This window comes from Pterocles gutturalis, unplaced genomic scaffold (assembly GCF_000699245.1).
Source record: "Pterocles gutturalis isolate BGI_N339 unplaced genomic scaffold, ASM69924v1 scaffold20198, whole genome shotgun sequence".
NCBI classification, from domain to species: Eukaryota; Metazoa; Chordata; class Aves; order Pterocliformes; family Pteroclidae; genus Pterocles; species Pterocles gutturalis.
The window spans coordinates 129,551-188,235 of NW_010123550.1; the positions used below are offsets into that span (position 1 = coordinate 129,551).

General features: G+C 37.4%; 1 protein-coding gene across 1 annotated transcript; it reads right to left on the reverse strand.

Annotated features, from left to right (window-relative positions):
• Positions 1 to 25,593: 25,593 nt before the first annotated feature.
• LOC104465059 lies at positions 25,594 to 31,208 on the reverse strand. Its single transcript, XM_010077957.1, has 3 exons — positions 30,925 to 31,208; positions 29,830 to 29,957; positions 25,594 to 25,835 (listed from the first exon to the last, which is right to left on the reverse strand). Exons 1-3 carry the CDS (start codon positions 31,206 to 31,208, stop codon positions 25,594 to 25,596), a joined length of 654 nt encoding a protein of 217 aa, XP_010076259.1.
• Positions 31,209 to 58,685: the final 27,477 nt, after the last annotated feature.

Below are 58,685 nucleotides of genomic sequence, written 5' to 3' on the forward strand. Positions count from 1 at the left end.
GGACCCCCTCGTCTCTAAAGGTCCAACCTCTTTTGGTTTTGATGCAGAAGTCACAAAAATACACTAACCTTTCATTCACTCAGACCTCCTCTTCTTCATTTGAAGGGTAAGAGACACTTCCAGAATGCAATGGGCTGTCTTCCTTCACCTGTGAAACACTTCATGAAACCCTTATATGCACTTATTACTTTTTCAGCTACAACAGCAAAAAGACTATTGGCATTCACAGTCAGAAAGTAATCTTTCAACTGGAGAATTGCTAAGCCAGAGGGGATGGCTTAGTGATCTAAACATCTAGGATCAAATTAAGCCTTGGTAGAAAAGAAAGCAACTTGGCTGACTCCAGTGGAACTGTGATCATTTACATCAGAGGTGAATTTGTCCCTGCGCGGAAACACTGATACAAATCCCAGCAGTCAGGGACGAGTTGAGTGGTTTGTCAACTCAGCAATATGACACAAGGTTTCTTACGAATGCTAGGTTAGGAAGGGCTATTGTGAATAAAAGTGGAATCCTTATTTTCCTGAATGATATGGCACATCCAGAAATGAAGAAGGCTCAGCTTAGAAATCTGTTCGCAAATAGATGTAATTTCATTCAGAAAAAAAAAATAAAAATATATATATATCCCTCTCCCCTTCCTTTCAAAAAATTGCCTTTCTTTGCTTATTCCCTCCAAATATTACTTGAAGACACCATTGGTTTTCAAAAATGCTCGTCAAGACACCTTACCCAAATATGCTCAAACAGTTATTTTCTTTATATAAAAAGTTATTTCATCTATCAAAAAACACCAACAAGTAAACAACATGAAATATAAAGAGAAGTTTACAGTTTGCCATGTGTTATCTTAGTTCTAAATAGTAGCAGCCAGCAAGATGCTTTTATTAACTTTTTTCTGGAATCTGTTAGTAATGGGCTGGTGATAATAGTGTTTTGTCTTACTATATTTTATCTTTCAAAATCATTTGCTCAAGTAGCTGACAAATCTTCATCAGAACGGAAAATGCTGCTAGCACATTTCAATTGGCTGTCCCATAGGCAGTATGAATAACGTCACTTAAAATCCACTAAATAAGAATTTGCAAATTTTCCCCACTTTTCTGCGCTATGTCTCTGTTCTTGTTTCCATCGCGCTTAAAAAAAAAAAAATCCTCCTTCTTTTAGACCATGGGGGAGCAATTAATACTGCATTTTATTTTTTCCATTGCACTTTGACTGTATATATTCATTATTTCATCAAGGTTAAGTAATCAATATTTCATTTAAAAATAAAGACAAAAATATTATTATTAACAACATAAATGTCATTTTCAGACCTGCTGTATGGCACTTTCACAGGGAAAGTAGAAATCAAGAACAGCTCCTATTCTCTCCTCTCCTGTTTAGACTTCCAGGGGAAAAGGCTGTGGGTTAGTAGCGTGCAAAGACAATGTTCCAATATTAGAAATCTCCCAACCAGAAAGTTGTATTTTGGGTTTGTGTTTCCCAGACCTCTGCAATAGCAAAGTCCCTAAGTGCTGTTAGATGGCAATTACACCTTAAGCAAAAAGATATTGCAGATCATTGATTCCTGCAAATCTCCTCTCCTTTGAAGTAGCAGCACTTGCTTATGAATGAAGATACACACACTTTCACCTTGAAATCACATGAAACTATTTTCTTTTTAGTCTTGGAAGCACATGAATTAGATGTTCCAAATTGGATACAACTCATCTTAAAAAAAAGAGGTTTGATCCTGAGAGGCTCACTTTAAGCAGGCAAGATGCTTGTGTGAGTAGTCTCAGCAATATCACTGAGACTATTTGTGGGAGTGAGAATTAAGAATACGAAGTCTGCAGAATGTAGTTCATGTTTATCTTGGACCTAAAACATTTGTAGCTTCACTCGGGTGAGTAAGATTCAAGACATGCCACTGCCTCTTGTCTGAATGTTTGTGTGCAAAAGGATTCCTTCAGGGAGGAAGGCTTACAGAGCTGTGCTGTGTGAAACTACACAGTTGATTGGCGGAGAAAAAAATAGTAGAATTAAGCTCTTCTTTGATTTTACAGAACATTGACTTCTGCAAATGTGACCTTAAATTCAAATTGATTTGATCTTAAATGCAGGAGATTTCATCTACCTTCCAGGCAAATATGCTCCATATGTTAAATACCAGTAAATATAGTTAAGTTCTCCACTGTCTATGAATGGAATACAGAATAGCTTTTCTGTAAAGACCAGATTCTCCCTTAGCAGCAGAGGATTTAAAAGGTCAGAACTAGTAATGATCAGCTGAAAACAAGGACTTGCCTGAAAGCTGTTAGAGGGTTTGCATTTCCAGTAGGTCCTAAAGCCCATTGCTTGAGAGTCATTGCAGAAAAATTCAGGTGAAACAGCACCTTGTGCTTTTTTTCCTGCTGGTGAGACTTCTTTCTTTCTTTCCCTTCTGATGATGAATAACAAAACTTGAATGTTATTTTTAGAAAATACAATCAAAAGTCAAATAATTCCTCAGAGTTATCCTGGGAAAACTTTTACAGGTTCAGGATTTAAACTGACCACTACTGGGTGGGGTAAGGAAATAACTTTTTATTTTTATTAGTTATCTCATAATCGATCACTGTAAGATTTTGTACTTTTTCTTAAGTTTACTGTACTGCTCACCACCTGACAATGTTTTCTTAAACAATTTTGGCTACTTATTTGTTATGCGGCCCTCTGACATTGTTCTGGATAGCTTCTATTTTTAGTTCTTGGATCATATGTTCTGGGGAAGAAGAGTGACGCTATTCTCTCTCCCAAAGATAGATTGCCCCTGAGTGCCAGAAGCTGGTAAAGGAAAAATACAAAAACAACAGCAAAGTGCTCATGGCAGAAGGCTTGATGGAAGCTTTACGGGACTAATTCTGATATGTTTACTTTATTTTCTTTTTAATGGGTTGTCAGCTGAGGAGAACAAACAGCTCTTCCTGCATCCAGAAGCATAAGCATTTATTGGTCCAGATAAAGCACAGAGAAGAAATATTATTCGGGGTGTACTATAAGTCATCACCATGTCTCTTCAGGTAAAATGCCAAAGCATTTCTGTTGTACAGTTTTCCCTGTGCTGCTCTGTGCAACACAGATTGGTAGTGGGATACACACATGGCCATTGGAACAGAGCAGAGTTTAACGCGGAACATATTCTCTTAATCTTACCCCGTAATAGCCTCTTAGGTAAAACTATTTCTGATATCATCAACAGAAAAAGCCATTCCATTGGGAATGATACATATGTACTTTCAGTAGAAGAGTACACACTCATATGCATGTTCTGAAATCTCCAGAAGCTAGGGGGGGTTTAGGAAGGTTTGAAGAGTCAAGGATTGCAGTGTCCCACTCCAAGAAACCTATACTGGCAATCCCCTACTGTCTCTATGTTGCTTAACCAGTCCTTCTTCCTGGGCAAAAGCAGCTTGCTGTATTTTCCTCTTCTCAACCCATATCACAAGAAAAGCCTTATTTATTTTTTTACATTGGCATTGGATTAAGCAAACGGTATACACAGAAATCCGTTTCCCAGCTTTTCAGAATATGGACCTTAGCACAAACATATGGGATTATTTTCAAAGTGTCTGGGAAAGGAAAACACATTAATATGGTTTAGATATGTTTCAGAATGTTGTCAGCATCAAGTACAAAAATACATCTCCCCATGCTTGCAGTGAAGTTGGCTGGTAAATGTACTACCAAGCTGACATTCAGTGTCCTTGTAATGAATCAAGTCTCTGTCTTTACAGAAATCAGGGTTTACAGCACTGTGCCCTGCATTTATAGCAGAGAGTAGCCTTACAGATCCATGTTTCCTTTATGTATTTCAAATTGCTTTAAACCATAAGCCTTTCTTTCCAAAGAATTCTTTAGAAAGTAAACCTCCCAATTGTCTTGTATGTTCTGGATCAGCTCCTTAGCTCTCACACTAGGTTTCACTATGACTGCCATCTGCGTTGCTGTGTAAAACTGCCCAGAAGGAGACCAGAACAGCCAATAAATTTTATTTCCCAAAATTAATATCCATCTGGTCAACTTTGGTGTGACTCAGTTCAATTGGCCAGGGAGGAAAGTTGTGGGCACCGGTCCTTTTTCTGACCCCTAGTATCTATCTCCTTGGCATGTCAATGAGTCAAACACCCTGAGCAGCCTTTAGCTATCTGACGTACCTTTGTAGTGACAATGACATTACCCTCAAAGGCAACCCAAGGACATTCCTAGATTGTCACTAGTTGAGCAAATAGGTTTTGATGGGAGTCTAAACACATGCTGGTGCCAGGCTCTTAGAAGGAACAACAGAGATGCCAGGTGTCAGCTCCCAGAGGTGCTCTGGAACACAGGGAATTGCTGGAGCCCTCTCAGACACAATGGGAATACAGCCAACAGGGATCAGCAAAACCAAAACCAGCTGGGAATCTTGCATTCCATTATTTTATGGATGTGAGAAAGCTAGGGTTGCTATTTTATCAACAGCATCTCGTTTACAAACTGTCAACTTACTCACTTTAAGCCAATTATTAATGGCACCATTTATATTTTTGAAGAATCTGTGCTGCTACTGTACAAATAATTCCAATCCCAGATTCTCCTCAGGCATAATCATTCATATGCATCAACTAATGACAGTTTAATTGCATGTCCTTATCATCATAAATGCTGAAATATTTGTATATAATAATATGTGCTAAAGAACACATTGAATTTCAGTTTGCGATTAATTTCATTTTGCTATTTATATACAGCATATGGATTTCAACTTTTCCCTTGACACTGGCATTGTTGAAACAACCACTTGATCTATTAAATTTTTTGAGTAGCTCTTTAAATTATAAATAGTGCCCAGTTGTTTATTTCAAGTGCTTTCAGTACTCCAAATGTGGTTTAATTGTATTTGAAAACTGCCAAATATCAATGGAGATCAATCCTGTCCCATTGATCTGTTTATGCAGTTAAACATGTAGAATATCAGATTCAGGCTCTAACATATTTAAATACTCCTCTATTGATCAGCCGCTGCCATGATCCAGCACAGATGATGGCATAGATGATTACAGGAAACTGCCTGCTCTGGCTTGCTCAACTGATACCTCTCTTTCAAAAGGCATTATGAAAAAAAAGCATCCACAGCTCAAAACCAGAAGGTGAGCCAGATAGGCACACAAGTTTGCCATACAAAAATGTTCAATACATGGAAAGATTTTAGGATCTGATGTGGGAAACCACAAAAACACAGACTGAAAAGTATGGGAAAGTACATTAAAATCATGCACCTTCACTGCCTGCATGTGACAAGAGGTGAGTTAGGGAGCTCAGACAATCTTTGTTCCTTCACAAAAGGAACTAATTATTCTCCAGGCCTGTTTGTCCAGCTAAAGGTCTAAACTCATGACACAGAACTGTCATCTGTAGAAGATTATGGGACAAAAATGCAGAAATGCCACATCTTGTGATGACGTTACTTCAGTGTTCTGGATTAGTATGTGATCTGCTCAGAGAGCTCTACAAGCAAGTAAAAATTATTTTGCTTCAACTCAAAACTCCTAAGAACAGGCTTTCTAGAGCTAAATAAATGTCCCTTTTATTTGTTAGATATTTTGAATAGCCATGAAAATCTGTCCAGGAAACATCAACCTCTTACATTTGAAGTTCAGAATAATATGGCATAGAGAGAGTGCGTGAGGGAGGACGAAGTGTTTGTTCCCAATGTCATATACAGATCAGGGTCAGACATCAGAGGAAAATAATTCTCTTGCCAGTGATGAAGTTTCAAGGGAGCAGTTCTGTGTTGGTACCTCTCAGAGAGCAGAGGGGAAAGCACTTCTTACATCCCTCAGACATCCACAGCTAAGAAAAAAATGAGGGTTTAGATCTTGGGAAAAGAGGAGGAGTGGGATGGATTAAAGAGTGAAACTGCTCTAGAGGATTGACTGAGCCTTTCTAGGTAAGGAGACACAGGAAATCCATGTATAGTTCTGGAAAGTGCCCGATGCATGTGACATTATTACAGAGAGAGGAATGATGCGAGAAGTGCCATGAGTTTGGTGTTCCAGGTCCTAAGCACAGGGGCTCAGAAAAACTCAGCACTGCTGTGGATGAATAAGCATAGCTTCCTGCAGTTCAGCAACAATTTCTGAGAGCTAAATGCTTTATTTCTTGGGCTGCTTTGGAAATCTCACCTAGCTGTGTAATACTATGGTGAAAAAAAAAAGAACAAATACATATAAATTGCTCTGTGGTGTTTCAGGTGAGTGAAAGCTTGGAATGCAACCACCCATCATTATTATTATTGCACTTTGTCAGATAGTAAAGGTAAGTAAGAAATTGTCCTTGTCAAGTTTTCTTCAAAATTGAACCTTGCTTCAGGCCTTAAGTAAACAGCCTTCTCTGGGAACAGGTGCATGTGGCACTGTTATTATGTTATCAGATACATACATTTTCCTGAACTGTACACAAGACAGTGTTTGAACAAAGTCTAAATAGTTTTAAACTTTTCTTCATGTTAAAATAAGACTAAGTCTGTAGTTTAAGATAACCTACATACATGTTATGAGGTCACATTAACTGCTTCTGAAATTAGTTTGGATGATACTAGATTAAAAGAAAAAGATTTTTTCAATATTAGTGATAATTATTGTAACTATTTTTACTTACAATAATTTTTGAGGAGAATATTGCATCTGCTTTAGACTCAGGACTCTCTTTATAGGTGATGACTGTCTTCAGCAATCACCAGCTGCTGAAAATGAAACTTGACAGAGATATAGTAACAACAGTATTTTGCACATTAAGAAATATGAAACAAGGAAAAGTACGATTGTGCTGAGTGTAGAAGAACTCCTTCTTAGCAGGAGTCAAGCACTGCAGGTAATACTCTGCTGGTAACACCAACTTGACTAACACTCATCAATATTTCTAAATTACTAAGAAGAATCTAGGTAATCATTAGTTTCTTTACACCTTCTGGCAACCTTGTAAAGTCTGCTATGAGTTAATATAAATCCCATAAAGTTCACAAAATGTCCTGTGACTACTGGAACTTTGTGGGAAACATTAATTTAATAACCAACCAAGAGGTTACAATACAAAACGTTTGTTGAAGGTACCTTGGTATCTGAGTGTGACTGACAGTGTGATGAATGATGATTGCTGGGCTAGCTTTGAACAAGCGTTCTTCCTCCAGCAAAGACAAACAGACCTTGCAGAGGAAGTTACAGAACTAGCTTTTTGTTAAGGCAACTCAGAGATCAAAATCCATAGGCCAAATCTTTAAAACTCTAAATCCAACCTCAGAAGTGGATGATTCTTCTCAAAAGAATCTCTCTGGAGCTCTCGTGCCATTGCTACATATCAGCTAAAGACTCTGATACTCCTGTGCTCACAACAGAAGAGACTTTACCAGCAAAGCCCAGCACAGCACTCAGAGGACAGTGTGCTGCCCTGTCCTGCCTGCCAGGCAAACTGCAAAATATCTGTCCAGGATTGGTATAAAGAATATTTTATTGCGTGTATGCAGCAGATTCTTTGCAGAGCACTTCAAAGCAGGCAGAGAGAGCAGTAAGTATTCACTTTGTGTGAACTCGAAAGCCTCTGTTGAACTTCACCACCCATGTTTAAGGGTTTAACATTCACATGATCCCTCTTCTTACCACAGACAATACACACCATAGCGTTCACTCACAAATGCAAACCAGCCTCCCACACAAAGTGGAAAAAATACGGATGGAAGGGGTAAAATATGCGGGAAGCTATTCTATCCCCATATGGCCTGAAATTTGCTCAGGGTATTATACATGTGATTAGCAACTGTCTGTCAACTAAAGGAAAAAAACCTGGAAAATTTAAGGAGGATATGGCTTTACTGAGGACGAGGTAGGCAAACGACAATTAAATATAAAAAACAGAATTAATAAATTTCTGCCTCAGACAAGAGGTTTTGATGACAAGGAAAATAACTGGTAAGATTCTCCTATTTTTTTTGTTTGTTGGCATGTTTGCTAAGACCTGACTTGTAATGGGTTAACATTTCCAATGTGGAGCCAAATCTATCAATTGTATTGTTCTGGTCCGATTGTCAGGACCAAAATTAGACCCATTTATCTTTAAAATATCTTTAAGAGTGCTAAACATATGTGTATGTAAAAGTATCGAAGAGTTTGATGAGGCAGTACTATTGATTATGAATGGACATGGACTAATACACATAAAGATTGGTGTGTAACACATACGTGCAGCAGGAAGAGTTAAGCATTGCCACATCCATTCTTTCTGCAGTCCTATAGCTGACATTTCACAATGTAACTGCAATCTTCACATTCACTTTCAAAATAGGACTCAATATGGAATACACAACAGCAGATATAAAAAATACATATACATATGCACACACATATCTATACACACATACATACAAGACTTGACTCAAAATACCTTAGAATCAGTGAATCTGTTTCAGTGGGGTCACAGCAAGTAGCTGTGATGTTTTTATTATTAATTTGCAACCTTAAATTTTAATGCATTTTAAAACCTATTAAACATTTTAATTTAGCATCTCTGATGGAGATATTTTACATCCTAACATATATTTTTCAGAAACCAAACATTAATCATAAGCATATATAATTTTGTCTCTCTGGCAGTAGAATTCTTGGGATTTACCTGCAAGATAAACTTCAATAGTGTATTCACACCATGCTTTCTTAAGATGCCACTCAGAACATCTCATGGTGATTTCAGAGTTATTGCTGTTACTTTAGGCTTCACTCTACAGTTTGTCCATATCTTAAAAGTACAATGAACATTCTTGAGAGAAGAAAAATTATATCTAAGCACTTAATATAAAGTTTCTCCTACTTTTACAGTAATAAGGGGTTGATAGCATCTAACTCTGATATTCTGTTTATCTACATACCTAGCTCCTCCCCACTATAATGCCTAATGGCTTCACTAATCTCAATGAACTTACACTCACAAAACTCCCATGAAGCTGGAAATTATTCCTCAATTTATGTGGGAACAGAGACTTCAAGAGATTCACATGGCTTGCCCAAGAGCAGATGAGAAGTTTGAACTTGAATCAAACTCAAGTCTTCTAAATTTCAGCGCAGAACAGCTTGTCTTTATAACTGTTCTAATGCTCGGGTTACATTTAAAGTGACTTGCTACAGTATATTACATTCACTTCAGTTTTGTCTCTTTTATTGCTATGTAGCTACCAAGTAAAACCTGTAACAAAACATGCATAACTTTCTCATCTGTTATTTACATAACAATATCAAGAAGAAAGCTGCCTTTATCAAGTTATGCAGTGTGTCCTGTCAAACACAGTAATTATATTTTGACTACATTTATGTACAGAATAACAACTTTTATGAATTGTTTTATCTCACATTTGTTCTATTAAAGAAATACAATAGCTTAGTTTAGAAAGGTCAGTAACTTCTGAAACAATGCTTTTGATTCTGTTCCTCATCTGTAGCTGTGGAAGAGCAGAGACCACCACATTCTCAGCAGTAAAATGATTCTGTCTACTTAGCTAATTTCCCACACACTCTGTAGCTCAGTGGTGACATAGGTCCAATGTTTCCCCAGGCTTAAACGAAAAGGAAACTCACATTCTGCCAAAGAACAGCCAAGACCATAGAGGAGATGAAATATAAGATAAAGTAGTAACACTGCAGTGGAATGAATGCATATGGGACCTTGATTTTTTAAAGTGACACATTACAGACATAAACCTGAGTTGGAGGGATGAAATCTTTATTAGCAAGAGCTAAACTCTCCAAATTTAGCAGGGTTCAGATCTCCCGCCTGGGCTTGCTCCCATCCTTCTGTGAGATGAAACTGTAATAGGAAGCTCCAGCAAGAACACACATGCAGCCATGATTTGATTAATATTGGTAGAGCACTTTCCAGAGGATTCATACTGCATACCATGTGTTCCTCTTGAAGGGGATTCAATCCACTTTACTGATTTTTATCACATCTAGGAATGCACAAATACTACACTTAATATACACTCCATTATTCTGTACATCTGCACTAGCAAATTAAAAGTGCCCAGGACTGTTTTCTGGTAATAAAGACAACTGCCAGAGGAAGACCTGAAAGAAAGGTTAAGTTAAAAACTCTTTTACCCTCCAGAAGAGCACAGACATATTCAAACACTTCCTAGCAGGTATGGTCATCAGGAGTGTATTAGTTGTTGCAGATCAAGAACATGGAGAGTGTTCCATCATTTTATCAATATGTATGAGTTCCCATACCTGACAATGTTCCCTTACTCTAATTTACCTGTACAGGTACAGCACCTGTTTCTACAGTCACCTTCCAGGGAGGGCCCAGGCATACCTGCTCATATAAATACATAGATGTAGTACTAAGACCGTGGAAAACAGTATAAATACCTCATAAGGCAAAACAGATCAGTACTTAATTTGACAGAGTTGGGCTCAAACAGACCAACATTGTCAGAGAAGCACAGTCTTTAGCTTAGCTATGCCCATTTTTTTTCCTATAAACTTTTAAGCCTTCTTTCCTTTCCAAGGATAACTCCAGGCACCCACCTTACTAGAGTGATTTCATTAGTAGAACTTCATTGACTAGTAATATTTCAACTGATGGTCATTGCTGATACAAGGTAAGATAAGCAAAGACAAACCTGGCATTGCCAGTATATTTGCAGCTGCTCTTCTCACAGTTTTCTGAGAAGAAGAGAAAGAGAATAGGAGTGTGTTTGGTGGGAAGGACATGTATGAGGGCAGAGGAGGATGAAGTATCAGCTGGTTTTTGCTCTAGATGCCAAACCAAAGCTTTAACCACTGGCTGTCACTGAGGATCCTGTGACAGCTTTCACAAGAACAGTTCAATGCATTTCACTTAGTTGTCACTTTTTTCAAAAACACTGTTGTGCAATGGCGTTGGTGTGGAACAGAAGCTGAATTTCACCATAGAGATGGCTAGATTTCAGTGGTGGGTGAAGTGATCCCAGCAGACTTTGTAAAGCACTTTGGGATTCTTACAGATGAAAGGCACTATATAAATGTCAGGTATTGTTATACACCACTCAGGAGAAATGTTTCCATTTATTCCTCTGGATTTACTGTTGAACATTTAGAGATAATCGTCATTGCTGATAATAACAGTAAAAATAGCAACTTGGATGCTGCAGACTGTGTAGATTGTTCTGTATTCTGCTTGTCTGTAACAGGAGGTCGCATACTGATAAGCAGGAGGAATTTTCTGACAATGCAATTAAAGAGAAGTAGCTATTTTTCATATTATATGGTCAAAGTGCAACTGTCAGAGTTATTTACATGGCTGCATCATTTACATCCCAGGAGTATTGAAAAGATTCAGCAAAAAGGTAAGCTGCTTTCATGATGATATTCAACACAGCATAGTACAACAGCCTCCTCTAGCAGGGCCATTTGTTTTACTGTATTACCTCTCTGTATTTGTCTAAGTTCTACTCATTCATTTTATTAAAAGATTTTATTCAAATGCATGATGGATCCTTCTAATAATGCTTACCCAAGCACTAGTTACAATTTGTTAGAGAGATTCCACTGTTTATCCTAACTGTCTTTGGATTTTGGTGTTTTGTTTGGGGTTCGGGAAGGGCGGCACTTTTTTTAGCATAATAGAGTTCCGAACTTAGTCTAGTATTGATTTTAATAGAAGTGTAAAAGACAGGCTATTTTTGTGAGGTAAATGAGTAATTTCAGCTATGCTCTAACAAATCAAATGGTCTTCATAACACTGGAAAACAATCCTGCCCCAGCAATTCTCCCAGTCGAGTAACACTGAATAGAAAGACTCTCACATTCCCCCTTCCTCTTCTGCTTCCTAAGTCTCTCCTAGATTGCTGCCTTCCAGTTGGGGTATCTAATTAACCTGCAGGCTCTACCCTTCCTCATTGTCTTTTCCTGAACATCTGAGAGAGGCAGAAGCCAGGCTGTATTAACTTGCTGATTGCTGCTGACCAAGTGATGCCCCTGAGCCCTTTTGGAAGGAGCTCTGGCTGAATAAAAGCTGCTGAAGGATGTGGTCTGGGACTGAATACTGGATAAGAAAATAGGAATAATCTACTGTGGAGATTCATTTTGTCAAAACCTCGGCAAACCTTTGCGTGAAAGGGAGCTGAATCTATCTCTAAGGGAGCCATGCAAGCTTCCCTCTTATTCCCAGTCTCTTTTAGTACAGAAGCTGTAAAAGCATTAAAATGTACTAAGCTAACTCCTCCCCTCTCCACGAGCCAGCAAGGGCACTTTCCTGGCTAATCCAGAAAGATTACCCCCAAGAAAAAGGGCTAAATACCTAATAAAACTTAATGTTCCTGAGATTCGTTTTGTAGTCCCATCCTCTCAAGAACACCAAATATGAGCTCGGTGCAGTGGCTACTGTACCTAACACCTGCAGGACTGTGCCTACAGCTGTTTGTATCCTATGCAAATTCCCAGAAATTCCCAGTCTTCCTGGAGTATTGACATTTACATCTACCTTCAGCAGCTTTGTTCACAATTACCATAAAAGATCAGAGTGCAGCTTGGAGGTCAGTGTGATTACAATTTGGCCATGCTAGTATATTTACTCTTGCTAATAGACTTTACTTCTTTTTATTTTTCCTTATTGCTGCTTTTACCTTATTCTCCCCCTGTGGAAGTTTATCCACTGCCTATCATCAGAGGAAGTAAAAACTCAAAATTCTGGGAAGACTGTGATAGATTTGTCCTACACACAAGGAAGAAAAGAAACAGCCAAATAGCAGAAACCAAGACAAACATTTATAGATTTAGGCATTGTAAAAAAGTGGAGTAACACAGGGTGCTACATGTTTTGTGGGCTAAGCAAAAAGTTAACACCAATAATATCCACTTAAAGGACTTAAATAACAGAGAAGGCAATTTTTAATAAAAAAAAATAGAGTGAAACCAGTGAAATATTCATGCAGTTAGTCAGAGATGCAACTTAAGACATGAGGAAAGACATTTTTGAAATGTCCTACATAAAAAATTTAAAGCTAAAGGTGTACCCCAACAGTATCACAAATTCTCCTCATGAAAAGGGTTGGTGCAGGAGAAACCAAAAGCATGAAATGTCTTTCAAATATCAACTCAAGTGACATAATATTCTTAAATATTAACTTGAATAAACATGTAAACATAACAAGACACATGTTCATCATATGATAGATGGTGTATCCACCTAACTCTTCCCAGAGATTTCTTTATGGAAACCACCAGAGAACCTCTGTAATTTAATCACTATCCACTGCAGCTGGCTGACTGCCTGTTAATTGCTCGGACAATACCCGAATGGTCAGACCAAAAGACCACCCAGTGATTCATTGGGCTGTCACTCCATATAACTAAAGCAACAAATATCAGAAACAGTGCCTGGAACGAGTCTTCGCTTGTGATGTCTTCTCTGATGTTTTTCTCAGTATCCAATCCATTAAAATCTTTCATCAACTTCACCAAAAGCTTGAAATTTTACTGCTGCAAGTCTCAAGTTCCTAAGGAGCAGTTATACTCCAAGGTGATTCTGCAAAAATATCTCTAAAGAAAACCATGTTTGGTAGTTCTCAGAGTTTCTGTATCATATTGCTCAAGTAGTTTTGTTGATTCAGCCTAATAAGCTTGGGCAGGGATAACAAAAATCAATCAAGCTTTTTATTATGCAATTTCGGTCGTGTATTTTACTTCCTAAATGCTGTGACCTTCCCCGCAACAGCCCTTGCTATATCCTTACAAAACTTCTCCGAGGTAGGGCCTTGCAAGTATTTCCATTCCAGACAAAATACTAACACACAGAAAGTTGTCTTAAATTTCCAAGAGGTTTTAAAATAGGTATTCTTTCTAGGTCATCAATAGTCAGCACTAACATGAAGTCTGAATTTAAATGCATTTTTGTTGCAAGGCACAGAACTCTCCCATAACTACATTAAGTGTACAGCCAGTGTGATAGAGATAGGTAAAAAGATATTTTTCTTACTTAAGCAGTAGCATCATTTTGAAAATATATATTAAAAAAAAACAGTGTGGATTTGGGAGACCTTGAAGCAGCTTTCTGGCAAATATCTGCTCAGGGGAATGGAATCTAAGATTGACTTAATGAATGCTGTGTAGTGGAGAGTAAAAATCACCAAATCTCCAAAAGATACCCTATAAGCAGTTAAAATGTATTTGCTCTAGGCATGTATTTTTCTGGAATAGATTTAAGAAGAGAAGCGGTTTTCCCATTAGCACTGTCCAGTGTAGCGGCTTTAGCATCGAACGCAACGGTATGCCGGAGTGACAAATCTGGCTATCCCAGCATTTTGATGGGATGTGTATCCTGTTGCTGCTCTTTTCTTACCATCATTAATTCTCCTTTCACTGTTGTCACAAATTTTATCAGCCACGCATTCATACTTTTCCTTTATTAGTCATTTACCTGAAGCACTAGTTAAGCAGGAGGAATGCTATCGCTGCAGGACATGCATCATGACATCTGTAATGGCTCTGTGGTCATAGGAGCCTGTTCAGTCACAGGTCATCCACTGAGTGCAGCTTGAAGCTGCAATGGACCCTCCAGTGTGGAATTCTGTCCTCTGAAGATTGTCTGACTGCAAATGGCTGGATGACATACTGGGCCAAGGGTTTCTGCTTCATACCACATAACAAGGGCATCAGACAGATACTGGTTCCTGTTTCTCTCCCAGCTTCTGCACAAGGCTAGAACAGACCTGTTCGAATCTGCAGCTCTGGCAGTGGATGAGACTGGTTAAGTGCCACTGTCTGCCCACTTTCCCAGCTGCCTTAGCTGATTCCATGCCCGGTGTGGATTAAACCTCCACCAAATGCATGCCCAGACAGGGTCCTACAGAACAAGAAATGCTGTCCATCGGATATTTCACGTCCCTGTTGTTAGCTGCTACTAGCTAAAAAACATTGAGGGAGTTAGTGGAGATCTACTTTGTATGACGGCTTACTAAAATGCAACCATTTGCCTCCAGCATTTAAACAGTATTTCCTAGTTCAAGGAGCTACCATCATTATGCTTTCCTGGGATAGTTTTTTCCTCTGTGCACAGTCACGTGTGTAACACCTGCGTCTCCCTGAGATTTCAGGTGATGCTGCAGAGACTGAGGCTGCCAGACACCTTTGATTCTGGGTCTCGGTTTTGTTACTTCTCTTTCAAAACGTCTCTCTACTTCTCAGCCAAAGTAAATGGCAGAGTGCAGACAATTCCACACTTTGCCAAGCTAAAGATATTTGGACTTTCAAAATGTTTTTTTCCCCAGGATAATTCATGATACTTTTTATAGAGCACTATGATTAGTAGAGCCCACAGCACAAAATCCTACACCGTGTATACCACTACGTTTCTGTCCTTTCTCTTCGTATGGTTGACAAGGATGCCCACAGTCAATAGCTTTCCTGTCCAAGCACCTGCTGGCTGCTTCTCATTCTTCAAGGAAATAAATGTGGGAACTATCCTAGTACATCTTAACATTTTTGAACTTTCAGAAACACCCTGTGTGCCCTCAAACCTAGTGCAGTAGAAAAAATGCTAGTAATTTAATTTACAGAAAGAAAATACGCTAGAATATATAAAAAACAAATAGTAACATCTATATTCATACAGACAGATATGACACATTGCCTTTTATACACTGATATTATGACGTTATAGACATCTTTAAATGTATATATAACTATTCTGATATCCATCTTTGAAGTAATCATGCTTTCAGTTCATTCTCAACAATAATATTCTTAAACATGGTGTTTTGGAATAAACTCAAGAAAAAGCTGGAGTGAATTTCAAGGCTTGAGTGCTGCTGCCATCTACATGGCAGGAAGACTATAAACCAAAAAAAAAACCCACCCAAAATACCTATGTTGTATTTACTGGGCAGAGCCGTAATTCTGTTCGCCAGTGTGATTAGAAAAATTAAAGTTCTGAAACTGACCAGCATCTTTTATTACCCTGAGTTTCTGTGTGGAAAATTCCTCATGTTTTAGAGTACATTTTCCTCAGGTCCTTATTATCAAGAAGTTTACACATTCTTTAAAAAAAATTTTGAGAATGAATAAGGAGAATATTGTTATTTTACTAGCGCTGGATATTGTTAGTATTTTCCTGCTCAGTATTAAGCTTTAAAAAGAAAAAAAAAAAAAAAAAAAAAAAAAAAAATCTCCCAGTTGCTCTAAAAACAGAGGGAGTACTGTACTTAATGGAATGACATACACTACTCACTCCAGTGATGCTGTTTTTCAGTTATCTTATTGAGAGTATTGCCGGAGTTTACAGGAAACAATGTAAATTCAGACTGCAAAACTCTGTCTTCTCAAGCTAAGGTTTCTAGAAATACATGAAATAAATACAAGTACAATTAAATTTGTACTGTGCAAGAACTCTATTAAATGCACAGTCCACTCTAAAAAAATCTGCAGATGTTTGTTAAATTTCATCATGTTTAATATTGTTTAGCAACTCGCATTGTTTCACTCTGACAGCTGTATTTGTTCTCACCCATCACATCATACCCAGGACACTCAGATTCATCGGAAGACAGGAAGGTAGTCCTTACGTGACGTGCCTCTGTCCTGCAGCACAGCTCTCAGACACGTTAGACTTTCCAGCAGGTGTCATTCAAGAAACAAACTTCCCACGGTCCCCAATAAGACAATCCTGGGTTATTGTGTGAATTTTACGTTCATCCAAGTTCAGTATTACTTCTTCAAAAATAAGATTGATGAATTTTCAATTTGGGGATTTATGAATTCAAATTATAATCCAACTCCAACTCCAGTAATAATTCTAAGAGCTTTGCCTAGCAGTTCAGAATGCGTATCCTATGAGGAAGGAAAAAGGAGAAGACCAGCCCCTGAAATTCCTCTGCACCCTTTTCTCGTGCAAGAAGAACAGCCTGCAAAATTCAACAGAAATATCCACTGCAAGAACCAGGACTTTTGTCTTCACAGAGTCCCCATCAGATATGTGCATGCAATGCTACTTGGCATTGGCACAATGACTCTGAAATTTGTGCTGGAGCTCGCTGCCCTGGTCTGCCTTCAGAGAGCATGCTCTTTCAGAAGGAATACAAACCTGGACAGAAATAATGCTGCTTATTGCACCTGTTCCATTCTTTTCAGAATTTTCCACACTTGAAAATCACTTGAAGCTCAGTCAGACTTGCACAAAGATTTCCCTTGCTAGATTTCTGGTGTCGTCTGGAGCCTGTAGTCCTGTTACATAGCGGTTTTGTCAAAGTGTCTCTTTTTTTTAAAGAAACACTGAATCTCATATATATTTCAAGTTCCACGCCAATTTGCTTTCAGAACATCTTTCACTGGATTGGGGAAGAGCATTGCTCAACAAAATACCATGTAAAAATGGAAGCAGTTGACTTCAATGATCAAATTTAAAATATGTAAATAGCACAAGAGATTTCAAAATACAATGTGATGATTTAGCAAATATGAATCATTCAAAAAACTCAAAATCCTCAAATAAAAGAAACATCAATGAGTTTTGGTTTGGGCTTATACTACAGGACCAGTAACTTCCTTTTAATTTTTTTTTTTTTAATAATGTAATGAATTATGCACATAATGTAAAAAATACCTATGGAATCTGAAAGCTGAAAATCTATTTTCAAGAAAGACCTCTGCATATAGCACCCTAAAACTCCAATTTTGTGCTGAGTGTTCTAAGCAAGAGCTCATCTTGAGCATATACTGTAAAGCTGGTTGTTTGAAAGACACCCAGACTACATGGGAAATATATTTGCTTTACTGGGACATAAATGTACCTAATAAAGAAAGTTCCTGCCTTACCTTACTGATACTGTAATTATAATTAGCACAAAGCACACACAAGCGTGTGCCAAACACCCATCATCACTGCACAAACCATTCCAAAGGGCTGTTCGTATTGGCAGTCTGCTGACGTGCACCGCTTTGCAGAATCAGACAAGCAATAAAAAACTGTGTTGCACAAATGTAATTGCTACTTCAGCAGCCCTGGGTTTTATGGACAATGCCAGTTCCTTGAGCTATGTGACCTCTTCGAATACATCAGTTTTTAAAATATCTAGTAGAAGTAGTTTTAAGGAGACCTGTTACCCTGGCACTAAGAACAGAGCTGGCCCACGTGAGCAGATGCTGATGCAAAGCAGCAATGTTTGTTGTGAAGGGAATGGACTTCGCAACGCCAGTGGAGGACCCCTGCAGCAAGCTAGGGGGGACTGCTGACAAGGGTGTGTCGCAAAGGAGATAGCAAAGTCCATCTTTTATTTGCCATTTGTTTTACTGTCCTGTAGTGTTCCTAAGTTCCTGTAGTTACATTTGCAATTTTACTTTTACCTTCTTGATGTTTGCAACTCTAATTTAACCACAGAAGTTAAGAAGAGGATATATGTCAACTGAAGACATGTTCTACTCTCAGTTGTGTTGTACAAGCATAAATAAGCCAACTAAATTATTCCAGACATCCAGCACAACAAGTGAAAGAATGAAGCTGTAACACTCAACATCTAGTTTGTTTAGCGACTATAATAAAAATACAAGCTTATATAAACAAAAGACACATTTTACATAGGAAAACGCCTTCTAAGAATGAGGAAAGTTGTTTCTGAAAAAATACAAAATGTGTGAAAACCTGGTTTTGTCACTCCTGCAGCCATGACATTTCCCCACATTGCAGAGAATGCCAGAGAGTCTTTCCACACTGAAGAAATCTTCACTCTCCTAGCTACGACAGCTTATGGCTAACGTGACAGCTACAAAGGACAATGTCAGACCATGATTTCCACCACAAGACACAGATCCAGAAAAACACACCCTCAGGTCCCTTTGGCTTCATTAGCACTCTGACTACAGGAGTAATACCGGAAGCGAGCTTGCTGCTCTGAGCGGCTGTTCTTTGTCAAACCAGCATAAATCCCCCAGAACATATAGGTGATAAATGAGTCTAAAGAGCTGCAAATATTCTCCAAACATAATGATATATTTTTAAAAGACAAAAATGTATAGCTTCTTTTCCCTATGAGCACAAGTAGAAATTCAGTGAAGTATATCATTTCAGAAGAGGACTCCAATGGGCTTTCCCAATCTCATATTGGTACTACATTTCCACAGATAATAGTGATGGCAGTATTTATAGAAAAGGAAAAATTACATCCTAGATATGACCAGATTTATAATCAATTTCCCATGCTGTCTTGTGTGCACAACATTCTTTACATTTTACTTGTTTCTAAATATTCCATGTTTAATTCAAAATGTGCATTTTCCTTTAAATGCAAACGAATTTTCTAATTATTTCAAATGCATTTATTTTGGTTCAGTGTTAATCTGTTATTGGTAATAAAAGTCAGAAGTAAGGAGAGATAAAAATTTACATTTGATATATGCAAAAGAATATTAAAATTGATGCAAATGTTTTATAGTCAAAGTTGTAAGATTTGGGATCACTACATAAACTAGTGAAAAACATCTAAAAATAAGAGTTAATATTTTCCATGTTAGAACTACCTAAATTTAATTGAATAAACGTAAATCTATTAGTGATGGAAGTGTGAATTGAAGTCAATAAATCAGCAAAAAGAAGCTGATCTTATGGAAAGTATTTCTTCTCAAAATGAATTGTTAAAGGTATACAATAATAAATACAGCAAGCCATTTCGTGTCCATGCCACGTACTTCCTATTTCTTCGCTGTTCTTGTGCATCTTCTTTCAGCTAAGCAGAGTTTTCTAACACACCTTACAGGAGCACACCTTGGATATCCAGGGATGGGGCTTCATGTCATCTGTAAAAGAAAAGCATTCATCTAGCTTAATGATTTTACATTTTAAGTGAATAGGCAAGATTTTGTTTTTAAAAAGTAAGTTATTTTTCATTTTTTTATAGAGTAATAACCTCTAACAGAATGAAAACTTTCAGAACCAACATGCTATTGTTAAAAAATATCACAAATCTACCTCCAGAAGACTGTTTACATTATAATTTCTGTACTACAAGAGGTAATATAGAACCCAAAACAGCTCGAGAGAATCTACGGTGTTCCTCAGAACTTTTTGCCTGAAAAGCCTTCTCCTTCTTCTTTTTTGTGTTAAAGGAAAACATTCCAGTAGATCAAAAGAAAGATAATTTCTGGTTTAAATTAATAGATTGTTTAGGTTTCCTCTGAAAATATAGTTTACAAATTACATATATTTCCTTTCAGCAGAACGAATCCTACAATAGCTGTAACCAGAAGTAATAGGAAGTTATACTAATAAGGCATTCTATTTTAAATCTGTCACAGCTTAGTAGAATTCCACAGAAACCCACTCTAAATCATCAGTTCTTAACCTCATTATTTCTTCTTATTTGATGTATGGTAATATTTACAGTGTGAATTTCAAATATTACTTGTATTAGAAACACTGCCGAAACAGATATGATGCCTTTCATGAGTATGTGAACACTGAGAAAGAAGCACACGGTATTCTTGCCCAGTCTAATGGATACCTTGTATATTTACCATATTATCTATCATCTTTCCGTCTGTGTCATAGACACAGAGCGACACACATTTTCTTGATGTCCACTATGCCGTCTTCTGGTTTTACAGTTTAATTTACTGTTAAAAAACAAAAACAAAAACAAAAACAAAAAACAACAAAACAAAACCTACAAGTCATGATACTAGTAACCCAGAATGCTGAGAGGACGTGACACTATATCTACTGCTGTGAAATTCTTATGGATTCACCTGTGCCTACACTGGAAATTCCAGAAATTCTTTCTGGAATAATTCCTAGGCACAAACACTTTATGCACAGTGGCTGAGCAGTACGGGCTACCAGTGCCTGTGACCTGTGGCCTGCCCCTAGACTGCATCCTCCTCCTGCTTCATGCATCGTCAACACCCTCCAGCACTCCACTCCTGAATCAGTCCTCGTTTACTGCTACCTACTTTGTGTGATGATGCAAATACAGAAAAAGAAAATGATGCTTTGCTAGGGTGCTTTGTACTTGGAAATCTGCTGAATATTTACTTTCACATTCTGCCTGTGTACTTACCAACAGCCAAATAGGTGACAGTGCTGATTTCAATAACACTCTCCAGTGGATGGAACTTGGAGCTTGTAAGTGCATATTCATTAGAGTAATTATAACTTGCCTGATAACAAGACAGTCGCAATTTGAGTGCTGTATTTTTAAGCACATTGTGGCTAATAAGAATCTGTTGTTCTTGATACATGCCCTCAGTCTCATTTCTGTTTGCTGCAGTTCTGTCTCTCACAGGATGTATTTCAGGGACAGTCAGAGACCTTTCCCATCTCTATGCCAAGGGCTCTCTAGGACAAGCAACTAAGCAAGACTGTGAAAACTGCTCAGATTGTCACTATTATCTGTTATACACCCAGAATTACATTCTGTCCTGAAAAGTCCAAAAAAGAAGAGGAAAAAATTTAATATGATCAATGTTTTTGGAGTGAAGGGATGGGAGAGATCATGAGTTGCAGAAGTTGACTCAGGCAGAGACTGGCTACTGAAGGCCATAAGGATATGGGGTTCTTACCATTTACATGGTTTTCACCCAAATGACAGAAAATACTGTAACACTACAGCTTCCAACTCAATCTTCCATTAGGGAGGCTCATCTCCCTCTGTTACCAAGTGAATGAGCAGTCTGCTGCCTAGTCTACTGCAATATCTCTGTTGGGGAAAATAAGAGGAAAGGGGCACCTGTGCCAACATTGTTTCTTGTGACTTCAGCTAAAATCTGTTCTTTTTTCTCATAAGAACTATCCTTGCAGAACCCTCCTTAGTGGGATTGCACCCCACATGGAAGCTAAGATCCCTTAAGTTGTGTCAAGTTCTGCTACAATCCTCTTAGATTTTGACTGACAAAATTCAGAGCATTTTCAATCCACTTAAAACCCATCTCAAGTAACTCCCTTTGGACAACATGATCTGCCCTCTGGAGGCGTGAATTTGCCACCATTGTTTATACAAGAAAACTTGGGTGAATAGCTCAGACCTAGAAGTCTAAAACACATCCATGTTCACTTAGTTTCAGCCTCTTTCTCAGTTTCCCTAAATGGGGAAAATTTGTCTGATAAAATGGGAAACACTTCTGTGAATATTTATGGATATTACAGAAGCACTCTAAGGACAGTAAATTCTTTCCAGGGGGTTGATATGATTAAAAGTCAAGTTCTACAAAAAGTGTTGTAATTCTTATCTGATTATTATGTTCAAGGCCAGAGCAGAGACAAGTCTCAAAAGCCAAGGCTTTGCATGTCAAACAGAAGTAGTCCTCAGCATGTGGGGAAAATGGCAGTGATAAACCTACTATTAGGCATCTAGGAGAGAAGCCCAGCATCTCCTCTGTGTGTGGGCTAAAATAGACATGAGCCACTATCACAGATAATGGCAGCTTGTAGGCACATGAAGGGAGCAACTAAAATCCATTTCACTTGGACAAGAAACTGCAGTCTGATATTTACCTGTGTCCATCACATGTGAAAAGTGTTTGCTGTGAATTATCCAAGAGAAAAGTGCAGGTTGAGGGGTTTCATTACCTGTCTGAGAGTAGTTCAGATCACACACTGAACACAAGAAATCACAGGTAAATCTCAGATTGGTGTCTTGGGTAGTCAAATGGATTCCTGCTATTCATCTGAGTATATGCCTTTTTCTACAGTTGCTGGAGGCCCACATCCAGAGCAGTGAGAACAGATGCAGACACACAGAAAATGGGAAAGTAAGATAAGCAAAGTAAGCTTTATGTGATTTTAGAAAATTAAGATCACTGGAAATGACTCTGACGTCAGTGTTAGAGACTGCACCTTTCACTGCTAGCAAAGACGGTGCCTGGCTCTGTCTGTTAACGGCTGCTCTGTAGCCTTCCTGATTCTGGTAAAGCTTGCAATAAAGAACCATTCCTAGGAACAGTTGGAATTCCTTGCAGGTCTATTGTCATATTTTCACCTTTTCCTTCTCAGAAGAGATAATAAAATCAATGTTTCTTAACATCACTTCTGCACACATGACAACACATTGCAAGCGAAGTGCAAGAGACTCTACAAAACACATATTTAGAGTTTTTAATAATTACATATAATGAAGTTTGTACGTTTGCCCAGACTTTCAATATGTGTAAGACCGATTCTAAAGTCACAGGTTTCACCAACCCAAATGCTGACCTCCCAGGCATTCTCAAATTCCAAAATACAATTCAAAGTTAAAGCACCTGAGAAATACCAGAGAAAATCACAGCCAACTGACTGCCACATTATTGTTTCAATGTTTGCTACTAAAAGTAAGTGGTAAGTTTTAAGTAGATCTACTGTGTTACCAAATCTTTCCTTTCAAACAAGCACTTCTGTCAGAAGTGTCTTAATTTCTTATCACAGAATTTCATCCGCACAAGGAGCAATAAATAATTCATGTTCCTAGCTCTTTGTTGTGTGTCCCTGAACTGCACAGAGCTGGAAGGCTGACAGCTGTGTCAGGACAAGCACCAAAGATCTGACATGACAAGTGACTAACAAGTTTCTTTCAGTCTATAGTGAAAGAAGACAATGGCATAAAGTGCAAAAACGAAATCCTGAAACAAAATGAAACTGTTTCTTTCTCTTTACCTAAGTGTTTGCTATGAGCTTATTTCCGACCCATAACCTCTGGTCATTTTATAGTACTGCCCAACCCCCTTTACTCCTCACATTCGCCTGGCCATTTACGCCTGTCCACGGATCAATATGAGCAATTCTTGGAGAAATACGATGTCTCCATGACAACCAAGCCACAAATTCTCAGTGGAAAGCAGTGAGACCAGTAGTGAAATCTCCTGAGGTTTTCAGACCTATAAGACAAGATGTCTTAAAATGCAGGAATGGACAGAAACAAAAGCCAGAGTAATTCATTGTTTATTACTAGTTTAATGATGTCAGATGGACCGAATGGAACTCAGTTTTTAAGTTTAGATGCTTTATCAACATGTATTTTTGCCAGTCAATGTTCACCTCCTGACAGGCTTTTATTCTTTCCATTGCTTCATATACACATGCAGAGTGCAGAATTGGATATTCAAGTTCCCATCCAAACGTGTACATTTTGCCAAAAAGAATTACTTGAAAGTTAAAATTAACGTTATCTTTAAGGTACACTAATTCTCCCATGAACACTTTAGTGCCACCTTGTCTTAATTCCTTCTCACTTCAGAACAGATCAGAACTTGGACAATCCACAATTTTTGCCCATAATCCTTGTTGAAGGGACCACAGAAAGTTTCTGAAGGAGGTGCCACGCACCACAGATCGTAGGTGTGGTAAGGAATTAAACTACTCCTTCCTGAGTAGATTATCTATTTCTTCCTAAATCTCTTGCTGGTTTCTGCCGTACAGCATTGAGTCCATGCCTATGTGGCTTTAAAATGAACACGGATTTACAATTCATTGGTTTCAATTATTCCAACATATACTGGTGTTCATTTCTGTGGAAAAGATGAAAAGGGAACGTAGTTCAAATCAGGTATATGACAGTGGTTGAACTCCCAAGGAATCTTGGAGGAGTGGAGTGTGCTGAAATACAATCCCCCAGACATGGGTCCTATCTGGGTTCTGAGATGACTTCGGGGACCTGACACGGATTTCAGACTGGACCCTTTGACTGAAAATTAAATCTCAGCAGTGTTCCTTGGGGAAGGATCAGGGGACTGTTGGCAGCTGCCCCCTGTCAGCACAGGCTGCAAGATTTGGAAATCTCTTAACTAAGCTGACAGGCCGCAGAGACGATGAATCAAAAATATGATACACGGATCAGCACACAAAGATGCAAGATGGTACACGGAAACCAGATAAAGCAGTGAAGGAAAATACCAAGTGAAGAAAGATGTTTAACTCTTTCACTAATGAGGACGATGTGCAGGTTACATATATGGTGTATGTGGGTCAAGCTCATGGTTTCCTTAAAAGATCTTAGTATTTAGTGGCACGGAATGTTTTTAATCAGCTGTGACTCAATACACTTTATATTTAATTGTTTCCCTTTGGGATTCATTTAATAAATTTCGTAGATGTTCCATAACGAGAAAGATAATGAAACTACATGAAGATAAATCTTTTAGTCACCAAAAAGAATGCACTTTATGGATGTTCCTGTATTTAGCTGAATCAATGTTAAGAGCCATTAAAATGAAATAATGATTGTGAGCTGATTTAAAGAAAAGAATCAAGCTATTTAACGCTACCAATTTGCTTTCCTCCAGAGATACAGTGTTTGAATGTCTGCCACTACATCCAACTGCAGTATATACAGTCCTTCCAATTTTTCATAATCTCATGCTACCTTCAGAGGGTCAGACACTGTACATATATTAAGTAAGCAGTGTAGTCCAAAACTAATTATAATGAACTAGTAGTGTCAGCTTTCTTTTTGGTCATAAAGCCTTTATCCTCTCTAAGACCTGAATTCGTGATGAAAGAGGAAAGGATAACAGCTCCACACTGTGACCCCTGGAGGTGACCATTAATTTGACATTGCAGCTGCTAAAAAGGAAACAGCATTACAATGTGCTTTTTTTACAGACCCAAAAGCTATGTCAGATTTATCACTTGATACTCAGTGACTGTCTTTAAATGCCTCTCACCTGGACTCTCAGACTCTTCCAAGACACATCTGTCAGGCGTATCCTCCACATCTTGGAAGTTTGCCGAGTTTGAGCTCTTGTCATGCTTCAGCGCACTGACTGGAGCAATAAAGAATAAAAACAGGGGGAGGGAGAAATGTAATGTATTCAGAAACAAACACTTCCTGATTTTCTGCAGAGCTTCCAATGCTGAAGACATAATTTGTAAACACAAATAATAGATTGAAATAAAACAGAAACTCAAAGCACTTATGTGCAACCAGAGCACAGCTGGGAAATCTATAGACAATAATTCATTTGGGAAGTTTGAGGTATCGCTTTAAATGAAATCCCTTTGACGTAAAAAACCACTTTTTTCACATAGAAACCTAAAATAATAAAATAATTTAGAAGCCATAAAAAGTGCTTGTCTGTTTCACGAAAGAAGCCAGTAAACAAAATAAAAAATCAATTAGGTGGTTTTGTAATTACTGAAGTCATCCACCAGGGAGAGAAATGGTATTTGTATATAAAAAGCTAGAATGTGTAATAAAACTAGCGATAATTCCAAAGTGCAGTAAAAAGCAGACTGTGTTGCAGGTTAGAGATTACCAAATTTGATTTCTTCTTTTACTTAATTGCTAAAAACATTTTCATTTCAGTGCAGGAAAGTATTTTCATGGAAACAATTATTTGTCTGTATATGACTCTTTAATTCACTAGCTTTTGAACAAATCCCATGTAAGTTTTCCTGGACAGAAGAGAGGAATTTCTCTTGTCAATGTCCATTTCCCTCTCTTCTGCTCCATGTGTCCATATGGAGCCACAAACATAACTTGAAGATAAAGTACAATTACTAAACAATATATTAGAGAATAGCACAGTAAAGATTAGATCTCAATTTTTCAGTCCCATTAAAACTCTGAGCTGATCCCATTTCTTAGGAAAATAGAGGTGACTAAAAAATGCCTATTTTTTTCTAATATCTAGAAAACTAAGCAAATTGCAAACTTCTAAACTAGTCCAGGTGGATGGGGATCCCACAATCTCAGTGTAGTTTTGTCCTGTTTTCAAAACACGAAATTCATTCCCTTGTAACTTTTGACAGAGGGGTTTGTTTTTGACTAAATGAATATTGGTTGTAGGGTTACTGAATTTAAACACCCATTTAAATTCTCCAAAATGATGTGTGAATTGACAAAGCCTCAGGGCATTATTCAGACAGGAAGAGTTCAAAAGACACATACTCCACACCAGCTTTCCATTGGTTTCCAGCTATTGATACCAGGTCGCCAAAAGGTTCCATCATTCTCGACTCCTGCATCTACACTGAGTCTGTTTGAAGCAATCAGGGCTTCAATATTATTGTGGAATTAGAGGTCCTTGAAAATGCAATATTCAAACATAATAAATAATAAAATCTATGATAGTGACACTGCATTTCACCTGGAAAAAAAAAAAGCCAGTAAATTTTGCTTAATAATCTGCCTTGGATGGCAACTGATAAATATATAAAACCCTGCCCAGGTAGAGGAGGAACACTGGTTACATTTCTAAGCTTACAAAAAGACAGTAGACTTGTATCAACAGTCAACTTATCCACATGAAGATGAGTTTTCGTTCTTGTCTCTGCAATGGAAGCATTGACATGATAATCTGCATGAGATGACACTGAAGAACAACTTACAATAAAGACCAAATGTTCTTGTTCACACAATGTGCAGGTCTTCAAAGATATCTGTGCTTTTCTCTCATTTTTACAACATTTAAATAATTTTCAAATAAACTAATTGAATGCCAGGATTCCCACTTCAAAAGAGAAAAAATGGAAAATACAAGACTGCATATTATTTTTTTTTAAATTGTTTTGTGCCAAATTTATTAGAACATTCTTTCTAAAACTGTTCTTCCCATTAAGCAGTCAGCTCCACTGTGCTGAGTGATGTATTGAGTCATTACAGCTGCGTGAATTTAAAAGTCAGAACTACTAGAGCAACAGGAAAATTTCCAGAGTATACTGTGATAAAAGTGAGAAAACAGAAAGTATGGCTATGCCTCTGCAGAGAAGGAGAACAATCACAAGACCTGTCTTCTCTAAAAAACATAACAGTGACCAAAAAATCAGGATCAGCCTTTCAAAACAAATGGAGTATTTTCACCCAGTAATGAACTCTCATAGTGCACCAAGGAGGGGAGATGTGGTCACAGCACCGAGCATCACTCCCAGTTGGGAGGTGGCAGGTACTTCTCTCACTGGAAGGCTGTGCTGTAATTGCTCCTGGATGGGACTAGGACAAACCTGCTCAAGTGCTCTCCCTCTGTCCCAGGCCATGTCAGCGCAAGTCATGTAATTTAAACGAACCTGCTCGGTCTTACAACAAAGCAGAGCAGAGCACTGTTTCTAGCGAAGGTACCGGATTCAGCTGAGAAGTAACTCAGAACACAACGAACAAAAGACAGCTAGAAGCAGGTCCATACACGGATGAGATACATCAGACGGAAGGTGTGAAGTGAACATGGAAGAAACCAGGACAGACCAGCAAGATCTTTGGACAAAGTAGGAGGATCTCCAGTTGATACACTTGAGTAGAGATTACAGAGATTTGGGGAGATCTAGGAGAGGATGGAGTCATTGAAAGCCAAGAAAGACAAAAATGAGAAAAAAGAGATCACAGACAGAGCTGATATGTCTGACAAATGACAAAAACAATGATGAAACACTCACACTAATAGCTGGTGGCACAGAATCATTAGGAACAGTTTAAAGGGAGGGGACAGCGTGGACAGAAAGGGTTTTCACAGGGACAGAAAGCAGACTTCCAGACACCTTGTGTAAAAAGAGCTGTCAGAGAATGAGGTAAGTGAAGGGAGGAAAATGTACATTTCAGAAGACCAGGAGACAGGCTGGGACAGGCCAGGATCCAGTCACCATTGCAAGTGAGGGATGTGGATCTCAGCCTTTCACTTCTTCAGAAGTACACGTACCTCCCTAGAAAAAACTCAGGCAAACAGACTTCACTATACCCTAGTTTATGAAGTTATACAATGAGTGTACGCAGTGAGTAAGAAAGGGACCCAGGCAGAGACCTTCAGATCTTTCTTTTCTAAAACATCACATGTTACATGCTCAATTTGAAGAGGAAGGTTACTTAAAAATATCAAAAAAGAACAAAGGGAATTGAAAAGTTAAAAATAAGGAAAGAACAGTCTGGCCCAAATAAAGATGGAAAGTAAAAAATGGCATTATGTAATCATGAAAAAAATATTTTAAAAGTCTTAACACTGACACCTACTTTACTATATTTTGCTTTAGAAGAACAGGATTTTATGTTCAAACACCAATAGGGGAAATACTGTTATGAATTGCTTATAACTAGGATGCTGATAGAATTTAAGTTATTTAAACATAAACAGTGTGATCTTTATTCATTCTAAGGATACTCTGTCCTGCTTTGGGTTTAAATGGACCTTAAAATTACTTTTGCTTCCATTTGAAAGCTAATTTGTGTAGCCGAAGTGAAGTATAAATGAACCCCAAATCTACAAGTCAGCGAAAAAGTTAAGAAACAATGATTTCTCATATAATAACTCCCATGATATTTTCCTTCTATTCAGTGCAGTGTAATTTCAATTATAACATGGACAGTAGAAATTACCTTTGTTAGCACAGAAGTAAGGTAAAAGGACAGATTTCATCGAGGCAAATGACCTTGAATTTGTCATACAAAAATGACATAAATCTTCATTGTACAGGATCAATCTTGAGAATTGTGTTAATTTTTTCTATCTTAATAAGCTCTTAAGAGTTGTTTACTGAACTTGATAACCATTCTCTTACATTATTGAAACAGAAAAAGACATTAAAAAAGGTATGAAATTTAGAATAGCAAAAGAATGTCGTAAGATCATACTATTCGATGAAACATTTATGTAAACAGTTTCAAAATATATAAATTCCACAAAATAAAAACGAATTATTTCCAAAAAGAGACCACAAACTGATCCATGATCAGTCTATGAAAGAACACTCTTGTGTGAATGAACTGTTAAATGATAAGCTGTTCCTTGTGAATATACACTAATCGCTAATTACAGCTACAACTCATCACTGTCATTTATTTCTACATTCTGTTTAAACTCTGAAAAGCCTTGTTCCACTCTGGAAATACCACACACTGAAGTCTAAATAACCTGCTCTACATACCAGTTTTCAGAGGGCAGACACATTGGAAAAAGAAGTTTGCATAACCCAGGTGAATAAACCAGGCAGTGTTTTCTGATAACATGCCTTTGCTATTGGCAAGGCGGATTAGTAACTTAAAGACAGTCTGTCTGCAGAGAAAACAAGAATTTACCTGTCATTCAAAACAAGCAGGTAGGGCAACAAAAAATTATTTTTCAATCAAAAATATTAGTCAAGATAGGGTATAGTGGATAAATACATTTAAGGCCCAATACAGAACACATCAGAACAACACCAGTCTAAATAAAACTGCATGAAAAAAAAGCTGTAAAGGAAAACAAAATACCAATGTTCTTCTTAATTTTGTAAATGGATAAAACAATTGTGCTGCAATGCCACTTCTGGGATGTACAGGATGTAGAGGCACTTACTGCATCATGGCTAAGAAGCTTGATGGAGAGCTGAACAATAAATGCTTTCAGTACTATTTTTAAAAAGTATAGATGCCATAAAAAGCATAAGAACAGGTGTCTTCGCTGAGACCATATATCACCAGTGTAAGTGTCCAACAACCATACAGTAGTACTTCACCAGAAATGTCTCCTAAACTCCAATCTGAAACTCAGGGAATTCAAAACCAATTTTTAAATTTTTATTTTTATTTTTTTTTTTAGCATTTAAGAACTCACTGTAGATTTCTGTTCCACAGACTTCTCCAGTTTTCCCTTAAATATGCAGAATTTTTGCATCCCTAACATCTTCCACCCTAACTTGCCCTAGCTTGGCAAGCTCCATTGCTTCACACTCAGTAGGCATCTCCTTCTGTTTGTTTGCGCATGTCCCCGTTGGCTTAATGTGAAACTTATTCTTGTACGAGAACAGGCATGTGTATGAGCCCTGCACACTCTCTCCATGACACTCATGACTGAACAGTCCTTTGTTTTAGCCTCTTTCAACCATCTCTTTTCCAGGCTGATGATTACTGTCCTACTCAGCGTTTTCCACATATTTTGATGCCAACCCAAAAGGAGATGATTATGTCACTAATATTATAAGAAATGAAGAAAATATACATGATAGGGCAAGTGAAATACTAGCAGCACTCGCAATAATCACCTCGAAACAGAAAAAGCAGATAATGAAGTTACACCAGCACCCATTCTGCACTCTCCGCTGAGCAGCGTGCCAGCAGTCATAGACTGGGGACGTGCCCTCGATGGCACCAGTGCTGAGTACCAGCCCAGGGATTGCTTCGCAGGTTTCACAGGCGATACTCCCGTTTCCTGAGCCTGGTGTGGTGTTCGCCTTTGCTGTTGCACCACGAACACTGTTGACTCATGCTCAGCTTGTGATCCAGATTCTGTTCTGAAAAAACTGTTACTTTGCTGTTTCTTCCTCATCCTGCTCTTTGCAGAAGATTAATCGTACCTCAGTCTAGATCCTTGCTCTCGTCCTTATTGAACTGAAGCCTCTTTTTTTCTTTTCCAGACCATTTCTCAGGCCATATAAACCGCTAATTCATCTCACTGACAGAAGACATCAGTTGCTGGTCATTTCATAATTTTTAGTGCTATTTAAAAAAACCCGCACTGATGTATGTAGTTGTCATTTAACTGAGAATGGCTGGTTGTTATCTTCTAATGATTAAATATCACACTGGCCCACTTTTCATTTCATTTTAATTTTAAAAAGAGAGATTAAGAAATTAACCTGGGGAAACACATTATTATTCTAAAGTGAAAGCTGCAGCATATGAAAGTCAGAACTGTCCTTGAAATAAGCCAGTATTGAAAAAGTCAAACTGGGAGCTACAGTAATTTAAATCTATTACACTGAATGCAGAAGTAGGACCTAATATTACACTGCAGAGCCCAGTTTGCGGAAACACCAACCCATGCACCTGGGGAAGCCTGAGCTTGCTCTTGCACTCTGTGAAGTCACATGCAAACGAAGCTCATTCCACTTCCTACGTGTATTCCAACTAAAGAACATTTTTATTTCTGTGTGAAATTTATTTTAAGATTTTTATACATTTTAAATTTTAAAAGTCCTGAAACTCCATTTTTCTCCCTCCCCTAATCTATGAGGACAACATTACTCTAGACAGGAAAACTGAAATTTTCAGTGATTCTCTTCCCAATATACCTTCAAGTTTTATTCACCCTGAGGGACTTCCCTACTTCTCTCAACTAAAATATAATGGCACATAACAAATTATGCTCTCAAAGGACATCCCATTTTTGTTTCATTAGTGCAATGAAACATTCACTCAATTTTAAAGCGGTTGTCTTGATCTTAGTTGTGATTTATACCAGAATCTGTCCATGTATTCTGTGTAGTATATATAATAAAACACCTAACTAGTTAAATTTGTCTCAGTGGGTTCTGCTGCAAGAAATGAAATACTTCCCCATAAAATCCCACACGTTTACTGCGCAGCTCTGAAGCATATGCTTCTGTAAAACTTAGAAGGATTTAAAAAGGGAAAATGGAACCCCAATCTGTCTTTAATTCTTCTATCATTATATACCGCCTTTTCTTCTCGATGTCCTCTCCACCTAGAAAGCCCCAATTCCTTTTTTCCAATTTCCCTAGATGTGTGGTACTGTATATTTTAACCGAAGATGGTGTAAGACTGAATTATTTGACCACATTTGATCAACATTATTCACACCTCTCATTATTTTTTTCCAACCAGTAACTGGGAGGCAGTAGCAAAACAATTTTGACCGGAATCAGTAAAGAAACAAATTTCAGTTCTAGTAGTTACTAGAAAAAAAAAACAACTAGTTTTTTTTTTTTTTTTCTTTCTTTCATGAAAGTACATAGCATCTCCTCACCTGTCCAATTTTCTAAAAATATGCAGCAAAATTGCCCCTGGTTCCTGCACATTATAACAATAGTGTGCGAGAGTACACATCGCAGATATGACTGCCTACCAGTGCATCAGTAGCTTCTATTAAAAAACAAACAAATAAAGAAATACTTTGCTTTTTTAAAATCCCATTATTGACAGTATTGACGTTATTACTTTCATGACAGTAGATTGATTTGGTATTCAAGTCTAAAATCATTAATCAGGGAATTCTCAGAGGATTCTGGTACAGTGCATTTCTACAGAGGAATTCTAGCTGTAGATCGCCTCAATTTGCTTTTAAAACCAAAACGAAACAAAAGTGCGCAGCACGGCTATGGCGCTGACATACCCCTGTGCATAATGTGAACGTTAGAGCTTGCATACTCTTCCCTTCTCTCCATCAAAGCTGTCCAAATAGCTTAATCCATGGGAAAAAATACACATGGAGCCTCTTTATTAACCTCTTCTGGCCAAATTATTGTTATTATTTTACATTATGGACTTGAAGGTGTATTACTGATAGGGAGGTAAAGCCAACTGCAGCACAGCGTGACGCTGCTGAATGGCTGCTCTATGAAAGTGGAAGTACTTATTTCCAAGACATTTCTGTGATGCTCCCTACTGTTAAAGTGTTATCTGACTTTAAAAGATTTTCAGTTCAATTGTAAGCAATAAGTAAACTCGGGCAGTACAGTACTGTATACTGAAGAGTTTCACTAGCTGGTCAAACAGGCATTATTCCAAGAAACTAACGCTGTATAGGACTGCTTCCTGGTGGCTGAGACCTCTGATTGGCAAAAGACAGTGGACTTTTCAGTCAGCAAGCTAGTTACCCATGGATGTGGCTCAAGGCTGACACACAGATTGACTGGTTCACACTAATTTACTTCACACAGATTCCATTTATCTCCTAGAAGATCCCCTGGCAGCAGCTTATAATGGCATATCCTAGGATGCCTGCCTGCATGAGTTTTTAAAGCGGCAGAGCTTGATGAATCTAAGTCCAGAAAACAGTTCACAGATTGAGGACTAGGTGCAATCAAAAAACATCAAGTAGCACAGCTGGGACTTGCTAGCTTGCTTGACTGGTTTGAGCAGCTGAGCATTAACTACGCTTGCTTTCCTGCTGGCAGCCCTGTGTCACTAGGACAAATCGGAGCACTACCCGACAGAAAAGAGGAAAAGAAAAGAAAAGAAAAGAAAAGAAAAGAAAAGAAAAGAAAAGAAAAGAAAAGAAAAGAAAAGAAAAGAAAAGAAAAGAAAAGAAAAGAAAAGAGAAAAGAAAAGAGAAAAGGAAAAGAAAAGAAAAGAAAAGAAAAGAAAAGAAAAGAAAAGAGAAAAGAAAAGGAGAAAAGGAGAAAAGCTAAGGCGAGGAGATTGTTGCATTCTATGGATACTATCAACAGATATAGGAAAAACTCATTAGAACATTTAATCCTTATGCTGCTCTGGGATTATCAAAATAAATAATGTTCAGGTTAGCAAATTGTGAGGCTAGGAAGCTGCAAAATTTAGTTATGCTAACAGTTTCTAGGAAAAAGACCTGAATAAAACTAAAGCTGTTGTCATTTATTTCAGATTAAAAATAAAACTATATTTAATCTAGAAATACATGTACAATGAAAGATAGTTACCAATATACTGGGCTTTACATTAAAACCAAGTGAGGTACAGATCAATGCAATTCTTTGCCTTCATAGAGAACAACAGACTTCAATAGGCGCAAGCTTTTAAACTGGATTTTTTAAAGGACTGAAAATACGTGTTTACACCATAGCTCTCCAAATTCAGATAGACAGAGACTATTCTTTAAAGTCCTTCTCAAAAAGGAAGCAAAAATTAATATTATTAGACAATAACATTTGACAGCAACTGTATTGTGAGGGATCCAAAGCACATTTAGTACTTAGGAGGGTAAAGACTCAGCTGTAGTGCTAGTTGATGAAAAAGTAGGATTAAGGCTTTAGTATGAGTCTTGACATGATCATGTTGTCTGCCTGCTGTCTTAAGCTTCGAAAAACAGCTGGGATCATCTTCTTATAAGCTCCAACTCAAAGATGTTTAAGCAGTTCCCAATCCAATTAAACAGAGGTAAATATAAGGAAGGGCCCTACTGAGCCCAATCATCTTATTTTTTTAATGAAAACCAGCATAATTGCAGGTTACACAACTCCTTAATCTCACTTTAAACCTAACAGACTGCTGCCTTATAGTGCACATGGCAGGCCCAGTTAACCCAAGCATTCTGTATTCGTGTGCTTAATTTTTGATCATTATCCTTTATTATGTTACTTGTAATCCTAAAAGCCTATGATTGTGTCCAGATATTTGGCAAGGATTGTACCTGGATATACAGGGATTCCTCTTCTAAGAGTAATGGATTAATTGGATAGTGCTGGACAACTACTAGATGGTTTGCAGTGAAACTGCTGTGCAGTTTTTAATTTGCGAAGTCCATTTCCTTCTCCCTCTGTCCCTGTCCTTTAAACTAATTGCCTTTTTGAACACAAGCAGTGCTGATGTAACAACCTATCTATTCTCACCACTAACATGACAGTACTACAGAAATAACACTGCCCTGCAGAGTGGGATGCTTACTAAAATCCTCTTCATAAAAATTAATAGAAGATATGGAAATCCTATTTTTCAGATGGAATTGAATGTCCAGTTTAAAAGCAGCTCTCTCACACATATGGCCCAGTCATAGTATTATCGCTGAAAGGCTTAGAGCATTGGACCACTAACCACACAGTCAAAAGATCCTTTGCATATGCAATCATGTTGTACCAAGGTATGTATTTTTTTTAAATTATTACAGTTAATACTGTAAAAGCAAAAATCCACATATGTAATCCTTCTACTTTGTTCTATATATATGCACAAGGACATTCTCCAAGGATGTAAAAGCAAAATCGCACCAGGGACTACTTCAAATACAGGCTCCTCGTGTCTGTAAGAGCAAGAAGCAAATTTAAACGATCAAGAGCGAACTGTTTGCAGTAGCTATGTTACATTATGCATGATTCTTGACTACACGATTTAATTAATGATTTCTAGATACATGGTTAATATTTGCAGTGAACTGGCATTCAGGGCAGCAAACTAGCATCTGACAGATGTATATAATTCTCTATTTTTTCCTAAACACCAGCTACTATGGACCGCTGTTCCTTTTTTGTGTAGCTGGAAATCTGTTTCATATACATGGACAATGATTCTGGACTGTGTTACAGGAGCATGAATCTAGATTAATTTAAGGCAGCTACTCTCCTGATGCAATTGAGAACAAAATCTGGACTTTGCTATTCTGTGAATTAATAGGCAATATTTGTTGATAGGTATAAATAGCAGAAAGGTGCATTGCTGAACTGATGGATGATACATAATTGTATTGATAATGAACCTGGACCATCTGCTTCAGTTACCACAAAAGGTTTGGGAAACACACTCTCCCCTTTAAGCACCACTGGATGTATCTCCAGAAAATGAATGTGGCACTCCCTCAAATCAGTAGATAAGCAAGGAGCTGTGAAGTACTTAATGGGTAAAAGATGACTGCTGTCTCATATCACACCTTCACTCCATTCACCTACACTCAACTTTATGCTTCAGGCCATCAGCATGATCCATCTGTAAGTGGACAAAAGAACCTGGACGCTCCATTTTGAGATGGGTAGTAAATAGCTAAGACACTACAGGCACTTCCAAGAAGATGGGCATCTAAGGAGGTGATTGACAAGCGTCTCTTTGGTTCAGAGGCTATGTGAAACCACATGTGTGAGGAACTAAAAAGCATGGTTCTAAAAAATGCAGATGATCTGCTGTTGATAGCTGAAGCATGGTCCAGGACCACATTCTTACTGGGGTTAAGCACCACAGGGGGAGGAAGAGCCAAGGAGCAACACAAGTGTGAGCTCTTCCACACTCACTTTGGTGCACTCAAGCGCTACATGAGCGTGAGGCAGAAACAATCTAGATGGAGAAGAGGCAGGATATTTTAAAATGTCAAATTCATTGCACTTCACTTAAATAAGGTTGGTCAAATGTAACGGAGCATGTTGCACAATGCTGCCCAACTTAAAAGTTTGTAGTGTTGGTACTGCCCCCTTTCAGCATGACTCAAGTCTTCAGAATTATGAGGCTTTTTTTAAAAAAAAAAGAGTTCTAGTGAAGTTATTTTACACTTGCATTTTTAAGTGTTAGTCTTTCTGGATGTTGAACCTTTATTCCTCAGGAAGATGTCCTTCTCTCTAGGTTTCTTTTGCTTTTAGTAAAAGTTAATACTTTCATATTATCACTTTGCTATAAGAACTGGGACTTCTAAAAAAGAAACACATGAAGTACCATAAGATTTCCATAAAATTAAGAAGGTTGGTGAAACAACCTTATGCTCCCTAGCTGTATTATCGTGGTAGCTAAGTCACTGGTTAAATTTGACTTTCCCTTGATATGTGACCATTAGTTTCTTGTTAATTCTGAAAGCAAAGATTTCTATTGCTTTTTGCAATATACCTAGTCAAAAGTATTTGAAATATCTTTATTTAGGTATTCTAAAATCTACCTGTTCCAGGTTGTTGTTTATTTGTGCACATCTGTATTACAATTCACACATAGAAAAGGTAGGCATGCACTGACAATTTGGAAATGATCCAGTCCTCAACAAGAAATTCCATATGGAAGCATTCTACCTGTGTCCTGCAGGTACTTCAAATTGTATTGCTGGTATTCTCCTCTTTTACTGGTTGACTTGTTTCTGTTCCTATATGCTTTCAACTACGAGCTTGTCTGCACAATCAGAGGTGAATCTAGGGACAGTCATATATATCCCTCTACATATGGAAGGATAAAAACAAATGTAGTGTTTCAGGAAACAGAATTGCCAGTTCACAAGATCACTAAAGGTTGCACTCCAGCTTGTAAGACGAGTGAAGTGGAAATGCTAAAAGGGCTCCTGCACAAAAAAGGTACAAATGTGCAGCAGGACCTTGGATTGCAGCTTCAAAAGCACAGTGCAATGGCTGTAGCGTAATTAACAGAGAACCCAGCATTCTTAAAAATAAACCACAGAACGCTCACTCCCTGCTCAGGGCACTGAGTTATCTCTGTGTTAACTAGGTGCACTTTAATAACAAGCAATAGAGCTCCTCTTGATTTACCACAACCTGAGTTTGGCCAAGGTGGCTGAGATGAAGCAAGCAGTGTAGAAATTCTAATGGATATGTAAAAAAGATTAGAACAGATATTAAAGAGTAAGACTTCCTGTAACTATGTTCAAAAGAGCAGAAGACAAGTTTACTTTCACCAGAATATAACTGGCACTCTGGAATCTGCCTAATCTTATCCAAAACAACCCTGATAAAGTCTCAGCTCCAAAATAAAGGCTCAGCCTTCTTAGTCCAATGATTTGAGACTACGCAGCTGTAGCACAGCAGTATACCTGATTAAAATGACTAATTCAATGCACAAAGCCCACTGAAACTCATTGGGCACTCTAGTTTTTGCACATCCTTTATCACAGACAAATGACAAATACAGGTGATCTTCTAGCTATTAACTGCTCGCATAGCCTGATGCTTTCTTCCAGAGGTGAACAGCCTACCTCTGCCAGGAGACCTCCTCCACTTTACATTTTTACATTGCTACAGAATTGCAAGAATTCTTGTGGCAGAATATCTACAGCACATGTGGCCTATTGGACTTCAAGAGCATGCAAACAGATTTGCTGTTTGTGTAAGGCATTTAGTACCTAGGTTTGTTAATTCACTTACAGACACTCTTTGTTCCTAGGAAAACCTGAAAGGCTGAAGAACAGATTAAAACAATTCTATCAATGTGAAGAGTTAAATTCAGATTTACAAAACTGGGATCACAGCAGTATTATCATATTGTATTATTATAAAATACATTATCTCTATCTAGTTACATTCACAGCTGCCACTTCAGGCTCCATTCCAAGGGAATCAGTCATTCAGAGCTGAAGGAAAGTGAAAATGTGGTTTAGAAGAACCAATCACTTGGTTTGTTTTAGTTCATGAAGACAGCTATTAAATGCAAATAAATAGTCAGGACTTACTTTTCTTGTTGTCTTATTTTTTATTCTTACAATGCCACCCACTAAAGAGCAGATTTTTTTCTTTTTTATTAGTTTATTTTGGACTGCATGCTCTTCTGAATGTATATTCATTTTCTTTCCTTTACTTTTCACTTCTTAAGAAGTTTCAATTAGTATTCATTGTAAAAGACAAAAGAGGGATTGTCCTTTCTCTGTTCATTTAGTTCTAGCACTTAACCCTAGTTAACAACAGGAATAATTATGGATACATGTAAAGACATGACCATGTCTGAGAAGTTAAATATTTCTTAAAAGAGGAAGTTTTCTTCACTAATCTACCAAATACTGTTTTCTGTACATTTTTCTTCTCATTTAATCTCTGCAGTATAATTGTACAATTGCTTTTGACTTTTAACTAGCAGGCTTGGTTTCGTTCTCCACAATTCTCCAATCAAAATTTTACAACCTTTGAAATATTTTTATGATACTATGAAACATATGCTCGATCTCTTCTGTACACACACCTCCTGCAAAGTTTCATTCATGGATGGGTAATGTTCATAATGTGCAGAAGTAGGAGTGACAAACACCTTTTTTTTCACTTTGTAAAAGCGGGCTAGGGTGTTCTGCAAGTGTTAGAAGAAAAGGTGTTTCTCAAACGGTCACCTACAGCGAATATTTATTGTACCGTGATTATAATAGAGTTTGCGCAATAATAAAGGCTGGAGTAGGACCTGGGGTTAACTCCCATGTAACAGTACATGGAGATGTCTCTAAAAGATTCAGAAAGAATACTGGGAAATCTCAGCACAGCTCATCTATACTAGAAATAGACTTACTTGTTTAGGAGCATGGTGTGTAGTTAAAAGCAAACAAAAATTATGCATAACATTACGGAGTATCTGCAAGATACAGGTGTTACTCATGAACAAGAGGAACTCTGTACTTCAACCTCAGCACAGGGCAAAGCACTATCCTGTAATGTTAGCCTGCATTTCATTCATGTCCAAGAGCTTTGTTTAATTTTCAGTTAAAACAAACCTCAACCACAAAAAACCTTAATGTGCTATCAAGACAGCTATAAAGAGTACAAGACTGTCCTTAAAGCTAAGGAATTTGTTAAAAGGACTACCACACCATGTTATAACTCTCCCCACTACAACTGGACTCCCAGCTTCCCCTACTTGGAAGAACACACCTCATTCCAACCAAACGTTACGTACACCTTTACACCTTACCAGTACACAATCATTTTTCTCTGCTGCTGGAAATCACAAAAGAGAATAGCTGATAACCTTACCGAATACTGATTTATGAGAGCTGCACTTACAAAAACAATTGACCACAGGTATTTTAAACACTAAAAATACACAATTCACAACACTTTGAGTTTCTCTATGAATACAGATGTTCAGGTTTTTTACACAATTTTAATTCAGTGCCTGCTTGCTTAAAATACTTCTTAGTTTACGTACATATGGTTGGGAATATTTCAGATATATATACATTTTGATACTTAACGAATATGTATTTTACAGCAATATGTAACAAACCATAAATTGCTTACACTATTACTAGAAGAAATCCATTTCTCTGAAAGCTATATATTCACAATACATTGTTGAACTATATATTGCATTAATACTTCACTGTGCTTAAAAACGTTAATATAGGTTATTTGTTTATTACTATGTCAAGGTTATTCATCATATGCAGTGTCAGAAAGCACAAGCTGACATCTCACATTGTCTGCTTCAAGGGCAAGACCAGTGTGACCTTTGGCTTCTTCTTTTAAAAAGGATGAAATCATTCCAGAGGAATAACGCTGAACTGCACAGCTCCCTTTAAGAATGAATCTGCCATTTATGGTTTCCAATTTTCCAAACAGTAGCATGACTTGTTAACATCTGATGGCTAATTTTCTCTTCAAAGTTGAGTGTTGTAAAATTCCAAAAATATTTTTCTGATTGCAATGTAATTTATGCTTCGTATTTACTCACCACAGAATTCATCAGCTCTTTGTTAATTTTGCCAGGGTCATTCTTGATTCTGTTTGGGACTGAAATCATGCTGGCCAGTGATTTCCTAGATCTAGATTGCATCTGTAATCCTACAATATTTTTAAAATATTTTGGACACCCAGTGCTTTTCATGCCAGAATGTTATAATCTCCAAGAAAAGAGTCTTTGCATTTATTGACTTTTTCTGCTTTACAGTTCTTCCGAGTTCTCCTATATTCAACTGATACACATGTGCAGCTAAAGGGGGAGATATAATTACTACTAAAAACATACTGAATATGTATATTGAATACATAAAGAGTGAAAATGAATTTATCCAAAAGAATGGGAGTGGTGAAAACGAGAGGTCATCTGTTAACTACGGAGCTCTGCCTTTAGCTGTCTCAGTACCACAACAGTGGAAAGCAGATGCACAATTTGAAGCATGAATTAGCTGTGAAGCTACACGTGTTATTTCACAAGGATGACAAGGTTTACACGTGGTCTGGGAACATACATGCATTTGCACAGGCAACTCTTCAAACTTCATCAACCACAAAGTGAGTACATTGTTGGAGAGAGAGGGATGAGATTCACATGAATCAGTAATTATATTATCTGTGCATGATACTGATTTCACTATAAAATTCGACCAAGGAGAATGCAGCATTCTTTGACCTAGCTGATAAAAGGTCAGAAAGCAATTCTGAATAATAAATGAGACCTGCTGACCTTGTGACCCAAGTCTGGCAGGGTCAGCAGCAGCCCTCTCACCAGATGCTGATGGCAGATATACAGACGCAGACAGCTCAACTAATGAGCTTCCTGGACAGGGGCTTTACATCCAGTGACATTTAAGTGCTATACAGTATATAAAATAAACTTGCAAATAATCTGTGACATAAAAAAATTAGTGATATTTACACCGAGGTGCAATACGACACGCTTTGTAATCCTCACTACAGTAATTATTTTACTACCTCTCCTAGATGGCCTTTAACCACAAAATACAATACCTGACTAACATTTCCTTTAAGGTCTTTCCTCCTCACATTTGTATGGTTCCCATTCAGTGGATGTACTTTGAAGAGACATACTTTGATAGTGCATTTGTCTGGCACCTCATTTAACACAAGTCAACAAAAAATACTAAGTTTAAATTTATTTGATTTAAATTCAAGTTAACATATTCCTTCCCCAGTGACTAAAAGACAAGCCTAGAGCATGCAAGGCCAAGAACTATTTTCTCCTGGTCACTTCATCAACAGTTCCACTCAAAAGAAGTGACAAAGCAGATGGCTCACAGAGAGGGCAGTATACTAGAATTTGTTCTCTTGCCCTCCATTACATTTGACTGTACAGATGGCCTAGGGTCACCACTCCGTTCCAGACCTTGGAAACCCCGAGTTTTGACTTCATGCTGGGAGCTGGGCCTGAGACACCTCATTCCTCAGGTATGTTACAATTGCTTGTATGAATTTGCAGGAATATACCTACACATTTGCTTATAGTATGCATGAATTAGCAATGTAAGGCCAAATTTCTAAATACCATTGTTGAAGATTTTTCGAGATCTGATGTAAGCAAAGATAACTGCCTGGGCTCTCCTGATGTCTATATACTTCACCATGAATCCAATTAGCTACAGGAACTATTGTGCTCTATTTAATTCTATATTACTTTACATAAGCTAGTTTTAACTTGCATAGAAACTGGTGTTTAAAAACTTGGAAACCTTCAGTATTTGGCGAGGATGGAGATAAAAAGCTGCCTCATTTCATTGAAGGGGAAATCTGAGGCATTAGGTATCATGAAAAAACATTTTCTTTTAAGCTTTTTAAAGCTTGAACCTTTAACTGTATGTGTGAATGTTCTTGAATTATGAGAAAGGATAAAAACTAGTAGTTGATTTACTTTTGACAAACAATTTGTAATTCTGTATACTTCTACAGCATTCTTTCCTATTTATCTCTTCTCTAAACTAACCAGCTTTTAAAATTACACTTATGCAGGAGCCTGTTAGTTTTTCTTGCCTATCTTTAAGCTCTCCTCTATTTATGCCGTATCTTTTCAGAGAGTCAACAGAAAAGAACATGACCTCCTCAAAAGGCCCCACAATCAATGTACATAATAACTTTGTACTATTTTCAGTGTTATTTACATTCTTCCTACACCTTCACGGTGTATCAGCTCTTCTGAGTGCCACTGGACAACTTTTGACTGAAATGTTACCCCTGACATTTATAGATGGAATTTACCTCCACAGTGGTGACTGGCATACCACTAGGGAGAGAGCATCTGTATCCTTCTGATCCAGAGGCTGCCAGGAGCCATTTAGATCTTTTTAATCAGTGCTGATTAAGGCAAGTCAGATGACTACCCTCAAATTTATCACTGCCTCTAAAGACCTTGTAGCAGCCAACAGCTTAGGTAGCCAGTGCAAGGGATTGTCTTGACCACACCTCCTCCCTCTGCACTTGGGAGAACTTCGCAAGGGGAATTACACACTGTCTCTACATAATCTATCCCCATTTTTCACTGAGTCAAGTGTGTGCCCAGAATACAATTTTGGGACTTCAGCACTGTGTGTAGATACCAATTAAACTCATTGTTAGTGAGCCCAGCTTCTAAATCATAGTGCATTCATTTAGGGAACCAGTAACAGTAACCAGCTCCTGCACTCCCAGCCTGCATACAATTGAAATAAAATCTGATTATAAATAGATTAGATTACAAAAGTTTCTCAAAAATCTGCTTGTAGCTTCACTTCATGTATTTAAGACAGCAGTAGCCTCCACAAGGGAAAGAATTTCTTACTGCATCCAGTGCATTGGTAAAATGTACTTAGTCTTGCTTTCTCTTCTTTCCTGCCACTAGATAATGTGTATTTTTATGAGTCTGCTAGATTTTCTTAAAAACGTTACCTTCACTCTGCTTTACAATCAACATGAGCTCTATAGTGGGCAACCAGTGTCTAACAGACAGTTGTGCTCCCAATTTAACCCCTACCCTGCTCCCCGCTCCTGACCAGTGCCAAAGGAATATATCTGGGATCTTCAAAAAGTATCATAAAAGGAAAAATCCCACAGCCAGATTATGTTATAGCTGCTCTATTTTATAACTACAAAAGTACAAGTCACTTTGGAAGTCAAGAGAGAGTTGTTCACAACAGGTTCATACCTATTTTCCCCTGACAAGACTGGGCACCAGCAGAAGCTTCTGCCTAGCAGAGTAAATTTTCCACTACATAAATCAGCTGGGCTTATGTTAATTATTTAGTGGTAAAACTGTGTGAAGCAGAACAGTGCAGTCTGGAAGTAGATTCACAGTTTTGAAAAACACCTCTTAACCAACATCTGAAAATGCTTTAATCAGAGAGAGAGGAGGAGCTCAAGAGATTCACCTTGTGGGATCACCTATAAGCAGAAATTCTATTTAGCTTTGCTCAGCAGAAGCAAAAAGAACACCTACTACAGAGCGGATCTCACTACGGGCTTGCAAGGGTATGAGTATGGGAAGGGGAAGTCCCCTCTGCCCCTGTGCCAGTGTAGCGACAGCTAACGCACGGTGGGCTGCTGTTCTCCACCACTTGTCCTGCTTTTCACACAGTACAACATCACTACTTCATTTTATTTTTTATTTGCATATTTATGCAGTGACACAGGCAATGAAAATTGTGTCCCAGTTATACATATTTTTACTACACCCACCAAAAGATCCATTGTTAGTATTACCTCTGTGCGCTAAGAAAGGAATGTGTAATTGAGTACTGGCCACTAAAAATCAACATGCTTTCCAGAGTGTACAATATTTACTTTTCTTAACCTGGAAGAACATATTCCCAAAAGCAATTAAACATGCCTTATGCTCTTCTTTTCTTACTGAAACCACTAGAGAGAAAAGTGGAAAATTAGTTCTTCATTTTGGAATGTTTTGGGCCAAACTGTTTGAAGTCCTAGTTGCCAGTTTTTAGCACAATTATGCTTGATAGGAGCCACATTCATATATCCCAGAACAAATTCTGCCTGTGGCTTTTATTTTCTATTAAAAGTGATTTCATATGGTGATAAACATACTGTATTTTTTTTTTTTATTTCAAAGGAACAGTTCCTCTGCACATAAGCTCCCAAATGTCCAACAACCCAAAACATAAGGCTTTTCCCTGCATTCCTTATTAGGACCTTAATTTACTACTACACATTTTACATGCTTTTTGTCAAAAAATCATCATACTTGCTCAATCATTAAACTGTATTTAATTTCAGTCTTCTCTTTCAGATTTTGTAAGACCATAAGTGCTAAAAATACATGAGCTACACAATTGCCTGTGTAGTTTGTGTCCAACTAGGAAAACTCTTCTCCCCCCCCCCTCCACCCCCCCCATTTTACATATTTGTGCCCATATCCAATTTTTAACCTTTACCAACCTTGAAGTCCTTTTTATATTGTATCAGGAGTAAAGCTCATTTGCAGACAGCTGCAATACGAGTTTCCTCACCCTGCCCTGCAATTGACCTACAACCTGATCTAAAAGAACCACCTTCTTTCAGAGGGAGAAGTTATTCATTTGCCGTAATAGCTCTTTTTTCGGGCCTCCTCAGCAAAAACAGACAATTGTGTCCAAATAGCATGAGGTCTTGTGATACCAGCCCCGTTTTATATATACTGAAAAAAACACATGAATGTAACTTAAGGCTGGCTCACAAATCAGAGGAAAGAAAATTTATATTTAAAAATGGGCTTAATATGTACTTCGCTAAAAAAATATTAGAAGTTCACACTTCTTGTTCATACAGGTTCACTTTAATTTTATTTTTTATACTACGCAGCTTATTCACTGAGTAAAACCTAGTCTTCTAGCAGTCCATTGTATGTAGGGCAGCCTTCAAATCTTACCCTTGCCAGAGAATAAATGAAAAAAGAGGTAATCAGGGACTATGGAATAATAATTAGAAACAAATAAAATGCTTCTGATGAAAACAATTAGTCACAAGCACTACAAGTTGAAATTCAGTTCAGTGTTAAAGAGACAGTTTAGAAGCACACGGTACATTTATCACAGCTCCACAGACAAGTTATTGAGCTGTCTGTGAAAAACAGAGCCAAACAGGAAAGCTTTCAGCAGAAAGCGGTGGTTGAGGTCCTTGATTGATAGAGTTAGATGATGCAAAGCTGTCTGATGGCCTTTCTGCAAAATAAAGTGAAGGAACTCAAGGTCTTTCATGACGATCTCTGACCACAGATGAACAGCTACTTTATTACAGCACAGATTGAGGTTGCACCTTAGTCCATATTCTGCCACTTTTGGATGCACACGGTTAACTTTACCAACAATCCACTGTGTTTAACATAAGTGTCTGCCATCTTTACAGGACTTTAAAAGGGACAGCAGATTGCAGCAGTTAAAAGCTTGGCCTCCTTTCTGTTTAACTACGGTGACTAAAAATATATATAATCAGTTTTATTACAGGCTTCTTATTGCAATGATATGGCTGATTGTTCAGGGAGAAGTGCCTCATTTAGAAGACACATAAAAAAAACCCTGTTGTGCATAACAGCCAAAGTCTACCCGCTGTGCTGCTTCCCTCAGAAACGAAGCTACCTACTCTTCTCAAAATGCAATCTTTATCTTCCTAATGACTTAGGTGTGGTTCCATTCTTCAGTGACATGATGCTACTGATTTCATAGAATACATAATCACAAAACCTGAGGATTATTGTACTGCATTTGCTTTTAGCAGAAGTTGAATAATTAGCTCCATGCTTGTGATATCTAGGAAATATTGCTTTTAAGCACAAAAGCCAACACTGCCTGACCAATAATAAAGCATTTACAGTCACCTAAACAATCCTGGCTTGTGGGGCACTATTAAACTCAGGTGAGAGCAGCAACTTCTCTTTATATTAGGAATCAAGGATATTTTGTTCAAATTTTTATAGGTGTGTAGCTGCCTGTGATTCACACTGGCTGAGGCTGTACTGAGTCTCAACTTAGAGACAAATACTATGACCCAGTCACTTCCAGACTTCTTACACGCAGGGCATGGGTTCTCCCACGCCATCCCATCCTTGTCACTATTCTCACATAAGAGTCATAATGTGAAGCAAACAGAGACCACAACGTTTGAGATCAACGCATGGGCCTGAGCCCCATGTTATTCTCTGTTACTACCAGAAGTACAGGAGGCTAACGAGATTTTCTTCACTGCTTAAATACCTAAACCCTGTTTACAGGGATGCTGGCCCTCTCTCTCCACAAACATCACTCTGGATACCTCAATGCAGTTTTAGGTTCTGGTTTTAACTTCTACAGGATACTTTCAAACGAAGATCAGTATGTTTTCACTGTTATACAAAACAGAATAGTTGGAAAGAAGACAGACAAGATGTGGGAACTGTTTATCCTGTAGACATTTTCACATTGACTGACACTTCTGATTACAGAAAAACAAAAAATTCCCTGACTAATTTTTCAGAGTATATGAGTTTGACTCTGATTGTGCCCTGTATTAAAGTTCCCATTGCACACCTGACTTATGAGGTTGCTAAAGTAATTTTCCAGAAGTAGCTCTTATTCATTCTCATCAACTCTTCTTTGAACAAAAATGGGTTTTCAGACACTTAAAGTTCTTTTTTCCTTCATTATAGGTCTGTCTCTCATCGACAAGGCCAAAGTAGTGGTCGGGACTAGTCAGGTCCCTTCCAACTGAACTATCCTGGTCTTGTGCATTTTATATTTGAAATACTTCCATTCACCCTTGCCTTCATTTGCATGCTCCCATTTGTGCTACTCTCTCAGCTTTAGTGCTCCAATGCGAGCACAAGGGGTTAAGTGGGAGCATCCTCACATCAGAACAAGTTACAGCAAAGCCCAGTAAACTTCTCTCTCCCCAGGAGGTGTCTCGGTAAGCAACCAAAGCATCAGCGACTGCAAAAACCACAGTTCTAACGTGGTCAGTTTCACGTATCCAGGCAATGTCTAAAATAATTATTCTTATTCAGCTTTCTAACAATTTCTGCTCTGCTGTTAAGTGATGAGCCTTACTAATCTCAGCACATTTCCTCCCCACCTCTTTGACAGTCTTGATTTTAAAGTCAATGTTAATCACCACTCCCTAAACTCTCTTCCTCAGAATAGCTTTTTCTTTCCATTACCTTAGTTTAATATTTACTTGAAAGGCTACTGCCTAAATTGTCTCTCAGTGTCTCACCTACTAAAGGACTGAAAAGAGCAAATGTGCCTTGAAATTCTGACTTTGAACTGGCTAGTTTTCAAATGCTTTTAGAACCATTTTTACTAGCACTTCTCACTAACTGAACACTTCAGATATGAAAAATGTTTTTATTTTGGTGTTGGACCACAGTCACCTAACTAGGTCAATGTAATAACTGTGAAACCAGTAACTAATAAGGTAAGGCAAACAAGTTGAGAAAAAATTAAAAAATAGCTTCACAGTAGCTGCCAGAATTTAGTGTTCAAAATAAACAGCATCTGTTACCTCAGGTAAATGCTCTGTAATTCTATGAGCTATTAATTTGAAGTGTATGCAGTAGCTATGCTTTTTAATTAGAAATTGCTTACATAAAGATAAGTCCATTAATGACAGGCTATATAAGCACTTTACAGAGTCCAGATTCACAGAACTGCCTAGCTCCTTTTTCATGGTTGATGTCGCATATAGGTATTTTGGCACAACAAAAAAATACCCATTTATGCAATAATATATACCAGTAGTATTTTTAAATTATAATATTTTAAACACCTCAATTGATATTATTTGGTTGGATTCATTCCGATTGACGGCATACATGCTGCAAGTCTTGCAGGGTTTTTAAGCAAAATAAAATTTAGAGTGTCATCTAGGATTTTCCTCCTGTGTCACATCAGACTCCTCACCACAGTACAACCTGATAAAAAGGAAGATGCTCTCAGTTGTCTGGGTTAGATACTAGTCCAACGGAGTGGGGGAAAATGAAAATAACATTGACTGCTATCAGTAGAGACAGGCATTGGAAAATAAAAAAGATTTATGTCAAACTCTAAACTGATGTTTTGTGTTTCCAACTACAAAATTCTAAACAAACTTCTAAAGCATTTCAGATTGTTTCAAAGTAGCATTTCTCTCTGATTAATACTGGGATCACCATGTTCTGACATCCTAAAGACTGACCTATGAGAAGGATTGCACTATTACATCTTTCTGTTGCGTAAGTTCAACCTTGGAATAAAAACCATTTAAAAACAAAACACCATGCCTGGTTCACATAAATAAAGGTGTTTTAAAAACCTGTATTGACTTTTCCATGTTATTAAGCTTTTTAGATTAATCCAGTTGCTAAATGGTTGTTCTAATAACTGGCCTGTCAGCTGGAAATGTTCTTAGATTGTTCTTGGGTTTTTTTGACACAATGTCCCTGCAGAAAGTTGGGCAGTGTGACACAGAGAGCACAGGTTTGCCTATCACGCTGATTACTTGATGTAATAGTAAGCAAGCTTAAGTGAACTGTGTGTCTTCAATCTTTCCAATCACTTAGGGATGGGCACCAGAGGATACCATCCATCATCCATGGCCTGAAACATATGGTGCATCAGCAATCTTAGGCTGACCTAAATGATAGTAAAAGCCGCTACGCTGTTCACAATAAGAAATTGTTGTCCACTGAATTACAGGTTTGTGATTAGATTGCTAACATGGCCAACTTGATGTATAAGTGAAGTGTCCAGGAAAGATATTCCCTAGGATCCTTTGAAGATTAATTTATACCCTTGAAATGTGCACCAATCACAAAATGAAAAAAATATGTCAAGATATTTTTCTTGTGAACAAAAAAAAACACTGTAGTGGTAACAGCTATTAATTTATTTTTGGCAGTTTTAGCCAACAGAATTCAATAAACAAGGTTCTTACAGTTTTTTGTTTTGTTGCAAGGCTTTTACTGCTTGATTCCTAAAAGCACTGAGTGCTACAACAATATATTTTATAAGAGGAACAGCTCCCCCTCACATTCTGCTCAAAATCTCATTTATAATTGCAAATATAACAAAGACAGCTGGAAAAAATACTGAAAATTCTTTATTTTGTGTTATTATATTCCTATCAAATGGATCTATAAATATAATACCATATTAAGTATCTACTTTTAAGATAGTGGTCAGATATATTAGAGTGTATTTCTTGATCACAAAATTGGCAAGCTTGCCTCTCTATAAAGTAGATTTGCTCATCAGGTTATTCATTCATCAGTGTCGGAAAAATGCATCCACATTCACACAGTTAAGGGTCAAAATACATTATCAACTTTGGTGGGACTTGGGGAGGGGGGAGGGTGGGGCAGTGCGAGAAGGAAGGGTTATTATTCCCTACCCCTTAAATCCTCTGTAGGTAGTAGAGCACAAATGGCGAAAGGCACATTTTAAGAGGCACAAAGAGTGAAAAAGGACACTGCCTTATAATGTCTGTGAGCTATATTAGAGCATAACGAAAACCAGCATACATTTGTGCTGACCATTCAAGACCCTTGAACAAAAACCAGCTTACTCCAGGCTGAGGGAAATTACTCCCTTATAAGCCATGGAACACTAGAGAACTGTTTTGCAAATATGGCTGCTACGTGCAATTATCACAAGACGATTGGAAACAATGGTTCTCTCTGCCCTGTCCATCAGTCTGTTCTTTTTTGTGACATGCCTTGCTGGCCCGTACACGTGAGGTAGATCTGCTTGCTATGCCTGTTAGATCAGACCCTCTACTGATGCTTTAGCTTTATTTCTAGCCTGCTTGTCACTGACATATGTCCGTAACCACATACAAGCCCTATTTTAAAACATTCCTAACCATGCAACCAAACCACTAAATTACATTACAGAAAAGCACAGGTTTACACTCACGATCTTTTTTTACTATTCCTTAATATAGTCTATTGCCAGCAGTGTAATTCATATAATATACAATATATCATACCTTGACACGGATAACAATGGTCATGAGTGAAAGGGGCTCCTTTTGAACCTTCCAAGAAGCATATACTAATTAAATAAAATCTGTGGGTTGTGGATAGCCTTAACCTGCTAAGATTATCTGGGACACACCTATTGGAAAGATCTTCCCAACTTATATCAAAATGCTACTCTTTCCTGAAAACACAAATTAAAACCAGTGCCTGCTTAACTTACATAATAAAAAAAAAAATAGATTGTCTTTTCAGTCAAGACAAAGATTTATGTTCATTGTCAGCATTACACTTCCCAGCCTAGTGAGATGACAAATCTTGACAGTACTCCACTTCTAAAAGAAACAGAAAATTTAGCAAGAGAACAGCATTGGTACATAAGTAAAGCATACCTGTTCAGTTTCATGTAATGATATATTTTGTTTATTTCTCTTTAAATTTATTTCAGGAGCTTTAGGAAAAAAACAGGAAAGGAAAAAGGAAATCTGAAAACCTAGCCTAATGTAGGTGTGGTAGAGAAGAAAAGAACACAGAGACCAGCTATTAATTATTCTACAGAAAATACCTCCTGGATTCAGTTCCTACTTCACCCTCCTCACTAGGCTATCTGAGCATCTTCTAGTAGTGCAGCAGGTGATGTGACTAACATCCATCACAGGAGAACAATACAGGCACCTGGTCTTCAGGGAATTAGTGATAGGCATCTTAAGTGTGATACAAGTTGAATTTTTTCAAGAGTAGGGAAAAAAATCTTCTGCTGATACACTTTGAATTTGAGAAAAAATTTACTCAGACATACTGGAAAGGTTTCTGTATTCATTAACATTTGAATTGCCATCTTTATTAGCAAGTACAATTGGAGAACTAAATTATAATGCTGAAGCAAGATAGAATACTTGGACCTGACTTTGGGCCTTAAAATAAAGCATATGCTGAAACACTAAATATGAATCAGGCACAAGAGTACAAAATACTGAACAACACAATTACTAAATTTCAGAATTTGGAAGTTATCTTGTGCTGATTTGTTCTATACACCATCCAAATATGAAATACTATTTCTATTAATAATGTTTATCTGCTTTGAAACAACAGTGAGCTCATCTTTATATAAAAAAGCAAAATAGATTCTGAATTACATAAAAGGCATGAAATGCAAATGGATGTACTAAGACTTCTAAAAACATGTGAAGGTGCAGAAGTGCACAGAGATGAACACATTCTCCATCCTGAAATTTAACAGTTCTGTTGATATAGATTCTACATAGTGAGGGACATATATGTACCTCAAACTGCTTCAATACTTTCTTGATAAGCTTGATAGGCAAGAAAGGCTTCTTTTGAGTTATTTCCTTCTTTTTTTTTTTCCTGAGGCAGACATCTTGCTCTCTTATTATTAGAGACAAGCACTGTTCAGTTGTGTTGCTCTGGTGAGTGAACATTAGCTAAACTCAACTTCAATATTAATAATGAAGACTTGTATAAATAAAGCAGTTCTAGTTTTCACAGTGTTTTTTCACAAAACACATAACAGAAAATTTTCATCTTACTGAAAACTATTGGCAGCAGTTTGAAGTAATTTCTCTATACAAGATTTTTTTTTTAAACAAACAATACTATTAAAGCATTTAACTTTTCTTACTGCCAGACAATTATTGTATTACTGTTTAGTTCAATATTTGAGTTAATTTTATAATTTCATTTCATATGAGTTAGAGGAGTCAGATATTCTGAAATTCAAGGACAGAAACATTTCAAATAGTTATAGACTAGGTTCAGGAACCAATTCTGTATCAATATCTAAAAGATTCAAAAATACAAGATGAAAAATTGGGAGATATGTAAGTCACTTGCTTCACAGATCCTAAAAAAAAATTAAATACTATTCTGACACATAAGAGAAGACTAACCAAAGCATGGGAAAAATTCTTAACTGCACATTGCAGATTGGTCTGGCTTCCCAACAGTCCAAGACAATACAAGCCATAGCTAACAGCAATCAAAACCTCTCAGCAAGATTTTATTCCCCACAATATGCAAAAGATAGGCAACACAGCCCAAAGAAAAAAATACTGCCAAACTCTTGCAAACCTTTTTCAAGCAGTGCAGCAGTATAATCACATAATACGGAGAAGAAAACTCTGCTACGTGGGGATCATGCCCTTTTATCCACTCTTTTCTGAATGACTCCTTTAGGCATCCAGTTCTCCAACCCTTCTATAGGGTATTTAAGTCTTTCCTGACCCTTGCATACCCATAACATTGTACATTGAACCGCATAGAAATTTCATGGGAAAAAATTAATACAAATAGTATCAGGAGGATGGAGATTACAAATCATCAATACAGTCCAGAAAAATTCTAGATGGAGGGTTGTTAAGTATAAACAAGGCATTCTGATATTGTGGTGTTCTGCCCTATGGCTGTTAGCACAGCGCTGAGTTTCAGCACTGATCAAGGACTACACAGACAAGTACTGCGCCCAGCCCCAGTCTGCTTCTGATAATAGACCCATAAGAGAAAGTCTCCAGCTTCGTAAGAATTACTAGCACAAAAAATTCTAGAGTAAGTGTTGTGCTCAGAACTAAAGTATTCTAAGAACCCTTTTTTTTTTTTTCCTCTGTTTTATTCACAAGCTTTTACAGAAGCCAGTTAAGTGGAAGAAAGACACAGAAAGAGTGAAACAGGGAAACACCATTAAGGCCTGTGAGTTAATTAACAATGTGGACAGTGACACGAGAGAATCTGAGCAGTTAAAAGATTCTGGGTATTGCTAAGTTGAAATAGTAGAAGTACAAACTTCAAAATGTAACCTAATCAGTGTGAAAAATAATAGGTTTTGTTCTCCCTACCTTTTTGGATGAAATTAAGACTCATGTTATACAGACAGCTTGATGAAAAGGAAGTACGACACACAAGAAATTGAAACATTCCATTGTAACCTACATACTCATTTTCCACGGTATGTTTACATCCCTTCCAGCGCTAAGGGAACATCAGGAGGCTTACTTGACCCATAGCTCTGTACACTAAATTAGTCATGAAAAAGCAGGGTTCCAACTAAACTATAAGGATTACAAATTGCATGCTCTTGGCAAGCCTGAACACTGTGTTTGACTTAGAACAACAGTTCAGAGTCAGGAAGCAAGATCTGACAAGCAGTGGCTCTTCAGGAAAAAAAAAAAAAAATCACCACCAAAAGAAAACCAAACCAAATACCAGATGACAGAGGAGACTAGGCTTGCTCCAAAAAAGCTGGGGACACTGCTTTAAAACACAGAGTACTTCCAGTTCCTTCACTTGTTATTTTGAAGCCCCAATTCAAAACCAGCTTTCAATTCCTTTCCAAAGACTTGTGTTGTACTTTGCCTGTAACAAATCAACTTCTAAACAAACAGTAGAGACTAAAAATGAACCAATTATAATTTAATGTCTGTATTAACAGCCCAAAAAAAGTGTTTGCTTTTAAAGATCTAAATCAAAGGCATATTAGAGATTCTTCCCATTTAGTAAACACCGACAAAAGCACACAGAAAACAAAATTGTCCAAACCATACTGTGCATTCAAATTTCGAATACATGTCATTCTTACTGCCTCCTTGACCAGTGAATCCTATCCCTCCTAATGTTTTGGAGGAGTCCGAGATGGCGCCTGTACAATTTGATTTTGTGTAAAAATACACACCAAATCCGATTTCTGCTGCATTAAGGAGTTCTCTGGGAAAATATATGACGCATGGAATGAAATAAGCTGTAGTTCTAGAACAAGTCTTTAAGCTTGCTTCCTTTAGCACTTGACCACTAATATTAAAAACTACTGGATCAAACTACAGTTTTAATTGGATATATAGGACATGATACAGTGGTATAGTTAAACCGCAGGTTAGACGCTAAAATATAACATTGATTTGTATTCTTTTACTGGAAATATTTGTAATACGAAACTAGGATATAATACACTCATTTTTAATGCATAGTCAGTACAGAGGAAAACTATTGCTGTCACGAGCTTATTCTCAAAGTCCATTCATCAAACAAACCCTAGATTAATTGGTTTGCTGTTTCACAGAGTAAAATGAGATTATAGATGAATCTAATTCTCATTAACAGTGATGAAATGTTGATTATAAAATCATTTCCTACACTGCTTATTGCTAATGCATGCACACACAAATTTGGCCTGCCAGAGAATTTTTTTTTTAAAACAGCCTGAAGTCAGTCTAATAGTTTAATGAACTTTGTTATGTGCATGAACTTGTCCAAGAGCACAAAACTTCAGTTCCATCTAAAAAACTTTCTGTTCTTATTGGCTGAATTGTTTACACTAGTAAGAACAGAGTGGACAGAGAAAGGAAATTTCATTTCGTAGATAATTTTTACCATTCTTGTTTCTCAGAAAAAAAGAGGAAGTAGAAGATGGGAAAGTAAAGGAATAAAATAGTCTGGAAGAATCCAGGTGGAAGATGTAACATGCAACAGAAGACTGTTAATCTGGAAAAACGTGGGAGATGCCAGACAGATATCTGAAGCCAAAAGTCAAACCACTTGACAAGTAACAACTGCAAGAAAATATGACAGTAGTGTTTGGTTCAGATGTTGCTCTAAAACCAAAGTTTGGGAATACTTCAAAGTACAGTCAGACTACATAGGAAGAGGGACAGTTTTGATCAATATAATCTGAAATACTACATTTTTATCACAGATACTGTGAGGCTGAGAAGGACATTTCAGTTTATACATTTTGGAGGATCCATGTATGAAAAGAACTCCTGAAGTGTAAAAATATCTTCATGCCAACATTGTCACCCATTTTTACCAAAACCTATGCTTACCTCATGGCAACGGTGGCCTGATTCAGATTTCAACTTATATGAGCAGGACTCTACTTTGACCTAAACAGATCAGCTCTCACTATGTTTTGTAAACATAACATTGATATAATGTAGAAATGTTGTTCTTGAAAATAATTTAGGGTGGGTTCATGCAAATGTAATTTCATCACAACTACCTGCAATGTATTAGTCTTGTTGCACTTCCTTTTTGGCCAATGGAAACAAACTCTGGAGACATACTCTAGATCTTCATAAGCCAAACTGAAGACGCTTAATCTCAATACCCTTGAAAAATTGAACTAGTCTGAGAAAGCAGCAGGAAGTACTATTGGTTCCTCTAAAGTAATAAAATCTCTAAAGAGTCTGCATAGGGTAAATCATCTCATGTTCCTTCAAATAACTGGCTCTTATTTTTATATGCAGATAAATTTGTGAGTTTAACAAATATGTTACAAAAACACTTCACTTGCTTTCCTTTAGGATATCTGTCATAATGAAAGATGCTTCTTACTGTCTTTCATTTTCTTCCAGACAACTGAATTGTCTTTTTTCTTTCATGTGATCTGAATGTGTTCAAAAAGGAGCCTTTTCTCTTATGTTCTTCAAAACCCCTGCTGCTGGGATACGTGGATTCTTAACTGCTTGTTAATTTAATGATCTCTTTTTTCAACTTCTTTCAATCCAAAATCACGCACACTGCTAAGATTTCCTCATTTTCTAATTCCAGCTAATCTCAATAACCTTTATCATACCAGAAACAGGATAAAATTACATTCCTGGATTTTTTTAAATCAGCAACCAATTTCCTGGTTTTGATTTACACTGGAAAACTGGTAATCTTTTGTGCATGTTCACATCGCATGCTTCTATTATAACTTTTTTTACTTCTTCAATTTCCTAACTTTTTTCTTTTTACATCCAGTTCCTTTGTATCCCATTCTTCTCTCCTCTTTAGCCTTTTCTCCTGTTATGTCACAAGCCCAAATCAAAGCTTGAAACTAACACAGTAAGGGAAATGTAAGAATTATGTAACAATGTAAGTTTATCTGAATGTAAAATGTTGAGAGAAATTGATTCCTCAGATATCGTTCAGGTTTTATGGGCATGTAGGATCTCATCAGAACACAAACAATACAAATTACACTAACACAGTTAGAGCAAATAAGAGTATAAATGCATTTTACACCCCTAAAAGTTAATTCCCCAGCAATCAGGCAACCCAGGACAAGTTTTCATTGAAATCCCATGTCTTTTTGGGTTGTCTTTTGGGGGTCTTTGTTTGCTTAAACACAGACTCTGAATGTATATTTGGACTAATATGAAAAGGCAGTAAGTTGTAACAAGATGACAACATGAAAGGAAATATCAGAGACAGAAAACCCTTCTCCATATCTGCACCTCCCTGACAAAACATTAGGACTTTGCCAGGCACGAAAGAAGATTCATTTGCTGTACAGAAAGACACTGTCACAGAATGACTTCCTAGGAGTTGACAAAGTTGCTTGCAACTGGACAGATTCTGAAACTCAGACAACAGAAGTGTTTGAAACCCTCTGCTGCAGGTCACTACACTTCTCTAGTGAACAGAAACTGTTATATCCCGTCTTCATTGATTTACCATTACTGAATAGATTCTTTATTGTAACAAAACATATTGTTATATTCTAGATAAGTCTTCAACAATTCTTTACACTAACCTATGGAATTCAATTGCCACCATTAATTTCACTCTGGTATTTATCAGCAGAAGCTTTTTTCCTGCAAGAACCAATTTATTTAATTGAATAGTCTAAAGAGCTCCAAAACCACACACAAAAGATGAGGTTATAGCTAATAGCTTTCAAATATACTTAAAAGCTTGAATCATTAGCAGCTTCTCAAACTAGGAATTTTTAAGTGCAAACCAGAATTTATTGCTAGTCTTAGTGTATAAATTTTTCACAAATCCAAGAGAAGGTTAAAATTATATTCTGTATTTAGGAATAAAGCCTGTACTTCATGCTTTCCTTTCAGTTTTCCAGACATTCTTGGAATATCACATACATCAGCTCCTCAATTTAATATCTGAGCCTGAACACGTCATTTATTCTCACAATTTTCTTAAAAGGTAAATAAATCCAGTTCTTCACATTTTGACAATTTTTTCACAAACTGAGGCACACAATTCCAGAAGAACTGAAACTGCTGTTTCAGATGTGACAGTTTTGGCTCCCCATGCATTAGCAGAAATAGGCATCCAAAGGTGGCACACAGGAAGAAACTGCTTCCGTGCAGTAGCTACAAGGAGATAACAGTCCTACACACACCTGCAGGTGAGGGAATCTAATTTCTAACTCCTACTCTTGCAAATATTTTGAGATTTCCATGACAAGTGAAACCATTTCTGTAGATAACTCGGAGAACTCACTGCAGAATGCCTTGAAGATAAGCAATGAATTGCTGCTGAGGACTATGGGAATTCAAATCAACTACAGGAGGGACTATCCCACTTCTTTGTGTCCGACCACTGGGCTATTGAACAAGAACAGCGGTATTACCAGCATTTTCCTCTGATCAAAGTAGTTCTGCACAGGGCTGGGTACGGACTAGGTATGTATGTCGTAAGACAAATTACAAATTAAAAATGAATGAAGAATGACAGAAAATTTAGTTCCTCTTAGTTTATGCAAACAAAAGTCGATAAATAGACTCTTCAGATTTTTAAATCATTGCTTCCGACTCAGCACGTCAGTGGAAAACAATACCACACTGACAACCTGTTAAATGGTACCATTAACCTGAGATTATCAGTGTTTAGGAAAAAGGCAAGACAGGATAAAGTGAAGTGTACTTTTTCAGAATTATGATGAATGTCAAAAAAATTAGGGAAAACCTCAGCTTCTTTAAAGAACTGAAGCAAAACTTGCAGAAATCAATGGTAAGATTCCTATCTATATGTTTGGAACAGGTCCAAAATCATTATCTCCGACATTAACATAAAGAAATTGCAACTGTTTGCACTTTTTTTTCTTTTTAGAAACACAGAAAGTACCAGGACAGAACATGGTTAACCCTTTCTCTGGCATGCTTTACATGAATAGCTTTTAAAACTCCTTATTGTTGTTTCTAGAAAAATATATTATGTTTTGCATTGTTTTGGGTTTTTCTTTTTGTTTTAGGGGGTTGTTTGGGGTTTTGTTTGTTTG

Excerpts from the sequence above, each read along its gene's own strand:
- LOC104465059 (XM_010077957.1), bottom strand. The coding sequence starts at position 31,208 with ATGAGGAAGAAACAGCAAAGTAACAGTTTTTTCAGAACAGAATCTGGA. Across the intron at positions 29,958-30,924 it reads TCTGCTTTTTCTGTTTCGAG|ACAGACTGTCTTTAAGTTAC; the intron begins GTGATTATTGCG and ends TTTTCTCTGCAG. Across the intron at positions 25,836-29,829 it reads TGTCTGCCCTCTGAAAACTG|CATTGGAAGCTCTGCAGAAA; the intron begins GTATGTAGAGCA and ends TTATGTCTTCAG.